This window comes from the organism of the source record quoted next, unplaced genomic scaffold (genome assembly GCF_019419815.1).
Source record: "Pyrus x bretschneideri cultivar Hongxiangsu unplaced genomic scaffold, Pyrus_bretschneideri_v1 Contig7, whole genome shotgun sequence".
In the NCBI taxonomy this organism is placed as follows: Eukaryota; Viridiplantae; Streptophyta; class Magnoliopsida; order Rosales; family Rosaceae; genus Pyrus; species Pyrus x bretschneideri.
This window is the reverse complement of record NW_025999809.1, coordinates 6,043,214-6,111,249: the sequence shown is the minus strand read 5'-3', so window position 1 is coordinate 6,111,249 and position 68,036 is coordinate 6,043,214. Positions and strand designations below refer to the sequence as shown.

Below are 68,036 nucleotides of genomic sequence, written 5' to 3'. Positions count from 1 at the left end.
GAACATTTCGGTACATTGGGTTGGTATAATATATTTAGGTATGGACATTTTGGTACACTAGTTTAGTATAATATATTTAGATACCAACATTTTTGTACACTTATGTTTTTGCATATTTTCTTATGTACCACCAATTCACTACGATATATTTAGGTACGGACATTTCGGTACACTAAATTAGTAAAATATATTATGATACGGACGTTTAGGTCTACTAATTAGAAGAAGTTAAATAAAATTAATGAATTAAAATGAGTATAAATTTAAAATTTAATGTAATGACATTAAATAAGATATCTATTAAATATTAAAACAAAAATGTAATATGAAGTTGAATTAAGTACACATTAAGCGACTAAAATCAATATTCAATCTAACACCAGGTTTTTATTAAATTTTAATCTTCTTGAAGGATTAAAGTTCAAAAACCCCTAAAATATACTAGTAAAACTTTTCAATTAAAACTTGAATGTAAATAATATAATTTAAAATACGGGGCTTCACGCAATAGATTTCAAAATGTAGAATCAAAGAACCATTGATGCAAACATAATACATAACGGATTCTAAGATCACTGATATCTAATTTGTAGAATCAACATTGTGATTCTAAGATTACAGAACAACTATAACTATTGGGTGATGCTACCCACACACCTCTTCTTATCTTTTACACACATTTTTAATTTTTGGCCATCGAATCGAATGAATACACATAATAGTTAGCAACATCTGATCGCACTCAGCTGCCTAGACTCACACAAGCACATAATTGAGTTCTATTCCTTTTCAATACATGTCAAACCTACAATCCGAACTAAGGACGGGTTTTTGGAGTTAGCTCACCCTCATGGGATCACGACCCTTTGTCCCAACCATTGTAGCACGTGTGTCGCCCAGGACATAAGAGGCATGATGACTTGACGTCATCCTTAACTTCCTCTAGCTTATCACTGAAAATCTACTCAGGGTTCCAAACTCAATGGTGGCAACTAAACACAAGGGTTTCACTCGTTGTCAGACTTAACCCAACACCTTACAGCATGAGCTAAAGACAGCCATGCACCACCTATGTATGCGCTCCCGAAGGCACCCCTCTCTTTGAAGAGGAATCGTAGCATGTCAAGCCCTGGTAAGGTTCTTTGCTTTGCATCGAATCAAACCACATGCTCCACCGTTTGTGCGGGCTCCTGTCAATTCCTTTGATGCTCATGCTTTGACTCAACTCATGGGCGTTATTACATATTGTGTCGCACTTCAGAAACAAAGCCAAAATCTTGAAGTGGCACAAACATGTGCATGCTTGTGTATAAAATCATTAAAGTTTATCCACCGTAAATCATTTTGGTCATTCTTTGAAAATATGCCAAATCCTTGTTAAATAGAGGGGTTGATTTGACAAAAATACCCTTAAAAGGTAACCACTTGGTCGTGACAATTTAACGAGAATATTGACAGATTTTCAATAAATAACCAAAATGATTTACAGTGAATAAATTTAAGGACCACTTCTATCGATTTTTATTGTCAAAGACTAAAGCGAAAAATTATGTTAATCTTAACCACTACAAAATTTGCAAATGCCAGTATACCCCCTGAACATCCTTTGTTTGCACATAGAAAAGTGGGCCTAACCCTAGTTTGTATCATTGTAGGTAAGGCTCAATCCAGTCACTAGTTTCCAATCACATCCCTTCCAAACGAGTTTCAGCTTTCAAGTGTGCATTGATGCACATGTGATGAATAATTAGATATATATTACTAATCAATACCATATCATTTCTTTGGCCTACAATGTAACATTTTAGGGTTATTATACCATCACTCATTGGTTAATTATAACAAAAATACTGTGAGAACATAATAGTCTTCGATCTCTTCCCTTCTTCGTCCATAATTTTCTCCTATAAAGTAAGGAAAAATACACACAGACATATATATATATATATATATATATAGGAACTGGATCCCCTTCGGATCCAAAGAAACTGAACTCACTAATCAATGAATCTGGGACGTTGACTTTGATCCAACAGCTACAATTATTATAACATTTAGAGGGGCCATCTATTTGTAGTTGTTGGATCAAATTTCAATGGCCCAAATTCATTGATTAGTGGGCTCAGTTTATTTGGATCTGAAGGGAATCTGGTATAGTTACTAATTGAAAGTCTAAAATGTTATTAGTTTTCAAATTTTTATTGAAGTTTTTTGACTTTATATACATCAGCATTTTTGCATTTAAAACATATATATTGGCCAACTAATATCGGTGGCTAAAGATTGAATCCTAATTTATTCATATATTATATGAGAAAAATTAATTTTAGTTCAATTTTGTGAACTATTATTAGGTATAGTTCAATTTTACTTGATTATTGAGTTATGTGAGATGACTCATGGTCCACATCAGTTTATTTTTATCCTCTTGCCAAATTTATCGTTAAATTGATAATATTATCCCTTATTGATAAGATTATCTTATGCTTAATGATAGGATTAATTATAAAAATTTAGATCTCTTTCATCTTCTTTCCTGCTCCAAAAAGTTTCTTATTTCTTCCTTCTCTATTTCTCCCTCAAGATATCTTCTTTTTTTTCTTTCTCCTCCCTGCTCCCAATCAAAGATGTCCAAGAGAATTTTATAGGCTGTAGGAGTGGAGCTGTGCATGCTTCCGTAGTTGCAGCAGAAAAGTCGCTGTCTAAATATGGCAAGATGGTCAAGTGATGCTCAATTTTAGGAAATTGATTCTTCGACAACTTTACCTTTAATAAAATTTTTGAAAATTTTGTTGTTAGATTCCAGAACCAACCACCTTTTCGAAAGATAAGTATCCTTCCTTTATCCCCCTTCACTTTTTACACTTTAGAAAAAATTGCAATCTACGATGAGACCTGATGGGGCTAGCAGTATATGACTAAAGTTTCCCACGTAAAATTTTTGCTTTTGGAAACATTGATTAATTTACAACTCAAGAAAGAGACCCCATCAATTGAATTTTAAAACAGTAATTCACAAACCAATTAACGGTTCCGGTTATTTCAGTTTGTTAAAGGATAAAGTACTGTTGTGTTTTTAACAAATCAAAGAAACATATGAACAATTTTTCCTATCCCAAATATAAAAATTATTAATACTGAATTCAGCCTTAGTGATTACATCCACTAAGAAATTTGCTTCCCTAAGCACATGCTTCCAGGAAATAGACTCATACGAAGACGCCAGCCATTTTCTGTCTTCAGTGACGGTTTTCAACCTCCATGGTATTGCACACATTTCTTAAATTGCATCAATGACCAGTCCTGAATCTCCCTTCCACATACACGTTCTTGAACCTCTTTCCTTTTGCAGTCCAGAGAGCATCCCTTAGAGCCAAAGCTTCAGCCACAAATGGTGTTCTCTCACAGGTTTCTTGCACCAGAAATAATGATTGGGTGCCCCTCTTCATTTCTAATCACAAACCCCGCAGCCGCTTTAAAATCCACCCCAAAAGCCATCAAAATTGATTTCAAAATATCTGCTTCTGGTGGTTCCCATCTTATCTTCAGTTGATTCTACCCAGTAGCTTTTTTTTTGAACTTTTGCATGCAGAATCATTTCCAATATCCGCCCAAAATTGGAATGTACGTGTGGAGCATTTTTCAGGTTAATTTACCGATAAAAATTTGTGGTTAATTTAGAATCTTTGAAGGTTGATTTCTGTAATTAATGTTGAAAGGGCAGTATTGTCCTCACGCCCATTATTGGAATTGAGGATGATACACTTACACAATTTCCAAAAGGCACACTCATTTTACTTTTCACACACCTTTCTAATTTTCGATTATCGGATCAGGTGAATTGAAGAAAATCAACGGATATAAATTAACAAGGGTTGTGTAAGAAGTAAAATGAGATGTGTGAATAGCACATCTCTTTCAGAAATATCAAAATTTAATCAAAAGTATTACCAATATTTTATTAGCTTGGAAAAATTTCTTTTATTTCTAACCCCAAAAGCTACGGCTATACCCGTTATTGTAAAAAGTGCTTTCTCAAGAGCTTTCGTATGGAATTGCATGTTAGTTTAGTTATCATTAAGTACCTGATTTAACACAAGCTTCGACAACAAGCTAAATTCTAATTTTGCTCCCTGTCAAAAAAGTTAGATAGGTAGCTATACATATTATATAGTCCTGTATATGAGTATGATCTGGAATAAAATGGCAGTCTCAAAGGTTTAATTATGTGATTAGTGTCAGATACACCCAATTAACACGGTATGTCTTTATCATAAAGAACTTTAAACAAATTAGAAAAATGGAACCATATCGAAAAGATTCTGATGCTTGAAAACGTGGATATTGTTTTCTACTAGTATAAGCAATTAAGTTTGACAAAAAAAAAATGCAATTAAGCATCGTTTCACACATAGCTTGATGTGATTCGGAGTTAATTATATATAAATTACATTCTGATCGATGGGACACAATTAATCTTTTCTTTTTTTTTCTTTTTTTGAATTTGAGAGGATATTTATACTTGTTTAAACCAAAAGTACAAGAAGAAAGTTCGAACTTATTTAGATACAAATATGAAGTATATTGTTCTAACTAACTTGATTAAATGTAGGTATATGGTCGAACAAAGTTCATCTAAAACCAATAAAGATGCGGAAATAATATTGAAGATCATGAATTACTTGTGAAGATATGGAATATTTAGTTATGGTTAAACATGACTTGTATAAATGACCTTCACTGTTATTGACAAGGTTATAAATTAGATTCTTCAGCTTCCTAATAAAAAGCAAATACTTTAGTGCATGTTCATGTTCATGTGTTGGAAATCAAAATAAGCATTTTAGCAATTTAGTTTATTTTTATGTTAGGGTATGTTATGTTATTAGGGTTTTAGATTGCTCTCCATTTTCTTTCATGATTACATCTTTATAAGTACATACACTATGTAACTTAATAGAAAAATTTAGTAAGATCTTGTTGTTTCGGGACAAAATCTTCTTGGTAATTTTGTGATATTTATCTTTAGTGTGTATAGAATAAGATTCAAAATTTTGAAATCAGTTTGTCTTCTATTTCGTAAACTAACTCACCATCTGATCCAGGTTTTGAGTTGGTTTTCATGAGCTTCAGCATCGTGACTTCGTGAATTCTGCAATAGTGTGCCAACTAGTCGGTGAGAAAGATGACAACAACAACACCAATATAAATTTGTTAACTTATTAATTAGCAATGTTATTGGGGGAAATACTGTGGAGCCACAAAATAATTGTGCTTCTTTGGATGTGACTCAGAACGCATCTTCTAGCAACAGGTGGCAGCCGATATTTCTGATTTGTATTACAGAAAAAGAGAGAGCAAGAAAGCGTGTGTGTGGAGGTTGAAATTTGAGGTGGAATAAGTTCGACCATTTGAGTTTAGGTTTATTTTATTGCAATTGATTAGCGCCGCCGAGTAGCGAGCCCACGTATATGTCGACAGAGAAGCTATTGGAAGAGAAAAAGAAAAACCCATGCATATATAACTATCACATGAGGCAAAACTTTTGAACAAAACTATTTATAGCAATCATTACTGAATACCAAGCTTACAATATTTCATCCATTCTCGATATTTGATTAACAAAGTATCTACCAAAGATCGACATATATTGAAAGTATATCCATAAAGTCTTACGCAATATGTATTAATAATATATCAGATACTACTATAAACATCAATTATTGAAGATGCACATTATCATATCAATGATATATAAATCAAGTATAAAAACCCAAGCCGCACAGCTTGTCATCTAAGGGCTAGTTTGGGGTTTTGGCACTTAAAAAAAAAAAACAACTTATTAAAAATTTCGAACATCAAATGTGTTTGTTAAAACAAAAAAAAAATACTTTTAAAAAAAAAATTGATGCCAATGCCAGTAGATAAGCATAGAAAAACAAAAGCATAAACTACCATGCTTCTAAAAAAAATTTTTTTTTTTCAAAGCATAATAATCAATGTCCATTTCATGAATTTTTCAAATGGCAAGTATACCCGCACATATTTTATAAAATTACAATCATTGCCCCTACATTATGTTCTTTAAAAATTATTATATCACATTAAATATCATATCATTTTTAGTCATTTAACAAATTCACAACAGTTTATATAAAAGTTTACCAAACATTTGGATACTCAACAATTTTATTTTATGTTACTCTCATATTACAGCAGAAGCAGTTTTTTTTTTTAAAGCACAACAATATCAAACTAACCCTAATTACGTAGAGGCTGATTGCTCCATGCATTATTTGCTTGGAAATCTAGATTTTCGTAGCTGTGGTCGGCCCCTCTCTTCAAACCCTAGCCTGTATGATCCCCGAGCTACGATGTGTGCTTGAATGTAAAAATATTTGAAAGCTCTAGTTCAACCAAACTTTCTTTGAAGTAGTGCAGATCGATTGTTCTTTTCCTGATAAGGTAATATTGATCTTTGAAAACCTGACAAGGTAACATCGAACTTGGCCTTACTGATTAATTACTCATTGTTTGTTTCTCATTTTCCCCTTTTTACTTACCTTCCAATAATTGAGAGAAAGCAAACCAGTGCTGTCACCGTGATACCGATCCCTAGCTAGAGTCCGTGATCTTTAAGCTAAAAGCAGGCAGTAGACGTCGTAGAGAGATCCCATATATACTGTTTTGGAGCAAATGATAAACCTTTTTTTTACCAGAGTAATTAAGCGTTATTCTACATTAAATTCATTTAAATTATTAAAAATGAGATTCAAACTTGGACATAAAAGCTTAGGTGTAGAGAAAGAACGCTCGACTCTGCGTTTATTATAATTAAGTTAGACAAACAATATGAAGAGAACCAGTTCTTTTATTTTCTTTTTTCGAACAAAAAAAGAGAAACAATTCTATGTTAATTTTTGTGAGACAAAAAGACCCGTGTCTGCCTTTGGCTGTCATCCATGAAAAATGTGATTCATAGATTAAAAATTAATGTAAGACGTATACGTATATATAATTGTCAATCATGTCCACGTATTTCTCCATCAATATTCTGAGATTCTACGTTTGATAGATCACACCCTCGTCCACATCCGGAGTACAATTAATACTTAATGAGTGCAGATACTTGGGTGAATTGTTCAAGAGTACTTGCATGCCAATCGGCTCATAATTTACCAGGATTCGGTTTGGGGTTCGCACGTTGGCTGGCTGGAGAGCCACGTATATCGATCACATATGCCTAAAAAAAAATTTCAGAAATTTTTAGTGTTCTACAAAGAGTTAGTAGTCTACTCATATTGTAACATATATTATTATTTGTTCATCTTTATATTAAATTTATAAAATATCAGCGTTCTTCATTACATTATGACACGTAGATTAATAACAAATCATGAATATACAAACCACACGCCAATTTGTTTCCATGCATGTCACCAGAATGTTGTCGACCGCGTTTGTGTGGTGGGCATGGGCATAGCTAAGCTACTGCTAAATCGAGAACTTGCATCGCTATCAAGACCAAACTATTACTGTAACAGTATACTGTACACATGAACTTCATTATATCTTTGTCCATGCGCATGGGATTCCACTTGATAATACACACACATATAATATATATATATATATATATATATATATATATATTCGAAGTTGTATGCTATATTCGAAGTCATAACAACTGATGATGGTTAATTAACTATATTCGTTATTGTTGTGTTAGATATTTCTTCAATTGCTATATGTTCAAAGATTAAAATGATAACTCCTTTTTTGAGTCAGTTGTTCTCAAAGATATTTTGTAACTGTGTACTGGTTTGACAATGACAAAATTAGGGGCGACAGAAATTCGAGAGCCTCATATAATCGGGGTTTGTGCGGTAATACGGTACCACCTTCATTCCAAGGGTTGGCCCCCATAAGGGTCAAGTTCATTGAAATGGTAGTACATGTTAGGTCTGTATTTGATAGTTTAGGATCATTTGTTTGTAAATGAAATGTGTGTGCGTGTGTGTGTATATCTGCTTGGTCTTATATATATCACGTACAATATAATGTAGACCCAACAACAAATTAAACAGTTCGAGGACAACCTCCCATGCATGCATCAATCTAGCTAGCTAGCTAACTTATCCACTAATCATCGACTGTGTGATCCACATTTTTTATAAAGGCAAACAAAACACTGAAAAGGAGAAAAAGGATGATCGAATTATAAAGAAAAATACGTATTAGTTAACATCAAGGTGTCTCTTTGCTAGCTAGCTACTCAATTATTGCCACCAAAGACGTTTCCATGTTAAGAAATAATGAGGTGGCTAACTAGATCAAGTAAATATACCATGTTTTATCATGTAAAATGCTACCATCTTGGTAGCTAGCTACTCAATTATTTCCTGCCCCACCCCGTCCCGCTAATTTTATGGACCTGCCCCATCTCGGTAATTTTGTGGTCCTGCCCCATACTCATCTCAAATCGCATGGACCGTCTCGACCTGCAGGTCCAAGACTCGTCCTGACCCGCAGGTCTAGGACTCGTTTTCCCAAACCTACCCAAAATGTGTAAACCAACAATATGTGTAAAATTGTAGTAAGAGAGCAGATCACATGCATATATATTGCACCTGTTACTTTGCTTGATATACCACCCTTAAAAGTCCTTTTGTAAACTGTGTGTTTGTTTTTTTGTTCCCTACTTCAGACAACTCCCTTCACATCAGTCCTGTCTGGAGGACTACAACGTCCATGCCTGCAGCTAGCTTCTCCACACCAAAATATTGTACCCCTCTTGGCCACTAACTAATTAATTAGTAGTAAACCCAATAATTCCTTGCCATGGCATCCTCTATTTATGACATTTACGTACCCTAAACCCTAATTAGCAAGGACTATTCAATTTAACTGGAATAATGTTTATCTTTTTAAATATTGGTGAGGCAATTAAGCTACATTAACTCGAGCAAACCATGAAAAGAGAAAGAAAAAGAAGAAGAAGAGAGGATCTAGATTCAAGTTGCGAAATCTAGTTATGTTAAGCTGTTATAATTGACCGGTTAATTGAATTGATTTACAAATGAAGAAGACAACGTCGAAAACGTGTTTGGCTTTCCATCACGATGACAAACACTAACAAGCAAGGACAATAATGATTAAATTAAGTCAAAAATAAATCAAACACTCCTTTATTTAGGCAGGGCCTATTGCCAAATGATTAAACTTAACACATTATCATTTTGCACCACGATTTCTTGAGAGTGAGAAGTTTTTAGACTAAATAAACGAATTATTATAATTGTTGTATTGCGAGGTAACTGAAATTTCAAACTCCCTCAATATAAATATTATCTTGTATGAATAAATAAATAAAATAAACCACTGAACCCTAATTTCAACGTTACGGTCCTATACGCGGCTGAACTCACATCAACCTATATAAAGGTTATAAAATACCTAATTAAAGTAAATGTTATCTGCCTAATAAATTAACCAAAGTTAAGAGTGATACTTAACTTTCAAATCCAAGTCCAAGTTCAAAAGTGCCTGCATAACAATTAATGCAATCGACGTCGTTTCAACTATGTGCGTAAATATTCTCTTCATTGGTTTCACTCGTGTTGACCCTACACTACCATTAAACTTGTTTGGACCAAAGTACATAATCGCTTCTGGACATATTATTAGAAGTAAATTGATTTTCATGGTCCAAAACCTTCTCCAGATAATTTACATATTTTTATAAAGTGGAAACTTCCTGGATGTTGTTCGCAATTCCTTTTGAACTGCTAGTGTTTTAATTTTTGTCTTTTCTTTAATAAAATTTGATTTACAAAAAAGAGCTCAATCAAACAAGGATATCCAAACCCAGCTACCATGATACACATACCTGCATGGACTATAACATCCAAAATAATCAACTATATATCTACACCCAAAAGTATATCATTTAGTTGAGATCATGTTGTTTGGGAGGAAGACTTAACATATGGGTGCCATGTCAATTGTATCCCAAGGCCACGTCACAATGACACATGTCTATAAATGAGAGGTCAGAGATTGAAGGAGAGAGATCATATCAGATGGACACTATTGTTACATTATAGCCTCGAGAAACAACTAACATAAAGTATTGTATATTCACAAGTATTGAAATTATTTGATAATTTGTTTAGTCTTTCTCCCATAGTGATTGTTTTATTTGCTTTTGTCATCCCTTTCCTTTTTTTATGGGATCAATTTGCCTTAATTTGCTATCATATTAGGCTTATCATGAACACTACCATAAAGTATTGTTATGTTTTTGATGTGGATATTTGATTACGGGATTGGTATCTATTAAATTATAATGCGTAAGTTGAACGAATAATATTTTTTTCATTAATGTAGATGGATATTACCATTAACCGATGAGGAATCTGTTACTCGGTGGGTATGGTTATGGATAATCCTCGATTATTAATTTGGGGTCATGGATGTGGTTAATTTTTATGATTATGGAGGTGGATATGTCATTTTCTTCCCAAACCGAACCGTTGCCTTCCCTATTTGGGAGGAAGACTTACCATGGGTGCCATGCCAATTGTATCCCAAGGCCACGTCACAACGACACATGTCCATAAATGAGAGGTCAAAGATTGGAGGAGAGAGAGAGAGATCACATTAAATGGACACTATCGTTACGTTATAGCCTCGAGATACAACTAACATAACACCCTTGTTTTATGTAAATTATTGTTCATATTTGAATATCATTTTAAACGCAATAACTTGTATGAAACAAGTTGAGCACACATTTGAAGGGAGAAGAGATAACAAGAGGGTTGCATGCGAAAGATCATATTATCTTCTTTGAGCTAGCTAGTTCTAGGGTTGGTTAATAGCAATTATGTACTCTGAAATCTTAATCTATAAGTAATGTATAATATTACCCAAAAAGTGTCACATCCATGCCAAAGATCCATCTAAAGTTAAAGTGTCCGATTAGATATATATTTCGTTGTTAGTTTACTTGTATGACTAATTTTGCAGTTGAATAAGTTAGAATGTTGAGATTAATTAACAGATTAAATTGTGATTGAATATGGCCCACTGAAAATCATTTCTAAGTCCCTATTTATGTAACTTTGAGATTTTTAAATGGAACATTCTGAATGATCTAGGACTTGTTTAATATTACTTTTAAAATAACTGAAAGCGTATTATGTTGAAATATTTTTTAAATCAATTTTTAATAAAAATACAAGTGAATCATGAAAAAACTTTTGAAGTACTTCCTACAATAAACACATAGCTGGTGTTTCTTGCAGGAAACATTTTAAGTGTTTTTGAAACTCAAAACCGTTTTTCTAAAAGCACTTTTTGTCGTTCTAAAAACATTTCCAAATAGTTCTTAATTAGTAATGTCAAGGCTTTTAGCTTTGTCCCTCGATTCTTTCAGTTGGCGTATTCCCCTTTAAGCTATATTTGGCCCATTTATTCTTGAATTTATTTCTTAGCATGTATGTCATTCTAATTTCAAAACATTAACTTCATAAGAGTATTTTTTATTTTTTATTTTTTAATATAGAAAAGTGATATTGAGAGAGGAGAAGTCAGGGAACACCGAATACACAGAACAATAAACTTAATCGACAGAATAACAATTTTTTTTATATAAGAAAAAATCAATACTAGTCAGAAATTATTTTCGCCTTAAAATTTCACTAAGTGATTTATTTAATGTCCCTAAGATCTCCAAATCGTGGTTAGGCAAATAAATAATAATAACAATAATAATCTCCAAATCAACAGCAAGAAGAAGTAATTAGGATGTCGATCTGTAGTCCCAAACAATTCAGCTTGAGTGTATCTTCTAAGTTATATCCAGAAGGGAACAAATAGGATGACAAAAGAAGACAATGATCGGTTGGAGTCCAAGATTACGATAAAATTTTAATTGTGACAGGAACATAAGTAGTACACCATGTGTTTTAATAAAAGTTTTGGGAAATTTTATTTTTAAGTTGTTAACTTTTTAACACATATATCCTATCATTTGTATAGTGACATATGGTATACCATCTGTGTACCGGTCACACTGAAAAATCTCTCCAAGATTACCACTAAATCTGGCTGATTAGGTCCAAATCCATGGGCTGAAATCCAAACATAAATTCTTAAAGCAAGGATTAACCAAATAATTGCCTAGCTAGCCACAAGAAACCCAAAGATTCTGCTCGTGACTTAATTAAGGATATTTAATTAATTAAACATTGCACGGACACAATAGTAGAACTGGAACTTTATGCATGTCGATCCTTAAACACGATTACGACCAAAATTATAGAATTGACCCTCTCAGATTGCGTCGAAAATATCTCCATCCTTGAAGTTGAAGCAGCAACCGATGATAACATGAGAAATATTGATTTAACGAACCAACAACAGCACCAGAATACTCCAAGCTAGCAAGAACCCACCAAGACGTTCATGTTTGAGCACCAAACATGTATTAATAAGTACAAAAGACACACCTAACACTTCCAAATTTCACAATGATTAGACAAAGCTTGTTTCCTTAAAAATCTAAAGGCTCGTTTAGTGTCTAGGATAAGAATGGAGCCATGTTGAAGGAAGAAATGAAGAAATTTTGTCAAAGCTAAAAGTAAAAGATGAATCGCTGATCATGAAGGAAATTGATCGCTTCTAATTCCGCACAAAATAGTAGGATATAAGTAGCTTATAGATTATCCCCTTTAATCCCTATAAAAATGAAAATTTTCACACATCTGCCTCCATTTCTTACTTCAACAGACATGAATCTAATGATTTATCCTTCATTCCAAACGACTTTATCACCAAATGTCTCTTCCAATGCAATTGACTCAACACCTTCACCGCAGAAGCATGCAAAGGTTTTGGGATGGTGGTGGGATTGCGGTACTGGTTAAGTAATGATGCTTGTGCATTCAAGCATTTCTTGTGTATATCGTTTGTCCCATCATGCATAACCAAATTGTAGTAAGCTAGGCCAAGTGGTTAGTACTTAAAAATACGAACTTTCAAATCATATTCTCTCAAAGACTGCAATAGTTTAGAATATCACATTGTAAGGGGAAAAAGGTAATATGAAAATATAGTATTTCTCACGTCAATAAGAGTTTAATCTTTTAGAACTGGGAATAATAGAAATTAAATAGCCACAATAGGGTGAATATGAATGTAATCGGAGAGTAATCTTCTAATATCGAATGTCAATCTACAGTATATAATACATATTGCTCGTATTACTAACAACGAAGTAGGCTTGTACCCGGTACCCAACAATCTTTTCCCAATTTGATTTTGAAATTTTTAGGTGTTTCTTTGGTCCTACAACTAATATTAGTCGTTGTCCATTTGTTATAATTCACATTCATGAGAAAAAGCCCAGATTCAATTCAATAAAAGCAGTATTATGGAAGGGCTATCAGTTAGTTGTATTTCATTTGTCTCAAAGTCTTGTTGCACAGGCTCTCCACCAGCCCTCCTAAGTCTAGCATGCCACCAACTGTTGTATTTTGTAGTCGGACCAGTTGCTTTCAGATCATCCGCGACAGCTCCCCGCTGCCTCGAACATCCCACATACTCTGAAGAACTATGAGGTTTTGGTGAAATTCCAAAAGCAGCTGTTGAGATTCAAAGACGCGTAGCACAGCCTTTTTCTGGAACAAATTGACTTGCACACCTGGTAGTTCTGTCCTCAACCTTCACCACTGAAATATGCAAGGTTGGGATGGTGGTGGCATTGCAGTGGTTTATGGTGGAATTCCATGGAGAGTGATGCAAAATTTCGATTGAGATTTGTTATAGCTCTCTGAAGCTTAATATAATGAACTACTGGGATAAAGCATCGTAGGTAGTAGTTCGGTGATAGCAGCGAGACGTCCAACAAAAGGAGCTCCGAGTGTACTCTACTGTAACTCATTTTCCTACCGTGCTTTCAAGTACAACGTCTTACAAAAAATGGATAATCAAATCAGAAGAAATGAATTAAGCATGAATTCACATGGATGCTGTAGAACTGAAAAAAAAAATATCAGTTATGAAATGAATAATACAAGACCTAGCAGATCTTCTATCCTTCATGCTCATGCGGGTTGGCTGGTTTGCTGATACGATGACTTTGTTTGTTCGTCCACATTGGACGGCCTGCAAAACTTCTGGTCATGTACCTAGTGGAACGTATATTCAGCAGCGCTGGTATACCTATAATAAGATAGACAGCCAAGAGAAGCACAACAATCTTATGAATCCATGGGGCTGCTAGTACTATTCCTGTTTTTCAATCTTTTGAGACTCGAACAACTAAGCCTGTCAGTCTCTTGGCAGTTTTGAGATGACCTGAGCCTATTAGATCAGAAAGGTGAAATCTCATAACTGGAGAAAATCAAAGACCCGTCTTCTCTAAAGGAGCCATCATCATTATTTGTATCTCCTGGGGTTTAGAAGAGAAAGAACTTCCTTTCTTCTGTGAACAAAGAGAATCTCGTGATTCAAAATTTAGACAATTTTCCTGTTCAAGCTTTAAAAAATTGCAGTTAAATGCCAGAGAAAACTCAATCTCCGTAAGTGCCAATGGGCATGGTGCTTCAAAATCTAACATTTTGAATTCCAAAAGCTATGTCTCTAATCTAGCAGCCTTCGAGTTTACAAAGTTAACCTTTTATTATATACCTGAGAGAGGCCTTTTAGTACTGAACCAATATTTGGAATTGCAGACCAGTGAACATTTCGATCAATAAGTTGCCGAGTCCAGAAGTAGATTCCATAGTTAGAAAGCTGGACACTGTCAAAAAATTCAAAAGGAACCCAATAAACAGAACTAAGGGGAAGCATTCCCCATAAAAGGAGCTGCATAAAATCTTTAAGAGGAAAGATATAAATCAAATCATGTTCAGTGTAAAATTATTTCACTAGTTTCCGACACCACAGACAAAATAACCATAGAATGTACCATATAATCAATGAGGGAATTCAAACAGCTGCAACATATTATACTAATGAATAAGTAAAAGTGCACTTACAAGAAAGCCAGAATTGATTAAGAGGGAGATGTCTTCATCCTTCACCTTTCCTCCACAATTTACACCGCCGCAAACCATTTTTCAGTTGGATTGTAATTGTATTGTATTGTATCTACATAGCGATTTGTTCAATCATTATCTTGTTACGCGCATTAAACTGCCTTAAAAGAAACCTTCTCCGAGAAGCACACAGATACTCCAATCACTCACAAGTTCTTGATGTCCAATACTGGTTTTGAGTTTCAAATAAATAATGTGTCATTTAAACCAATTAAAAACTTCAAGAATATCTTCGTCCTTTTCTTTGAATCTTTTCACAACCCCTTCCATCTACATATATATACAGACAGTAAGAAGTTCATCAATGTACTGCCATGTCCTAACAAGGTTTTGACAAGGCACAAAATTGGAGGAAGCACACACCCAGACCATGTTTAGTGGATATTCATTACTTCTTTTTACAACAAGATAGCAAGATAGAGAAGCATTCCTCACTTAGAAAATATATGATAAAATGCAATCCTGCTTCTGAATAAACATCTAAATATTCTTGTAAACAAACCTGGCAAAGATAGTTATCCAAAAAGATTATTGCATGATCGTCTTGTCCAGTATTTACCTTGAAAACCCGTAGTACTTTCTCACTTCTTAGAGTCTGCAAAATATTAGTAACCTAGGTCAGTCATAAGAGACTCCTGAAGGAAGAAGGTGCCAACTATCTTAAAGTGACATTGCACCTCATACCTAGAATCCAATTCCACCATTGATGGAAAGAAACAAAAGTGTCAAGTCAAATTTTGGGATAAGTTCTATATGTACTGATCAGTAACTAAGATCATTGATTCAATTCTCAAGCAAAAGAGCTTCACAACAACATTACTACTCTTGTAAAAAGCAGATTAAAAATGTATTCAAAGTTCAAACAAATTTCTGTTATCTTCTTTCAAGTTCTCACGGACCTCTAAAATCTCGGTCCACCTGTGTTCTGTCGTCTACAATGCCATACAACTGTGACCGCAAAATGAAAAGCTGAACTGTTACCTGAAAAAGGCATGACTAGTTGGCTAGAGCACCCAAGTTCGAATTGCTCCCCTATATAATTAGATTATAATATCGCTCAAATAAGACAAACAAAAATCAAATTGCCACGACGAATACAACTGACTAACCACCACTTTAAACAGTAGCAAACACTTAGGAAACAAGAAAAGCTACAAATTCACAACTATTTAATTAACTCGGCTGCTTGTGAACTCCGAAACGTTAAAAAAAACAATCACATCAAAATCAAAAGTATAGAATCCTAACCTTTTCGTTGTTCGGAAACTGAGCTCGCATCATCCGAAGCCCAACCAACGTGCTGCTGAATGTAAGATTTTCCTCTGCATTTGCCCAACAATTAATAATTGCTGATTAATATGAACTACCCAAATGCAATAAAACATTTCCCAGATTTTTAAATCCCTAAAAATGATCAACTAAAAGTGCAAAAAATACAAATTTTAATTCTTTTTTATGAAAACAGTGAGGATACACCTAGTCTTGGAATCTGATCGAAATCGCCGGTTGGGGCATCAATGTCTGCTTCTCGCGGGCGTTTTTTACCTTTCAAAGATTCTGAAATATTATTCGCCAACTTTTTGCTTGTGGGTAGGATCCGAAATTCGATTTGGGATTTTAGGTCAAATAAGGAAGAAAAAAAAACCCTAAATCGAATTGTCTGATTTGGGGTTTTGCGAAAAGTTTGAAGCTTTTTGCTTTGCTTGTTCATGTCGGTTGGAGGAAACCGCGTAAAGATTGTTTTTTTCACCGCGCGACGTACAACTAACGGTTAAATTGACCAAAAACGACATGTTGTCTGAGTGGGACAGTCGTGCTAAAAATACTTCACGATATTCTTTAATACAAGAGATATTGGTGGAACAGAAAAAAAACCATTGATGAAAGATTTTGGTATTCACTTTGAAGGGAAGAGATCTCATTCAGATCTCTCTCATCAAGTTTTAAAGATCTAAAGATTTAGACTCTTAAAATTTGAATTATTATAATTTAAGGGTTCTCTTTTTGTAGTCGTTAAATTAAATTTCAAAGGCCTGAATTTTCGAATCCTTAGGATTTGGTGGGAGAGATCCGGATGGGATCTCTTCCTCACTTTTAATATACAAATTCCTTAATGTTAAGGGTATAAGATAAAGTAATGGGGAATTCTAATTTAATAATACTTGACATCTCTGAAATAGATCCAAAAACGCCATCTCATGCAATCACGTCGAAGTAGTTGCATCATAAACGATCCAATTCAATAGCTTAGTGACCTCCGATTTGATCCACTAGTAGACAAAGAATTATGTTGAAAATATCAAGTGATAATTGCACATTAAATAAGAAATGTTTGGTGAGGACATGCTGACTTCAGTTTGACACGATATAAGTTTATATGACAAATTCAAAAATGTTTAATGAAAACTATATATATACAATATGAAAAAAGTTATCACGGTAGATTATATTGTTAAATTATAAATATATAAATTAATCACTTAGAGTATATTAGTTTATTTGAAATAAAAAAAGTAACATGAAAGATACATGGTATGAGATTAACTCTTTGTGTCACTCTAATTCCTATTTTGCATGTAGTACATTATAAAGGAAGTCAATAATTAGGCTAATTTGAACACTTACGTGTCGTAAAGATAAATAAGAACGTTGTGATTCTAATTCATTAGTTTGCAATTATTACATTACAAAGTATAATACTTGTGTAACTAAACACAATAGATTTGAGAATTAGACTAATTTAAATGCATATGTGCCATTAGACGTATATTGAAAAATCAAGAATAAGGACCTAACCGCAAAATAACTGTGATGTCTCGGATTAGAGGACTACTTTATATTGTTCCAAATATGAGTTTTTATGTGAGAACTCCTTGTTGATTGCATTCAATGAACTCACTTCCTATTAAGCACCTACATACTTGTCTTGGTGTGATTTTAACTAATGCCTCCAAACCAGTTACTCTGACACTATCCATGGAGAGAAAACATAATATGTGTTAATCTATATGAATTAACCAATTTTCAATCTATAATATTTAATGAGACGACTTTAAACAATAATACTTACCTTTATGCTAAACCAAATTAATTTAATATGTGAAATGTTCATAAAGACTTGGTGAATGTGTAGATTTACACAATCAGCCTCTCACAATTAAGACTTTGGCACTTGACTTCACTTGTAAGTAAGAGGTTTTAGATTCGATTCTGAGCAAAGGTAAATTTGAACCATATTATTGATAGGCTATTGTGAGATTGAGTCCATCTCCGTGTAGATAATATCATTTACCAAAAAAAAAAAAAAACACTGGACACTTCCCATCCCACTTGCCACCAATGCTTTGTAAAAAATAGTGAAAAAAGAAAAGGACTTTCACTTTCACGCGCCAAAATCTCCCATGGGACGTGTAAATGCCGCGTATTCACTCACTCCTCTCCAAACAACCACCTATATCTGTCGTGTTTTCTCACCGTCGCCGTCTCTCTCTCTCTCTCTCTCTCTCTCTCTCTCTCTCTCTCTCTCTCCTCTGTAGATCTCACTCCTTGTTTATTACTCGAATAGATCTCACCCTCTCTCTCTCTGAGTCAAATTCTCACATCACACATTCTTTTTCAAGATTCTCACTCCTCACTCATAAGAATTAAGGACCCCATCTCTCTCTCTCTCTCTCTCTCTCTCTCTCTCTCTCTCCTCCGAGAAAAATCCATCTCTACAAGGACCGTCCTCTGGTCAATACTCATCCAACAACGGACGCCATCTAACGGTTCAGATCCATCCCCACTCTCCAATCTCACTTACTCTGTTTATGGCCCATCTGCAATTTCGAGTCTCTATCCAATAAAGATCTGATTTTTTTACTGTTTTTCTAAAAATTTTCATCTGGGCAATTTCGAATCGGACGTTTTCAGCTTTGGGAATTAACACTGCCGACGATTTTTGCGATTTCACGAGCTGGGTCGTATCAATCTCTGTCAATTTTTGTTTATTGAAGTTGAAGGTCTCACGTTTATCATGTATATGGCAACTGTCAACTGTCGGTGCTTTTGCGTTTGCTAATGCCTTGCATCTTATTTTTTGGGTTTCTTGTTTCCAATTTTATCCTCCTCGCTCTTCACTCTTATGCTTTCTATTGGTATCATTCATTTTTATATGCCATTTATTTCAGCTAATTTAATCTGTGCAGACAAATCAGGTAGTGGTACTTTTTTTTTTTTTCCAGATTTGTTCCTCTTTGAAGGAACTGGGTCAGACTGGAATTCGTTTCTTGATTGCTGGGATTCAATTGTTGTTGTTTTTTGAACTTGTTTCACTTGCTTTGGTTTGGTTGGTTTCGGTTTGTGAGTATCTAACACTACCTTTTAGCTGTTAGTTTCTGGTTTTCCTTTTCTGTTTTAATTAATGAGGTTTTCCTTTTCTGTTTTAATCAATGACATTAGGTATTATCTCAAGTCACAAGTTAATATCTTCTTCTTTTTCGTATAATATGGATTGGATTAGGACGATTCATTGTGAATCTTTGCGATTTTACTAAATCGAGTTATGGAAATACAGTGGAGTCATAGAGAAACTTTCATCTGGATTACTTGAAGTGATGAGTTGAATGTCTTAATCTTATATGTTAATTTTCAATGTTTGAATTCGTAGTATCGCAGATCATTTTCTTTATGTACTGGCATTGTATCCGTAATCGATGGAACTAACCAGTTTAATGTTGTTTAGGTGATTGAAGCTGTTTCTGGAGTGAAACATCGACTGATCTTTCTTTTGGAGTGAAACTGGAGCTGGCATCTTGTAGCTTGATTTTGAACTCTGCATGTTGAAGTCGAAGTAGAAGGGTGATTTTCTTGTTGGTTTCCAACAATGTCTCGGGGGAGGGCTGACGGGAGCCAAAGGAAACGTTTGGTCACCTCAGTTCTTGTTTTGGTGATCATTTGTGGTCTCCTATATTTGTATTCTAAGAAAAGTGGTTCCTCCGCTCTCGAGTATGGCAGTAAGATTAGAAAATTTGGTTCTACTTACTTGGGTGTGGATGAAGATGTTGACGAATCACCTCCCAAACTTGGTGACGATGAAGAGGATGGCGTTGTATTGAAGAGCATACCGGTGAGATGCCTTCGCTAATATTTACCATGTCGTTTCACTTCATGGTGTACTTATGAGTTATTTATCTGAGTTATATATATTTTTAGACTAATATAAGTATGTTTTCAATGATGAAGGTTTGTGATGATAGACACTCAGAACTGATTCCTTGCTTAGACAGAAACCTTATCTACGAAACAAGATTGAAATTGGATCTGTCTGTGATGGAGCACTACGAGAGACACTGCCCAGTGCCTGAAAGGCGATATAACTGTTTGATTCCACCTCCTCCTGGATATAAGGTGAGATCCTGCTTAAGTCTTTACATCAAATGGAATTGAACGAGGAAAGTTTGTATTAGAAGTTTCGCTTGAATAATATAGTCTGAAGCTTTTCTGCTGTTTTTATGTAAATAGATCCCAATCAAGTGGCCTAAAAGCCGAGACGAGGTATGGAAAGCAAATATACCTCATACCCACCTTGCGACTGAGAAGTCTGACCAAAAGTGGATGGTTGTCAAAGGTGAAAAGATTGGATTTCCTGGAGGAGGTACTCACTTCCATTATGGAGCTGACAAGTACATCGCATCAATGGCTAATGTAAGACAGTGGCCCTTCACAGGGTAAAAATTGAATTAGTCAGTAGAAATTTAGTAAATCTGTAATATTTTCTTTTATGATAAGACAGTGACTATTTTTGGTTTGGATTGGCAGATGCTCAACTTTCCTAAGAACATTTTAAATAATGGAGGAAGGCTCCGAACAGTCCTTGATGTTGGTTGTGGTGTTGCTAGTTTTGGAGGATACCTGCTGTCTTCTGATATTATTGCAATGTCCTTGGCACCTAATGATGTTCATCAAAATCAGATCCAGTTTGCATTGGAGAGAGGAATTCCTGCATATCTTGGTGTTTTAGGGACCAAGAGACTCCCTTACCCTAGTAGATCTTTCGAACTGGCTCATTGTTCTCGCTGTAGGATTGATTGGCTTCAAAGGGATGGGATACTTCTCCTTGAGTTAGATAGGGTACTTAGACCAGGAGGTTATTTTGCCTACTCATCTCCTGAAGCCTACGCACAGGATGAAGAGGATCTTAGAATTTGGAAAGCTATGAGTGCCCTTGTGGAACGGATGTGCTGGAAAATTGCTGCTAAAAAGAACCAAAGTAACAAGTCGGAACCTTTTTTTGGTCTATTACATTGTTATTTGAGAAATACTAATGTAGAAAATGGACTCTCCCGGAACTATAGGTTGCTGATACTTTTGCAGTATCTAGTTGTTTAAATAGCAGAGTTGAGAAAGCATTTACATTTTGTTGGTGTGTTCTTTTCAGAAAACCATAGAGCAAGAGGAAGTGGTTTGGCTCCTTGGCCTGCTCGATTGACTACGCCTCCACCCCGTCTTGGTGATTTCGGATATTCCAGTGACATATTTGAAAAAGACATGGTAATTCTTAAAAAACCTGCATCTTTTTTACCTACTCTGCTATGGTAATATTCACATGTATAAATTACAAACATACAAATACTTGGTGTATGACAGTATTGATGTGTTGCAGGAAGTTTGGCAAAAAAGAGTTGAAAATTACCGGAATCTTTTGAGCCCAAAGATTAATTCCGACACAATAAGGAATGTGATGGACATGAAGGCAAACCTGGGTTCATTTGCAGGGGCTTTGAAGAACAAAGATGTTTGGGTTATGAATGTGGTGCCAGAAGACGGACCTAACACACTAAAAATAATATACGACAGAGGACTGATAGGCTCAGTACATAATTGGTACGTTGGACAATCTTTATGAGTTAATTTGCCTTTTGTTTTTGATATTCACTCCCTGTATGATTGCGACAAATGGAAAGATGACGATGAGGATGGTACTACTCACTGCTGGCAAGGCAAACTAGCCCATGAAAAGTTTCAATTGGAAACTTGTAGAACCTTGAACCATTGAGGTAGTTGGTGTTTAGAATGAGAAATTCCCACCTATATAGTTATGCTGCCATGTATAGATTTGTTACTCTTGAAATATTACTAGGCAAGATCTCAGGCTTACTTTCAATCTTAGAAACGAGAGAACCTTTCGTTCGATTGCATTAGGCATTAGTGCATGATGTATAAACATGATACTAATTTTTCTTTGCCATTGTAACATTGATCAAATATTGATATATTTGTGTGGTGCAACTTGTGACAGGTGTGAAGCCTACTCGACCTACCCACGAACTTATGATCTACTTCACGCTTGGACCCTCTTCTCCGATATTGAAAGGAAAGGATGTAGCGGAGTTGATTTGTTAATTGAGATGGATCGCATCCTGAGGCCCAAAGGTTTCATCATTGTGCGTGATAACCGAAAGGTGGTGGAGTTCATAAACAAATATATGAAGGCGTTACACTGGGAAGCAGTGGCTACCGCTGATGCAGAGGGAGGCACCGAGCAGGATGATGATGTGCTGTTTGTTATCCAGAAAAAGATTTGGCATACGAGCGAGAGCTTTAGAAATGTAGATTAGCGCAATATGATCCCGGCATTTCACAGGGTTGAAGGTGCTGCTGGTTTTATTTAAAATTTTCCTCAGCTTTTCCAATTTTCTTTGTTCCTCTAACTGATACAGAAAGGTCACAAAATATGTTTACGTTCTATTTATATTTCATTGGGAAAGTGTAAGATAATCACTTTCTGCCATTGATTGGAGAAAAATAGAGGCATACCCCATCTGCCTATGAGAGGATTGAATCTGTAATCTTTAGCAATATATATGATACTAACGGAAAAGTATACGAGTGTTTTTCTCTATGCACTCGAGTTCAAATTTCATCCTGCTCTTTAATTTAACTGAAGATGATGTTTTTTGGAGTTAGGCCATTCTTGGAACTTGCAGAGGACGTCCTGATCTTTAAAACAAGACCATTTGGGTTGGATTTGGTGTTGGTTTGGTCCAAAAACGTGAAAGATATCTGACTGGGCATCTTGTATTACGATTGTAATTAAAGGTTATCATTTTGTTATTTTGTTTCCTAGTTTTCTGGAAGGCCTTATTTAGGCAGGATTAGGAATGAGGTGCTGTTTATAAGCGCCAACCGGCCACTAGGATTCCACTACACGACTTGGCGAAACTCTGGTGAATTGCAAACTACAAACTACAAGGGTGATTTTCTTTTACTTAACTCTAATGGTGTGTGTGTGTATATTTATATATTATTATGATTATGCGTAACTAATTCTTTTTGTTAGGACGACACCACAAGTCTCGACATGAATATGTAGTCTCTTATCAATTTACTTATAAAATTATGCATGTTTGCTTTGAATTATTAATCACCGCGTTTAAATTAAGAGTGTGATATCCACACACCCCTTTTTACTTTTCCCACACCTTTTTGGTTTTCGGCTGTCAGATCGGATGAATTGAAGAAGATCAACGAACATAAATTAACAAGGGGTGTGTGAGAAGTAAAAAGGGGTGTATGGATAGTACACTCCTTAAATTATTATGTCTTAATGCTTAGCTACCATTAGGATATTTAAACAAGTACTTTAATGCAATTTTTGTTGAAACATTCCCCTAAAATTGAGGAGGGCTTCTTGTAATTGATAATTGTATTTCACTTAAGGCGAATATCACACTCTTAAGGGTTGCATGGTTTTTCAAAATGTTTTCGCAAAGCTTATTTGAGTCTTATATATCTATATTTGATATGAATATTACAAATGAATTGCATGTTAAATATAAGTTCTTGCTTGAACATCACGAGAAGAATATGCATTAGAAAAATCTAACTTTCAAAGTATGTATGTAGTAAATTCATAAGTAATTGATAGAACTTTCCATAACTGTTAATGGCGACGACTAAACTCTAATGCCTTTTACATTTGATTTTTCCAAAAATTATTTCCTTTTCCCTTTGCCGCCGAGTTCTTTACAAAAACCAACTCCAATTATTTTATTTTCAGTTTCTTATTATTTTAATTCACAATTTCAAATCTTTACTAAATCTTGTGTTGAATAGTTAGCTAAAAATTGGTTTTAAATACGAATTATTCATATGAATCTTTGTAGAGAACGATCTTGTTTGAGCTATTTATACTACAATTATCTTGTTCTCTTACAAGTATTTTTAAGTATTTTTCTTGTTCTCTTGCAAGTATTTTTAAGTATTTTTATTCTTACTTTTGCAGGTGATAAAACTCCTATTAGCGCACTTAATCAAGCATAGTATTCACTTTCACCTGATTAAAATTTCGAGTACAAATCACTTAAAATAATCCTGAGCATAAGTACTGATTTATGTTGAATGAAAAACTTAACAGAGTTATGATAAGAAGACAAATTAATGATTTTAGAAGGTTGATATGGCAAATCACTTAAAATTTTAGTTCTATAATATTTTAAAATTTTTCCTCATTGGTAAATAACCAACTCACTTATTATAATGAAAACTGTGACATCCAACATCGTCCAGGAGAGTGATCCTTATATGTATATTCTCATTCCTACCTAGCACGAGGCCTTTTGGCAGCTCACTGGCTTCGAGTTCCATGGGAACTCCGAAGTTAATTAAGTAGCGCGCTAGAGCACTCCCAGAATGGGTGACCCATCGGGAAGTTCTTGTGTGAGCTCCCAGAAACAAAACCGTGAGGGCGTGGTCGGGGTCCAAAGCGGACAATATTGTGCTACGGTGGTGGAGCGGACCCGGGAAGTGGTTCCCCTCAGACAGTGATGTGACAGAAACTATATATACAATATGAGAAAAGTTTTCACAACAAATATTTATAGACTTTTTAGCCAAAATAATGTTTGAGATTGACATAACTCCTCACTTTGGTCCTTTATATTTGAAATCAATAGAAGTGGTCATTGAGTTTGTTCACATCAATCATTTAGGTCATCTATTGAAAAATATATTAAATAAGGATAAAATGACAAAAATACTCTCAATTTTTGTCAAAACATTTTGGCCAATTGTTTATTCAATTGAGAGTATTTTTGTCATTTTGATCCTTATTTAACAAAAAATTTCACGAAAAGATTAGAATGATTGATGATAGACAAAGTCAAAAACCATTATATTAATTTCAAATCTTATGAAACAAAGTGATGAGTTATGTCAATCTTAAAGATCATTTTGGATAAAAAAACCGTATTTATGTTGTTAGATTATAAATATGAATTAATCACATATAGTATATTAGTTTATTTGAAATAAATAAAGATGGAAACATGGAAGGTAACTCTCTCGTATCACTCTAATTCTTATTTTGCACGTAGTACATGACAAGGAAAGTCAATAGTTAGGCTAATTTGAGTAATTACGTGTCGTAAACGTAAATAAGAACGTCATGACTCGTAATTCCAATTCATTCTTTTGCAGTTATAACATTACAAATTACTGCATGACTCACTTTCATTTTGTGTGTGTAACAAAACACACAAAAAATCGAGAATTAAACTAATTTAAATACATATGTGTCATTAAGGTACCGTTTGGTATGTGGGACGAGACGGAACATAGTGAAACAAGGCGTTCCGTCCCACGTTTGGTGCGTCTAAAACGGGTGGAACGAGCTATTCCACGGGACGAGTTTTGGGTAAATTTTCGTTCCGCCTCACCCCTTGGAACGACTCGTTCCACATCCGTGGAACACAAAATTATAACCTCTCCGTCTCCTTCTTCTTCCTCCTTGTTTCCATCAAGGGCATCTTTGCTCCCGCTCTGTTCTGTTCCGTCCTGTCCCGTCCCATCCTGTCCCATTCCGTTCCGTTCCGTCCCTTCTGCATACCAAACGATACCTAAATGCATATTAAAAGAATCAAGAATCATATTAATTTGGATACATATTATAGATAAGTAAGACTATCTCCAACCGAATGATCCAAATGGCCGAAAATAGTCCGAAAATCGTATCCAACTGAGGGCTAGGTCTGAGGGCTTGTGGGCCCCAAGAAATCTGAAAGGGCCAAAGGGTTGGCTGTAGCCAGCCAGCCCGGGGTTGGCCAGAAATTAAAAAAATCATGTTGGTTATAACCAACAAGAATGCTTAAACAAAAATTTGTAAAAAAAAAAAATTTGTTTTTTATTTTATTTTTTGGGCCATTTTTTTTAATTCTTAAAAATTCTAATTTTTTTTTTCTTATAAATACCTAAACCATTCATTAAATTTACGTTTTAACTTTTTTGGTTTTTTGGGCTAGTTACCGTTGTAGTTTTTAAGTATAAGTTGTAGTTTTTAAATTTAAGTTGTTGTTGAATTTGAATTTAAGTTGTTGTAGTTTTTAAATTTAAATAATAAATTATGTTTGGCCCTATGACCCTCGGTTGAAGACGATTTTTTGTGACATGACTAAAACGAGCCCTATGACTCTTGGTTGGAGACGGAGATAAATATGATCATGTATTGTTTATTAAAATATTAATATTTTAGAAAGCTAGATGGTTAAAACGAATCATCTGACCAACTCTCGATTGAAGATGACCTAAACATGCCATGACGTAAAAATCAACCCGGTGAATGTCTAGATTTACAGAGTCAGCCTCTCACAATTAAGACTACTGCCACTTGACACTCCACTTTCGGCCAAGAATTGGACATTTCCAATCCCACTTGTCACCAACGATCCGTAAAAAAAAGTGAAAAAAGTAAAGGGCTTTCACTTCCACGCGCCAAAATCTCCCATGTGACGTGTAATGCCGCGTATTCACGCGCTCGTCTTTCCAAACGACAACCTGTATCTACGTGTTTTTTCACCGTCACCGTCACCGTCTCTCTCTCTCTCTCCTCTGTAGATCTCACTCTTTGTTTGTTCTTGAATAGATCTCTCTCTCTCTCTCTCAGTCAGAGTCAAAATCCTCCCATACTGTTTTTCAATTATATTGTTTCCATACTTATGCTTTTCACTGGTCGGTCACAAGAACTAGGGACCCCGTCTCTCTCTCTCTCTCTCTAACTCTCTCGCTCCTCTGAGAAAAACCCATCGCAACCAGGTACGTCCTCTTCTCAATCCTCATTGAACAATAGACCCCATCTAACGGTTCAGATCCAACCCCACTCTCCAATCTCACTCACACTCTGTTTCTGCATTGCCCATCTGCAACTTCGAGTCGCTCTCCAAAAAAGATCTGATTTTTTTGCTGTTTTTCTTACAATTTTCATCTGGGCAAATTCAGATCGAACGTTTTCAGCTTTGGGAATTAACATTGCCGACGATTTTTGCGATTTCACGAGCTGGGTCGTATCAATCTCTGTCAATTCTTTTTTGTTGAAGTTGGTCTCACATTTATTATACATATGGCAACAGTCAATTGTCGGTGCTTTGCGTCTGTTAATGCTTGATCTTTTTTTAGGGGTCTTGTTTCTGGTTTTACCCTCCTTCATCTTCACTCTTATGCTTTCTACTGGTACCATTCGTTTTTGTATGCCATTTATTTCAGACATTTAATGTGTGTAGACAAATCAGGTAGTGGTATTTTTTTTCCAGGTTTGCTCCTCTTTGAAGGAACTGGATCAGATTGGAATTCGTTTTTTTATTGCTGGAATTTATTTTTTGTTTTTAACAAATCAGGTAGTTGTTTCACTTGCTTTGGTCTGGTTGGGCTCGGCTTGTGGGTTTCTAACACTACCTTTTAGCTGTTAGTTTCTGGTTTTCCTTTTCTGTTTTGATTAATGACATTAAGATATCTAAAACCACAACTTAATAACTTTTTCTTTTTCGTATAATATTGATTGGATTAGGATGATTCATTGTTGAATCTTGCGATTTAGTAAGTTGTCATCTGGATTACTTGAAGTGATGAGTTGAATGGTCTTAATCTTATATGTTAATTTTTAATGTTTGAATTTGTAGTATCGTGGATCATTTTCTTTATGTACTGGCATTGTTTCTGTGATCTATGGAACTAACCAGTTTAATCTTGTTTTGGTGATTGAAGCTGTTTCTGAAGTGAGACATCGACTGATCTTCCTTTAGGAGGAAACTGGAGCTGGTATCTTGTTGCTTGGTTTTGAACTCTGCATGTTGAAGTCGAAGTAGAAGGGCGATTATCTTGTTGGTTTGCAAGAATGTCGAAGGGAAGGGCTGACGGGAGCCCAAAGAAACGTTTCGTCACCTCAATTCTTGTTTTGGTGATCATTTGTGGTCTCCTGTACTTGTATTCTAAGAAAAATGATTCCTCCACTCTTGAGTATGGCAGTAAGATAAGAAAATTCCGTTCTACTTACTTGGGTGCGGACGAAGATGTTGATGAATCACATCCCAAACTCGGTGAAGATGAAGAGGATGGTGTTATATTGAAGAGCATACCAGTGAGTTGCCTTCGCTAACATTTACTATGTCGTTTCACTTCATACGGTATTTCTGAGTAATTTATCTGAGTTATCTATTTTTTAGGCTGATATAAGTATGTTCTCAATGATGAAGGTTTGTGATGATAGACATTCAGAACTGATTCCTTGCTTAGACAGAAACCTTATCTATGAAACAAGGTTGAAGTTGGATCTGTCTGTGATGGAGCATTACGAGAGACACTGCCCAGTGCCTGAAAGGCGATATAACTGTTTGATTCCACCTCCTCCTGGATATAAGGTGAGATCCTGCTTAAATCATTACATCAAATGGAGTGAGTGAGGAAAGTTTGTACTAGAGGTTTCACTTGAATTGAATAGTCTGAAGCTTTTCTGCTGTTTTTATGTAAATAGATCCCAATCAAGTGGCCTAAAAGCCGAGACGAGGTATGGAAAGCAAATATACCTCATACCCACCTTGCGACCGAGAAGTCTGACCAAAAGTGGATGGTTGTCAAAGGTGAAAAGATTGGATTTCCTGGAGGAGGTACTCACTTCCATTATGGAGCTGGCAAGTACATTGCATCAATGGCTAATGTAAGACAGTGGCCCTTCACAGGGTAAAAATTGAATTAGTCAGTGGAAATTTAGTAAATCTGTAATTTTTTTCTTTCATGATAAAACACTGACTATTTTTAGTTTGGATTGGCAGATGCTCAACTTTCCTAAAAACATTTTAAATAATGGAGGAAGGCTCCGAACAGTCCTTGATGTTGGTTGTGGTGTTGCTAGTTTTGGCGGATACCTGCTGTCCTCTGATATTATTGCAATGTCCTTGGCACCTAATGATGTTCATCAAAATCAGATCCAGTTTGCATTGGAGAGAGGAATTCCCGCATATCTTGGTGTTTTAGGGACCAAGAGACTCCCTTACCCAAGTAGATCTTTCGAACTGGCTCATTGTTCTCGCTGTAGGATTGATTGGCTTCAAAGGGATGGGATACTTCTCCTTGAGTTAGATAGGGTACTTAGACCAGGAGGTTATTTTGCCTACTCATCTCCTGAAGCCTATGCACAGGATGAAGAGGACCTTAGAATTTGGAAAGCAATGAGTGCCCTTGTGGAGCGGATGTGCTGGAAAATTGCTGCTAAAAGGAACCAGACTGTTATTTGGGTCAAGCCGCTGACTAATGATTGTTACATGGAAAGACCACCTGGTACTCAACCACCACTTTGCAGATCGGATGATGATCCAGATGCGGTCTATAATGTGAAAATGGAGGCTTGCATCACGCCGTACTCTGAGCGTGAGTACTATTTCCTCCATTTTCTAAATGATTTCTTAATTTTCGTGCTTTGTTAGTTGTCTTGAGAAGTCTCAAAGTAACATGCCAGAACCTTTTTTTGGTCAATTACATTGTTATTTGAGAATTACTAATGTAGAAAATGGACTCACCTGGAACTATAGATTGCTGATACTTTTGCAGTATCTAGTTGTTTAAATAGCAGATAGTTGAGAAAGCACTTACATTTTGTTGGTGTGTTCTTTTCAGAAAACCATAGGGCAAGAGGAAGTGGTTTGGCTCCTTGGCCTGCTCGATTGACTACACCTCCACCCCGTCTTGGTGATTTCGGCTATTCCAGTGACATATTTGAAAAGGACATGGTAATTCTCAAAAAACCTGCATTTTTTTTACCTACTCTGCCGTGGTTATATTCACGTATATAAATTACGAACATACAAATACTTGGTGTATGACAGTATTGATGTGGTGCAGGAAGCTTGGCAACGAAGAGTTGAAAATTACTGGAATCTTTTGAGCCCAAAGATTAGTTCCGACACAATAAGGAATGTGATGGACATGAAGGCAAACCTGGGTTCATTTGCAGGGGCTTTGAAGAACAAAGATGTTTGGGTTATGAATGTGGTGCCAGAAGACGGACCTAACACACTTAAAATAATATACGACAGAGGACTGATAGGCTCAGTACACAACTGGTACGTTGAACAATCTTTATGAGTTAATGCTTTTTATTTTTGACTTTCACTCCCCGTATGGTTGGGGCAAACGGAAAGATGACGGAGAGGATGGTACTCACTACTGGTTAGGCAAACTAGCCAACAAAAAATTCAATTAGAAACTTGTAGAACCTGGAACCGTTAATGGTGGTTGGTGTTTAGAATGAGAAATTCTCATGCCATATATAGATTTGTTACTCTTAAAATATTATTAGGCAAGATCTCAGGCTTACTTTCGATATGGGAACGAGAGAACCTTTTGTTGGATTGCATTAGGCATAAGTGCATAATGTATTAACAACATGTTATCAACTTTCGTTGCCACCGTAACATTGCATCAGATATTGATATATCTGTTTGGTGCAACTTGTGACAGGTGTGAAGCCTACTCAACCTACCCACGAACTTATGATCTACTTCATGCCTGGACCATCTTCTCCGACATTGAAAGGAAAGGATGTAGCGGCGTTGACTTGTTAATTGAGATGGATCGCATCTTGAGGCCCAAAGGTTTCATCATTGTGCGTGATAACCGAAAGGTGGTGGAGTTCATAAACAAACATATGAAGGCGTTACACTGGGAAGCAGTGGCTACCGCGGACGCGGAGGGAGGCACCGAGAAAGATGATGATGTGGTGTTTATTATCCAGAAAAAGATTTGGCGTACGAGCGAGAGCTTTAGAAATGTAGAATAGTGCAACATGATCCCGGTATTTCACAGCGCTTAAGGTGGTGCTGATTTTATCCATAATTTTGTTGCATTTGGTCAAGTTACATTTTTGTTTTCCACAGCTTTCCCAATTTTCTTTGTTCCTCTAATTGATACAGAAAGGTCACAATTTTTACGTTCTTATTTATAATTCATTGGGGAATTGTAAAATAATCACTTTCTGCTATTGATTGGAGAAAAGTGGAGGCATACGCCATCTGCCTATGGGAGGATTGAATCTGTAATCTTTAGCAATATATATGAGTACTAAAACGGATAAGTATATGCGCATTTTTCCTATGCACTCGAGTTCAAAATCCCCTCTTACGCCCCTGGCCCCTTGAATTCGACTACGAGTCTTTAACATGTCAAAGTTTTCGACTACCAAGTCACGAAAGAGTCGGGAAAGGAAAAACTGATGAGAATAATGATGTAATCGACGCAGTTCCTTGCAAAGTTATGTACTTTTGATATGTCGAAGTTACACTAATGATGTGAAGAGATGAAACCCGTCCCGTGGGTACAACTTTCTTTTTCGATAAATATGATTTATGGGTAAATAAAATTCTGAAGTTAAAGAGGTACATGTATAACATAACAAAGAGCCCTACAAAATTTGTTCTATAGACTCCCACGCTCTGTTCGTCTCTAAACGAAAGTTTCCTCACCCTTTCGATATCTCTTTCAAGGCCGAAAATTCTTTTAACCTCTCTAAATGGGAGATTGCTTGATTGCCATTTCAAGCAGATTTCAACTTGGAAGACGTAGAGGCCAGGTGGGAAAGAATCCGGTGTCCGACAAACAGCAAGAAGGCTCCCAACAATCCAAGCGTTTTGAGAGTCGTAAATAGATCCAACTGTACATGGAACAAACAAGTAGACAAAGCTTAATCCATGTGCAGGGAAACTAAAATGACGTTTACTAGTATGCCTAATCTTAAACAACATCTTTGTATGGTTGCCTCAGAAACTGCATTCAAAAGCCAAAATCATCTTCAATAAGCGTGCCCTGTGTTGCGAACAAAATATGGAATCTTACTTTGAAACCAAACCGTGAATACTCATATATATTAGTGTTATTTTTTGGGTTCTAGAACAGGTTACCCTATAAATATTAAAATGGGATCGTCCAGATCATTGGGGATATGAAGCAGATGGGAACCTTCCTGACTTAAAGTGCAAGTAAACAGAATTAATGGCATACCTTCAACCAGAAGAGCACATAGAGCAAAAGAACTGCAGCGATGCCAACATGGAATAGTATACCGAAGGTAGCGGGTACTGCTGAAGTGGGGAAATTCTTCAGATTCACCCCCAAGCGTAATAGCTGTTTAATACATAAAATACAGTTAATTAGAATACAAAATGGGTAAAAACTTCAGAATGTTGACAGCCACCAAATCTCTTTCGGCCCCTTCGTACTCTAGAGAATGTCAGTTTATAAACAGGTCACCTCAAACCAACTTGGACTTTCCAAGGGTATTCGAGCATGAACTGTTAATAAATTTCAGAGCCAAATGACAACAGATCAAGGATTCACTTAAGAAAGACTCACTCCAATAAAAAATCCAATCATTGGCAAAAGCACGAGGCCCAAGAAAACGAGAGAGAGCTCCTGAGAAGGACGCTTTTCTGGAACCCTAAAGATATGGGTTATCTCAGCTTTGGGCCCGTACTTTGAGTAAGGATCAACAGCTGGAGAAGGAGGGCGGGAGGCCTTCTCAGGTGCTTCTGGTAGATCCAAATCAATCTGGCCAATAGCCCGTAAGAAAGAGTTTTCCTGTAAAGGAAAGAAGTTCGCTTAGACAACAGCTCCTAAAAACTAAAAACAATTTTAAAAACTTGAGGAAAGCTCACGCTTACCATTACAGCATCGCCAACAGTTAGTTGAATATCATAACTACCAGACAGATAGTAAAACTTCTCAACTAATCCGAGAAAATCCTGTAAGAAGATACCAAAACCAATCAAAACAAAGAAATTAAAGAGCTCTCCTTGGGGGTATATCCATGACCTAAGATGGTGAAAACTGCACTTTTATATTATTCAGGTATCCAGACATTAATCATGGGTTTATTTATCACAGTATCACCTAATAGATAAATTAAAAAAAGAAAAATCTAAAGATCTACATTTCTAAAAGAGCGCTGCATGGCTCCACATAGTGTTCGCAAAAATCAGGCCCATTTGACTGCACATTCATGCATAGTGCATCTATGCAGGGAAAAAAAAAATCACATGTGAGTTGTGAAGTACGCTTTCAACTGACATTCTTGAAAAAAAAAAAAAAAAAAAAAAAAAGCCAAAAGTTAGGGGATGAAATCAAAGAAACTTTACCAGTATTTTCGCAAACTTTTGGCCAGAGATTCCCACCACAAAGATATGTTCAACCTTGGTCTCATGTGTTAACTTAAGAAATACCTGTGGCCCAACAAACGCCTAAGAGAACTGAACGGAGAGCATTTACTTAAGAATACAAATAGACACAGAATACAAACCTGATGAGGCTTAAAAGCATGCCCAGAAGGAGTGGTCAATTGAAAGGATAGACGCAGCTTTTGGAGGTGGTTAGCTGATAGCGACACAGTACTTCCTCTGGCTAAATCTAGTCTGGTAAATCGACGACATATAAGTAACAAAAAGTTTATATATTTCAGAAGTGAATAAGCACGGCCTTTGTCATATAACAATTATAAAAAAAAAAAATCCACGTTCACCATGTGATTACAAGCATCAACTTGCAGACAAAAATTCAGAAGAAGAAATGATAGAGCAGGAAATATAAACCAAATAAACTTTGAGTACGTACTTTTTCTGGGTTTCTATGCTCCCAATGTCACTATCTAGTACTGCAATCTCTGCATTTTCAATTTTGATAACTCCAGTGATAAATATCTGTACTTGAGTAGACCCTCCAGTTGCATAAACATTTTCTTCTTCAGAATCATGCAGAACCACCTACAAAAATTTGGTAAACTCAGTACAAATTGAGGCCACATGGAAGTTAGTCCAAAAGAATTCACCAAATGAAAGAGAAGGGTACCTCAAAGACAAATGTGTAACTTCCAACATCGATACTTTCTGGCAAAACATCCAAGAAATGGGACCCACTTTCTTTGTCAAACTTGAGTTCCTACATCACACACATGATAAAGCAGTGAACCAAACGCCATTCATGCAATAATCTTGTACAAAAGGGATATCCAAAACTAATTTTGTGATAGGAAGAAAACAAGGGAAAAAAAGTCATTACCCACCTGGCTTGCAATTTTAGACGCAGCTTTTGAACCAGGACTGAATGCTTTCACCAACTTCACTGTCAGAGGTGGTGCACTTGAACCAAGCACGGTATTCACTTTCACCTGATTCAAATTTCCAGTACAAATAACACACTCGAATTAACCAGAGTATGTTATTAGGCATAAGCAACATTAATTTGTAACTATATCTTTTCCTCAGCAAAAAAATTAATCCACAGCCGGGTGATATAACATTGATTCTGTGCAGGTCAATTAAAAGCAGTACACTTTAGAAAATAATATGAGCATAACTTAGTACAGGAGTTTGACTTTTGAAAAAGAGAACAAAAACAAAAAAAACAAAAATGTCAGATTGAGGAAAAAGGTAAACAGTGCAGATTTCAAAAAACAATACATACTATATATGTATAGATATATATCAAAGAAAAGGCATATCCTTCTATTGTAACCTAGGAGATATATATATATGTGTGTGTGTGTGTGTGTGTGTGTGTGTGTGCGTGTGTGTGTAACTGTGTACATATATATATATATATATATAAAATACGGTAATACCTCACAACAATCAGTTTCAAAGAAGAAATGCTGTGTTGATAAATTGACAAACCTGGAGCTGGTCTTTCTTGGTCAATGAAAGCACTGTAGCTGGAAGTGATAATACCAAAGGAATAGAGACCCTGCACCAGAAAAGAGAGAAAAAAAACACACAAATTAGGGCACAAAAAAGAAAATTCAACTTTAATGTTGCACTGCACGGTTAGAAATGCAAAATAATTGGAGATGCTATTCAATAAAAGAAAAGGGTTTAGCACTTGCTTATTGCTTTCCAAAGACGCTAATGAATCTATTTGGTTGAAAAAGTCTTTAGAATTGCCAGGAATGCCAATTCCAAGGAAAAATTTTGCTAGACCCAATATCTTGTCCCCTGGAATCTGCAAACTCTAAGCCAAAGCATTAGTATGCATACAATACCAACCCCATCATTCCCCAAAAAGAAACTGCATTGCACGGAAGAGCAGGAAAGAAAGTGGCACTGAGTATCACCTTTATGTTTCCAGATGTCACAGTTGCAAATGCTGTTAATCCTCGAATAACTGATGCAGTACTTGAAAGAGGACTCTGATGCTCACGCAGATCAACAACTTTTTCATCAAAGTAAATGGTCCCATCATCTAGAAAACATAGTTATATTATTTCACATGAATAACAAATATACCAGATAATTAAATGACAAAACCAAACTGAAAGCAGGATTGAATAATTCATGAAAATAAAACAAACACCCTTATAAGGAGACATCTGTTGGAAAATGATACATAGATACACATACCATATTTCTCAATACTGTCAAAAAGCTTCAAAATATCACTTTTCAATGTACCAATCTGCCCAGAGACAACATCATCGAGTATTAATAAAAATGAAATATATAATAAAAAGGACAAAAAATTTACAATAACAGAGTAGAAGCACATTATACAAATAAGATTTATACAACTGATTACACATCTATATAAAAAAAGACTAAATGGCACTGACAAATAAGTCCACTGATATTGGTAATTATTTGGTCAGTGTGTAAAGATATAACAATTCTGAGATATTGTATTAATTTACACTTCGTCTGTTTAAACATCCAATATACTATTAAATTAATGACATGCAATATATGAGACATGTTTCTATGCTGATCGTATAAACCACACTTGCATGCACAGTTAAACATAATGTGGCCAGAGGCCACATGTGCACCTTAAGCTTTCCAATGAATATAGTACACAACTCTTCTAGAGAAAATGAGTTCTTAGCATCAGTTCACTTTAGTTAAACATAACAAGAATATGTTTGATTGGTGCCTGTATAAGCAAGAGAAAGAATGTATACTGCCTTAGACTGATCAACTTCTGAAGATGCTAATGCGATAACTCCAGAAAGTGCTTCAAGAGCTAATCCTGCAAGAGGGGTAGCAAGCTCAAATAGTGAGTATAAGCCACTTACAGTTACTAAATATCTATACCATGTTCCGCAAAGATATAAAATAAATAGTAAAATAAATATTGGTCACCATAACAAAGAGCTGCTAAATCCCCTCTATTTGAATAAAGATCTAAGGGGAGCAAAGGAATTTAGGTGTCTAGAGCAAAAGTTAACACTTTACATCACCAATTGATCAGAAAAAGTTCTCCATGAAAAAATATGCAGCATAACAAAGTCATTACCAGCAGCATAGGTACTAGCCTCAGGATTATCCGAACTGAAGCGCCACCTTCCATCACTCTGGCTGAGAGACTGCAACAATATTTCACTATCATTCATAAATTCAAAACAGAAATATATTCTTATGCGAGACTTCAAAAAAAGTGAATGCAAAAGAGGGAAAATGATTGAGAGTTCAGAATCCAAACAACCCATTCGCATTACAAGGAAAATAAAGTTGTGACCAGATGCTAAGAATTATCTGACATAGCAAGTTCTGTCAGGACCTGGAGATAGCAAAAAACTGAAAATATTTCATCCAAGAAATACCACTAGTTGTTGTGGGAACTACCTTGATAGAATGGAAAACTCCACCAGCATCAGCAAGAAGTACATCGACTTCAGGACTTTGATCCTGCAGCAAGAAAGACAAAAGACAAGAATTAGGAAAAGAATTCATAATCTAAAGACGTGGCTGGTTTGGTATTGCTGTGCTTTGAAAAAAAACCACTTCTGCTGTGCTGTGAGAATAAGCTCATTATTGTTGCTTCACGTTTTCAGCTTTTTTTCACCCAAAACTGTGAAAATAAGCTGTTTTTAAGTGTTTACCAAACACCTTTTTGAGCTTAGCTTTTTTTTATACCCACTTTTTATAAAAGCACCTTAGTACCAAACCAATACGTACGGTCTCAAAGAAACACAGAAAAGAGGCCCTTGCACAATAGTTCAAACAATTAAAATAGTAACATTATTCAAAATATTTGCTTTTTCCCTGCATAGAGTTGATCTTATTTTCATAAATCACCATTCCTACATTTTGAATCTGCAGCCAAACTAAGACCTCAAACCAAAAAGAAGATGTAAACCTGAGTTGGAAAGTGCTGCCAAAAGGTAGATCAACAATTTACCTTAATAAGTACCAAGCTTCCAATTGAGTAGTAGAACTCGAGCAATGAACTTGCACCATTGACATTAGTTTTAAGTTCTGAAGCAATGCCCTAGACAAGGAATTAAGAATTAGTCACCAACTTCATTATTCTTCCGCATAACTCATAAATAATTACTTTCATGTCGAGAACAAAGAAAAGGGTGCTAAAGACTTAACAGTACCTCAAATACTTCATTAATAACCGTGCATTCCAAAATGCCGTTAACCTTTAAGGCATAGAACAAATACTTTGGGGCAGACGACGATGACCTGAGTTTTTCAACAACAGACTGACAAGTAGTGGTCCGTATATCGGACTTCTTATTAATCCCAAGAACCTCGAACGATCTTAAGGCTTCATATGCCTCTTCTAAACTGTCAACAATTTATCGAAATCGAATAATTAAAATCAAATTTGAAAGCAATATCCAAAATAAACTACTCTAATCACGCAAATGAAAACAAATTCCACCAGAATTAAACGCTAACGGCGCATTATAGTAAAATGCAGGGAAAAAATCGAAACTTTAACCTCAAATCGCAGAATTCTCAGCGGTGACGTCATATAAAAGTGAAATAAATACCTTTTTAATTGATCAATCGGATCATCCAAAGCATTTCATTTTCTCAGAAACCAAACGGAAAATACAAAATTAAACAAAAAGACTAATCATTTCGAGGTTTGAATTACCTCCCGAACGATCCATCGACGGGCGCAAATAGCTCCGCAGCCGCGGACCGGTGAGAGTCGGAAATCGGGTGGAAGACAGAAGCAGCAGCATGGCAGATCGAAACCGCCAAAACCAGCACCAGAAATCCGCCGAGGCTTCCGGAAGCCATTCCTGCAACAGTAACGAAACCAACAGCTTCAGATACGTAAATTCACTCGCGCATTTGTGTACGAATGCGATTCGGAAGACGCTAGGGTTTCAGATCGAGAGGAGGAACGTACTGAGAGCGTTGGAGAGAGAGAGAGGGAGAGATGGTCAGCGGGGGTGAAGTTCCAGGGCGCGACGACTACCGGGCGAGTGAGTACTGAGGAGAGAGAGTGAAGACTCTGGGGCAGCTACGAACGAGGCCTTCTGATTGATCGCGGCCCGCGCGTGTAATTATCTTATTTTTACTTCTTTTTTTCTTTCTTTTTCTGTACTTTGTTGCCTATAAATTAACAATCCGGTCTTCTGATTGATCGAGGCCTGTCTCTGCTGTCCCTGTATTTCGAGTAAATATGTAAAAATCAATTTGCCTTTACGTGCCACATTATGATGGACACTAATGCCATTTCCAACCGAAGTATCCACAGGATCAGAGGATTGAAAATAGTCTGAAAATTATCTTCAACCGAAGGCTAGGTCAGATGGTTCTGAAAGGGCTAAAAGGCCAACCAGCGGGGCCAAAAGAGTCAGCCAGCCAGCCCTGGGCTAGGCCAGGAATTTAAGAATTGATGTCGGATATAACCTACATCATTGTTATTAATCTTGTCAGTTATATCCGACAGGAATTTTTAAAAAAATATTTGAATCTAACGGCTAGCTGACATCAACTAGCCGTTGCTAGCTAAAGCCAGTTACCGTTGTATTCTTTTTTCTTTTTCTTTTTTTGGTTTTTTGGGCCTTTTTTTAAAAAAAAAAATTTCTTAAAAATTCTATTTTTTTTTCTTATAAATACTTAAACCATTCATTCACCATTCCTCACAATTTTTTCACTATTCCTACACCATTTCAATTCTCATATTTTCTTACCTCTTTCAAAAATATTTCCTTCAATTATTTCAATAATTTTCAAATGGCCTCATTTGCAACAAAAGGTAGGGCTTTGACCCGAAAAGAAGATGAAGCCCTTTGCAGGGCTCATAGATGGGTGTCGAAAGATAGTGTGAGGAGAAATTATCAAACAAGTGAAGGTGTTTGGACTCGTGTGTCCAAAAAATACTTAGAGTTCTACGAAGGCACTACTCCATTGAATGTTCGAAATCACGAGAGTTGTTCTTCAGGATGGAAGAAACATCTTCACCCAAATTTGAACAAATGACATCAAGCACTGTTAGCAGCCGCAAATAGACATGAAAGCAGCGCTAACTACTAAGATGAAGTAAGTGTTTTCACAATTTATTTTAAATATTTAATTATATTACATTTAATTTCATGAATTACTTTCCTTTAATGTTTGTAAATACATTTAATTATAGGGAAAATTACACTTTACCACCTTAGGTTTGGGGTCGATTTCAATTCCTTACAACATCTTTAAAACATTTCATTTTCATACCTCAAGTACTATTTTATTTCAATATAATACATCCATTACATTTTTCATCCATTGATCTGTTAAGAGCTGATGTGGTTGCTACATTTGTGCCATGTGGTAAAAAAATAATTTTTTAATTTTTTTTAAAACTTGAATCTTCTCAAAAAAAAAAAACTGAAATTGAAATTGAAACCCACCTCCCTGGAACCCCTACCCCCGCAAAACAAACCCAGAAACCTTATTCCCCCCTCCCCCCACACGACCCACCTCACCCAAAAATGTTATCCCCCTGACCCATGCACAGGCAAGCTCCACGAATCCATGGCTACCTAGTTGTCTTCCACTTGCGAATCTTGGGACCAAGTTCATCACTGTCGACGTCAACGATTAAATCGAGATCATTGCAAATCATGGTTCAACATAGCAAAGCCGTGGGGAATCAGAAACAAGAGAGACCCAATTGGTGGCGGTGAAATCAACGGATTAATGAAGGTAGTTCGGGTACGAGTACTCCGCTGGCGGTTGACCAGATGAGTTCGTGCGGATGAAGATGGAGTCTCTACGGATGGCCTGCGAGAGTGAGATTCTGATCCACCAACAGGATTTAAATGCCTTCACACCAAAAACCCTCAAGTCCCCAAGTCCAGCTTCTCATTTAAGTCTTTGACTTACTTGATTTTTCAAAAATTACTTCAATTTAGGGTTTGTATCTGGGCTGTGTTTTTCCTCACAAACAACTTCCTCTCTTTCTCCCTCTCCTCGCTTCTCTTCTCTCTTCTCGCTTGGGTCTGGGGGGATAAGGTTTTTGAGTTTGTTTGCGGGGAGGGGTTTTAATTTTATTTATTTATTTTGATTTAAAATAAAAATTAAAAAAAAAATTGCCATGTGGCACACATTTGGCAACCACGTGACATAAATGTGGCAGCCACATTAACTCTTAATGGATCAATGGATGGAAAATGTAACGGATGTATTATATTGAAATAAAATAGTACTTGAGGTATGAAAGTGAAATGTTTTAAAGATGTTGTAAGGAATTGAAATCAACCCCAAATCTGAGGTGGTAAAGTGTAATTTACCCTTAATTATCTTACATTTAATTTCATAAATTAATTTCCTTTAATTTTTGTAATTATATTTTCTACGTACGCCGAGCGGAAGAATTGTATATGGAGGGTAGCTCAAAACCCTTTTAGTTTCATAGTTGTTAGGAAATTTGTAAAGGGTGGGTGTTATTTGAGGATCCACCTCAACATAGAGTAGGTCCTACGCCGGTGTTTGGAACTACATCCTTATCTGCAAATATGGATGAAGATGGATGTCCTACCATTCAACAAACAAGGGTAGAAAATCTGTCTTTAGGTGAAGGTTCTATACCTAGGGTTATGGGACGAAACAAGGCACAAATGTTGAAGGAAAAAGGTAAGGCAAATGATGATTACGCCGCTCAATAGGAAGTGGCAGCCTCATTGCAATTAATGGCGGAGCAAACTGCCCTTGAGGCGGAAGAAAGGAACCGTAGGCATGAAGAATGGGTCAAACAAATACAAGAAGAGATGGATGATAAGAATATGGAAAGGAACGCTTCGAATTACACTCCAATGAGTAAGGCCTATTTTGATAGGAAAAAAAAAGAAAAGAAATTATGACCCGACGACAACTGTTTGCCTCTAACTATACTCCTACAATGGCGGATGATGAAGATGATGTTAATTATGGATACTAAATTTAAGTTGTTGTAATTTTTAAATTTAAGTTAATGTTGTTTTTAAATTTAATTTGTCGTTTTTAAATTTAAATAATAAATTATGTTTGGCCCTAGGGCCCTTTGGCCTTTGATTGGAGATGGTTTTTTGTGACAGGGCTAAAACGAGCCTTATGGCCCTTTGACTCTCGATTGGAGATGGAAACAAATATGACCATGTACTGTTCATTAAAATATTAATTTCTTGGAGGGCCAGAGGGCTAAAACGAGCCCTCTCGCCAGCCTTCGATTAACGATGACCTAAGACCATCTCCAACCGAATGAGGGCCAGAGGGATCCTCTAAGAAATTAATATTTTAATAAATAGTGCAGGGTTATATTTCTTACCATCTCTAACCGAGGGCCAAGAGGGCCATATGGCTCGTTTTAGTCCTATCACAAAAAACCGCATCCAATTGAATGCCAAAGGGCTATAGTATGGAATGTGAAGAATTGAAATAAAATGAGGTAAGATAATATGAAATGGTGAAAAATATGTGAGAAATAGTGTAGGAAAAAAATTAGGGGAAAAAAAAATGGGATGGGAATAAAAAAAAACAAAAAGTGGGATGTGACAAAAAAAAAACCTGAGCCCTAAACTCTAAAATGGGTTGGGCAAATGGAAAGAAATAAAATAAAATAATAATAATAATGGGCTAGCCAGCGGACTGGTTGAACATGGCCACCCGATTGGCCCTTTGGCCCTTTTTTGTCCCGTAGGACTCATGAGCCCTTTGGCCTAACTCTCGGTTGGAAACAGTTTTTGAGCTATTTTCGGCCCTCTAGACCCTTCGGTTGGAGATGGTCTAAGACAATGTAGTTTGTGTCACTAATATTACAAACGGGTCACGTGGGTCGTGTTCATATATATTTACAAATGTGAGAACTAAAATTTGACACAAATAAATAGCAAATTTGATAGTAAATTTATTGTGTAACTTAACCAGAATAGCCATAAGGAAAAAAAAGGCCTGTAGATGATAATGATGAAGGGCATCGTGTCTAGACGGAATTGATGCGCAAAAGGTACCATGTAGTGCGGAACATTCCGAGTCTCACGTCAAATAACTAAATGCACCTCGAGGTGCTGCTGAAGAACTGGAGTTGTATTCGTTATGTGGAATCAATGCTCTGGCCGAAAGAGCTTTAGACCATCTCTAATCGAAGAAGAGCTAGATAACTCATTTTAGCCCTCTGGCCCTCCAAGAAATTAATATTTTAATGAACAGTGCAGAGTCATACTTCTTACCATCTCCAACCAAGAGGCCAAAGGGCCATAAGCCAAACATAACCCTATACCAAAAAACCATCTCCAATCGAAGGCCAAAGGGCTATAGTATGGAATGTGAAGAATTGAAATAAAATGAGATAAGATAATATGGAATGGTGAAAAATATATGAGAAATGATGTAGAAACAAAATTAGAAATTAAAAAAAAAAAAAAAAAAAAGTAGGCTAGCTAGCTAAAGATGGCTAGCCGGTTGGTTTTTTGGTCTTTTTATATCCCATGAAATCCATGAGCTCTTTGGCCTAATCCTTAATTGGAGACGGTTTTCAAACCATTTTCGACCCTCTAACCCTCTGAACCTTTCGGTTGAAGATGATCTTACCTTTAGCACCTGGCTTTCTGCGGCACCCTTGTGTTGCGGAAAAAGCCACAATATTTTTTTAAGCAATCTTTTGTATAACTTTGGTGTTAAACGAGGTTGTCAAACATTGGCTAGTACAGACGAACCCTCGGCACCCGAGTTCGAATGCCCCTCCCCGCACTTTAGATTGGTTAAAATGAACTCCGAAATTGGATTAAGGTGCGATTCAAATCCATGGTTGTATATGTACCTTAACTTCGGTAGACAAAACCTTAACAGATAATCAGTCCACAATCATTTGTGGTGCCGCTACATACCGGTGGTAGACATTCAGTTACAGTCCCGAAAAGGTTCAACTAGATAACACACCTATTAAAACTTCAAGCTCCGAGACACTTCAAACGACGACATGAAAGCAGCTGAAACATGTGAAGTAGTCAGTACTTTAGAGGTGACTGCTGGGTTGGCAACAATCCAAAGCGCTTCTTCAGAAGATACCTTTGCCTTGAATATTTGTCATCAGGGGAGAAGCGGGCTGCAGTTAATCATGGGAACGAAACGGTTTAGTAACAAAAAAGAACTGGAACGCTTTTCGCACGGAACATTAAGAAGAGTAACAGACAACAGATCATCACAGAACTCACAACTTGTACACACATAACACAACCATTCAGAGTACAACATCGAGAATTCAGAAACAATCAGGCAACAGAGAAGACGTAAGTTACAGCAATCTATCTTATACTTTTGCATTTACAATAGCAATGATCGGAAAAATCTCGTGAAAGATTACAACCCCAAGCATCTAGAAATATCCAAAGGATTCGTAGTAAACAACCAGCCAGGAACTTAGGACTACTTTTGATTTCATCCGTCTCCTACCATCGCGCTAGCAGTAAACAGTGAAGATCCCATACTATATCAACAACAGGGTACAATACCCTCACTAGTCACAACATAACAATCAATGCAATCACCGATTCAGACAACTATCAAAGCAGAAAAGCTTATAGCAAGCTCGAAAAAAGACACAAACATCTCACCGGGATGGGCAGATTGCGTAGCATGCCCAAGTGGTGATTCCCTCTGCATTCACAAAAGCAAATGAAAAGCTCAATAAGTACCTTAAAAACCGGCAAGTTACTACGTGTTCTAACAACCCAAAACACTCATCATCATCACATACCTTGGTGGTGTACACTTTGTTGCCATTCTCGTTTATGTAGTACTGAAGATACATGCTGCCTGCTTTTTTCTTCAAACTGCTGAAAATTAAAGCAATTCTGCATGAAACCCTCACAGAAATCCTTATTAAAAAAAAACCCCACTGAAAATTTTCCGATTGAAATCAACCCATTAACTCCAACTAGTAAAATCCCTAGAAAATTTCTCGATATTTATTTTGGCGCTAAAAAATCTCGAATTTTATCAAAAAATGGTTAAGTAATCTTGAACTTGGAGGTTTTAAAACATGAAAATTATGAACTATTAAGGAGAAAAGATAAGAAATTGTTCAGAAAAAACATATTAAATTCGTACCTGAGCGCTCCAAAATGTAGGCGGATGAGAAAGTGCTTGGCGTCCGCGCTAGGGTTTAAGGTCAGTGAAGGCTCGCGGAGATATAGGCTGGATTAGTTTCCGAAATTACCCCTCTACTGTTGCTTATTGCCAAAACGAAACCCAAACTCTTGGCCCAGATAACAAAGCCCGAACTTCGACCACTTTGCTTAAATTTCCTAAAATCTGAAGCCCAATAGGCCCAATTCAATAGTAAGTAAGAGATTTAGAACCATATTTTTATGAAATTGTTATTGATACTCTGAAATGTAATCAGATCTCTCGTAACTTGTTAGTTTTATGTTACAATCATCAGGTACTTGATTCGATTGACACCAAGGTAGATGAGCGTCTCATAATTTCTTATAACTTGTTGGCCTTGTGGATCAGCTAAAGGTCAGCACGTCTTGAGTTTGATTTACGTCACGATTGAGATTGAGCTAAAAGGGTAAAAGGGTAATATCACATTATCTACTTTAGATAAAATCCAGTTGACCATTCAAGCAAACTCTGTCATTCACCTTCGAACCCACGACTCGCTGCAAACTCTTCTCATTTGAAACCTGCCGCCCACCATTTCCCCATTACTTCGAGTTCACGTCAAAATTCATCTCAAATTCTCCCCAAATCCAAATCACCAACTCCCTCACCAAAAATTTGATCCCCAAAAAAAAAATATTTTTTGTAATTTACTCGAATTATCAGCCGCATTGCTCGATCAGAATCCGGAAAAGCTCGAAGCTTTCTGCCCCCAGTTCGATCCCGAAACGATGTCGTTCGACGAGGAGGAGGAGGCGTTCGAGCACACGCTGCTCGTGGTCCGGGAGGTCGCAGTCTTCAAAATCCCGCCGCGAAGCACTTCCGGCGGATACAAGTGCGGCGAGTGGCTCCAGTCTGATAAGATCTGGTCCGGTCGGCTCCGGGTCGTGTCGTGCAAGGACCGGTGCGAGATCCGGCTGGAGGATCCGAACTCCAGCGAGCTCTTTGCCGCCTGCTTTGTCCACCCGGGCCAGCGCGAGACCTCCGTCGAGACCGTCCTCGACTCGTCGCGCTACTTCGTACTCAAGATCGAGGACGGCACCGGGAAGCACGCCTTCATCGGGCTAGGGTTCGCGGAGCGGAACGAAGCGTTCGATTTCAACGTGGCGCTTTCGGACCACGAGAAGTACGTGAAGAGGGAGCACGAGAAGGAGAGCAACGGCGGCGAAACCAGCGACGAGGGCCACATCGATATTCATCCCGCCCTCAATCATAGATTGAAAGTATGAAAATTTTTACTTTAATTTCACATTTTTAGTGAGCAATTTCGTTTATTTATGTCAGTTTTGGGGATCTGAAGGAAGGTGAAACGATAAGGATAAATGTGAAGCCAAAGCCGACGAGTGGGGCCGGGATGCTGTCCGCCGCCGGGCTATCCGGGACGACGAAGGCAAAACCTATTAGTTTGGGGTTGGCTCCGCCACCTGGGTCCGGGAAAGTTAGGTCGGCTCTGCCACCACCTCCCAATGACCCTGTTGCTGCTAGAATCAGCTCTGGTGTTGTCAAGTCGCCGGATAACACAAGACGTGGATCGGACCCGTTATCGGATCTTTCCCAGATTGAGGTATGCAAATGTTAGTCATTGTTGTTTTGGCACTACATTTCTTGTTCAGCTGTAATTGTTCTTCATCTTGAATTTGAAATTCGAAGTTCAAAATCAAATGGAATGTGTCTTTGAGTTTCAGTAAATATTAGCTATAGCATTTGTCATCGAACTTAGCTGACTAAAATGCTAGAATTCCACCTTCAGCATTTGCGTTTTGATTTGTTTAATGCTCTAATCTAGTCTAAACTATGGAACTTGAGTGCATAGGAAGGCACAAATTGTTTGATCGTATCTGTGTTGATTTTATGGAGACCTTGAGTATCAATTGTTTGTTGATAGACTGATCTCTGTTGTCTGTGCGTATTATTGAATTTTGATTGTATCCGTGTTGTTTGAATGGTAATGTCGAAGTATGTCTTGAGTGACTTGCTGCTTCTGACCATATATGGCGCATGTTTGTCATCAATGTCCCTAACTTATTTGATACTGGCCTTACCTGCCCTTCAATTCCTGATTGACCTGAAAAGTTGGTTCTGAGTCCCATTCTGAGAACGGCAAGCTCAGAATGAGTAGCTAGCCAACATTAGTTTATGTCCATACCTTATTGTCATGTGCGTTCAAAGTTTGAACATGTAGGAAGTGATTGCAATCAGAAAGCTTAGTTCTAGCAAATTTGGTATTGTTTTTCCTTTTGTTTCACCTGCTTTCTTCTGCGTCCTTTGTTTTTATGTCGATCGATGCATTTCTTCTCCCACAAAGGAAAAAGATGCAAACTCTGTCAGTGCTATGGACATTTTACTTATCGTTGCCTCTTGAAGAACCCTTTTTCCATAATTCTGATTACTGATGCATTTTCTTATGATTCATTTCCAGAGGAATCTTCCCCCCGCGACCGGATCAGGCTCGACAAAGACAAGTGCAGCTGGATGGGCGGCTTTCTGATTGTGTGAGCATCTGTTAATTATCATCGAGGTCTTCATTTGATTTTTTTTCTACCTTTTTTGAGGAAAAAGGAGTGAGAGGAAGGAATATGTGAGAAAGGAAAGAAAGCACGAGGTACCAAATACTTCCATATGTGTGTTTCCCCGCAATATATTTTCGAGCTTCTTTTGTTCATTGTGCCGGCTCTTTGTCAACTTACAGTTTCATGTTTTTGCTTCTATATAATAGAGAAATGTGCCTTATCTCTTTCATTTGCTATTTTCTCTGTTGTTTGTTCCTGGATGGATGTTAGTACTTGTATTATGCAATTTGACACTCTGGTCGACTCAAATAAGTTAGTTGGTCATTTTTGGTTCATTAATTTTGTAATAACAGCGCCGTCTGCCCATTAACGAAGGGGATGAGCGCAAAAGAGAGAACGGACGTGTGAAAATCACTCCCCTGTCATTTTCGTAGAAAACTTGAAACATATCTTGCCAAAACTCAAAGTAATTGTCTTTTTCATTACCGTATCAAGTGGTTTTTGTTGTGGCCTCCTTTCCACTAGAGTTGAGGGATAATTATCTCAAGAGTGCCTTGCAGGTTACTACTAGAATAAAAGTCCATAATTTTTCCATGGCTCTTTCGGGGGAACAGTCTTTTTCACAGCGCAATATTCTAAACTAGAGTAAATTGTAGTAACGGTGTTCTAACTTTAACTTAATTGGAGTAGTGGTCCTTTAATTGAAAATCTATTATCATTTGTCATTGGTCCCTTTATTTATCAAAACATGTAGTTATGATCTCTCAACTAAAAATCTATTACCACTGGTTCCTTAACTTTAATTCAACTAGAGAAATGGTTTCTCAACTATAACCAAATTTTAGCAATGATTCCTCAATTTAAACCCAATTGTAGCAATGATCCTTCCAACATAACTCATTTTGACAAATGTCTGACGAAGTTGACGAAAAAGATCATAGCTACACGTTTTGATGAGTTGAGGAATCTCAATTGTAACAATTGTCCTTCCAACATAACTCATTTTAACAAAATGCTAACGAAGTTGACGAAAAGGATCATAGCTACACATTTTGATGAGTTGAGAGACTAATAATAATGGATTTTTAGTTGAGAGACCATTGTCTAATTTGATTAAAGTTGAGGGACCATTGCTACAATTTACACTCTAAACTATTTCAATTTACAGAAGGAAGATTCAAACTCGAAACTTGGCTAGTTGACCTAACATTGTTAAATGGAACGAGTAAATGATCAACAACAACAACAAAAAACTCTTATCCCACTAAGTAGGGTCGATTATATGAATTCTAGAATGTCATTGTGCTCGGTGGAACGAATAAATTAACAGAACTCTACAAATTATTGTACAGATAAAATATATCCTATAAAAGATATTAACAATGGTAAAGGTTGAAATTAATCAGCACTTTCGAGCGATGAACTGACGGTTGAGATTACTGATGATCAAACCCTGGCTTAAGAACCCAAACTGCTCCGTTTTGGTTTTTCTCCAGTTTGGCTATATCCTTAAGAAGATTCTTAAACAAGGGAAGATCCCTTGATGGTATTCTGTCCTTGAAATGCCGCACAATGGTTGAAGAATCGGTACTTCCGCCTCTTTGTTGGATGAACGTACAAATCTGACGAATCACTACTTCAGGCTGCACTCCGCCTAAGTTCTGAGCCGTCCTAGAAGTTCCAACACCGAAGGATTTTGCTATGTTAAACTGATGCTCAATTCCGGCTTCCACGGCTCCTTCTTGGTTTCCTCGAATTTTTGCCAGTAATTCAGCAGAAGATATGCCTTTCCAGCAGGTGCCCCAGCCACAAAGCCATTTGTGCTGCTGCTGGGGCCTTCGTCTGACCGTTTGGTGTTCTTGATCAACTGGGAATTCACAGCAGACCCAAATTTCCCACGGAAAGCTGATGGTGCACCTGCCATTCCTGATTTCCCAGTCCTTGTGGGGACAGACACACCGTCACGGCTTCGAAGCATCCGTGACTGGCGCAACGCTTCCGCTGCTCTTTGTGCAACTCGGGAAGCTTGCTCATCAAGCTTCATCTTCTCTTCATAATGGGCATTCATGATTACATCATGGTTCGTAGCACTCTGAAGTCAAAATTTGAACAGCATGTAAAATAATAAATAAAGGGAACATGAAGAAACCGAACAATTTCTTGATTGTTTCCGACAAAAATAATAAGTTTATTTCAATTTAAGTTCCACAGCTGTAGATAAATCCTAACATGCCCACAGTTACAGTACTATAAAAAAAATGTATATACGGTAAACAAAGTGAAGAAACTTACATGTATCCCTTGGGCGTCAAAAAGGCACCTCAAAATATTTGTCTATTCATCTACTTCACCGTTACTCTGGTCAGCCTTTTCTTTCCCATTCCTCCTCGATGGTCCAGCCTCTGAGTTATTCGACTTGTCAGCCACAGCACCATTGGTAGACAGTACAGAACCTCTCTGAGATTCCTGCTTATCCGGCTTATCATTCTGCGCACCAACGACGTTGGAATCTTCAGATAATTGACCGAACAGATAGGCTGTTTCGGTAGACCCATTCTCTCTGTCATCACTCAGAGTGAAAAGATCCTTCATGTCTCTAGCTTTAAAGAACCTTTTCTTCAATATCTTATTGGTCAGGAAATGCTTGTAAATTTGTCTATAATATACCTTCTCCTCTATGGTTCCACAGGTGATCAATCTATATATAGTTACATCCCTCTTCTGACCAATACGCCAAGCACACTCCCTTGCCTGTTAAAAACACCCAGATTACAAGGTTTAACAAAGCACAAATCAACTATTCTAAACAAGGTTTAATGAAAATCCTGTAGGTATTACTTCAATAAGAAATATAATAGAAGGATCCATCCTCCTAAAATGTTCATAATTTTGCAAGGGGAACATATCTATGATTCTATCATAAAATTTTACAGAGGAGAAGACAAGTTTCCAAGTTCAAACATTTGCATCCAACTGAAAACTAGAAGAATAGTAAGTCCAAAATCATATACCTGCATGTCAGTTGAAGGGTTCCAGTCGGGATCAAAGATGATCACCCTATTTGCACCTGTCAGATCTGTTCCTAAACCACCCACCTTAGTTGTTAAAAGGAAAACAACCACATCACTTGAGTTGTTAAATTCATCTATTAAGGCCATCCTCTGTTTGATGGGAGTAAGACCATCCATCCTCCGGTAACTATAACCATCAGCAACCAGAAAACTTTCAATAATGTCAACCATTTGCTGAGTTTGTGAAAAAAGAAGAACACGATGCCCTTGATCCTTCCAAACTTTAAGCACTTGTGAAACAACTTTTAATTTCCCACTGCGTTCAAGATTCCCATAATCTGGATTCTGGCCACAATGTCCCTCTCAAGCAGATCAGGGTGGTTGCAGATCTTATGCATGACATCAATTCCATAAAGAGAATTCCTATTACCATCCATAATATGTTCTACATCAGAACTAGCAAGAAATGCTCTATAAGCAGATCTTTGTTCATCAGTGAGGCTGCAAAAGATGACATGTTCAATCTTCTTAGGAAGCTGGGCATTCACATCAGCCTTCATGCGCAGAAGAAGATACGGCATGATCAAGTCTCGCAAAACCACAGCACACCTGCACAATGAAAATAGTTTAGACTGAAAATACGAGAAGTTTCAGGAATAATCTATTTTATAATTTTTTTTTCCTTAAGGATGAACCTATAAGATAGTTAAGGAATTTCTAAAATTTGAAGTTACACATTCAAAGTTATACAAAATAATACATAAGTACTCTGTATGAATCTTGACATATATATATATATATGAGTTGGGCCATTTGGATATTTGAAAATATCAATGCAAACCTGTATGCAGTAGATACTTGTAAAGGTGAAGCATTCGCACAACCACCAACAGATATGGGAACTGCAAACTCAGCCTCAAATATGGGCAAGACCCCCAACTTTCCAGGGAAAACAAAATCAAACTAGGACCACAGTTCAGTCAGCTTGTTCTGAATTGGTGGACCCATCATTATAATACGGTGTACTGTTTGTAACTGCTTACAAACTAGAGTAATTTCTGCATTTGGGTTCCTGATTCGGTGTCCTTCATCCAAAACTGCATAACCCGAATCAACGTTGAGTAAACTTTTCCCTACAATACGGAGTTGCTTTAAGTTGTAATAGCAACCCGGATTCTGACCTCAAAACACGGTTGACCAAGGAATCCCATTTTTGGTGCTTTTAGACGATTCTGGTCTCACATAATCACTGTCTGATGAACCTTCACGATCAGAATCACTTTCATCAGACTTTGATCCTTTTTTTTTTAATAGCAGGCTCTCGAGCTGATTGTGAAGTAACTCCACATGAAAGCGTGGGTACCATTTTTTAGCTTCCCTTTTCCATTGGCGCAAAAGTGTAACTGGGCAGATAATAATGCTCAGTTTATACATTCGACTGAAATGCAATGCACCGAGGAAAGACAGAACTTGCATGGTTTTACCAAGACCCATCTCATCTCCAATAATTCCGCCTGCTCTTTGGCAATGCAGCTCCCATAGCCACTGGACCCCTACCTTCTGATAGTCAAAGAGTTGGTCAAAAATGTACTACGGAATTTTCAGCCCTCCTTCTAGGGTAACATGTGGATACTCATCATCATCATCATCTTGGTTTTCTTCTTCACAGCTGGGAGTGTCGTCTGCAAGAAAAATAACATGTCTCATTACTTTGCAGATTTCTATTGTCAAGCAAGGAAAATAGATATTAAACAACATACTTGATAATATCTTGTAAAGAATACATATACACTATTAAAACAACTTCTGTTTTACAAAACACTAAACTGTACCATACATCTGCCTAACACCACCATAAGCAATGACAACACTGAACATACCACTTTCATGCAAATTATTTTCCTCAAAATAAATGCGCTTTCTCCATCTTTTGTCAGGCAAAGGACGCTTCCTTTTCTTTCCTGAACTTTTATTCCTCTGTGTACCATTTTCTAAGAATTGAGGAATTTTAAGCGGTTTCCTTAGCCTCTAAAAGGATAAGTGGGTGGATCAAAATTTGGTAGAGCTTCTGGATCAAGCAGCTCTGTAGCTGGGCGAGCTTGAGCAGCCTCTGAAAGCGACTGCACTGCTCTAGCAACACTGGCTGAAACAAAATCATCACTCCTGCCTTCTTCTGCAAGAACACTACGCCTCTGAGATGGCCCTTGTTCTTGAAGGCTACGCTCAAAGCCCTTTAGCTTATGGAAAGGAGTCAAAATTCCTTTCCGAACTAATTCATCCCTTTCCTGGCATATCAAAAGCATCAACTTTGTTATCCTTGTTATTAGCTAATCCATCTTACACATCAAAATTTACAAAGCAGAACAAGGTGAGAGATTAAAGAACCATGTTCAGTCCAAGGGTGTCAACTCACTGTTTCAACAAAGCCTGCAGATGCTGCATCCAACATGGCATCAAGGTCGTCATCCTATCAAATGAGACCGTTTTAATCCTTTTTTCTTGATTTTCTCCGGATTTCTGAACTTGTTTCAACTTCCTCTTGGGTGCAGGCTTGTCCTTGACAATATCTAATAAGACTCTGCTGCGCACAATACCCTTGGATGGTCTTCCCTTGCCTAAATCCGAAAGCTCCTTCTCAAGTTGCACCTTTGTTTTCTTTAGACTTCTTAGCCGGTCAGTAGCCAGGGCATGCTGGAGGTTATCCTCTTTATTTCCCGGCTCTGCGCCATCACCACCATCACGATCACCATCTTCACTCCCTGCTTGTTCTGGTTCAACAGTGGACTCAACAGCATCCATTTCAAACTCACCAGCCCTCAATTTGTTATACAATTTGACCTCACTGGCCACCAATGGATAAACACCTTCCGCTTTCTCAAGTCGTTCCCCCTCCTCATTACTCTCTCCAACTTCACTTACATTACTACCATTGCCATTGTTGTGCACCTGCAGTTCAACTCGTAACATCCAATTAACTATTCCATCACTCTCCCCATCTTTTCGGAGCTTAAAAAACACGATTTTGAAAATTTCGATCATCTACTTGCAATGCAATATATAATCCAGATTAAAACAACGAATTCAAGCAATTCCACATACCCCTGATAAAATGTCCCTCTCGATATCCTCTGGAATCGCCGCTGTTGCTCCTTTCAAACTGTTGAGCAAAATTGCACCTTCGTCTTCCACCATGCTATTGCAAACGTGAAATTTGAGGCAATTTTTTCTGATAATTTCAATTAGCAACAGCATTTAAGCATGCATTCGAATTCAATTAAGCAGAAAATCCCCAAAAATCCAACACAAAACATCAAACAGAAATGGAATTCGATAAATTACGTACCGAATTCTGATATTATTGGTTCACAGAAGTGAAATCCTCTCTCTTCTCTCCTTCTCTTTCTCTTTCCTACTGTGAGAGGGTTTTGAAGCTACTGTTCGGTTGCTGTTTCTATGGCCCGCGAGGGGCACACGATCATTAACCTGCGCACCCTCTCCGTCGCATCCGAGAAGTAAACTTCCACTCCCTTGTTTCTATGCGCCCTCCTGCAGTTCTTGAACCGCTTGATATAGATCTGCAACGAAGAATGTGATCAGGTAATGAATGACTTTATTTACTTTCATAAATGGGGATAAACTGTGTACGTCGTTTCAATTGGAAAAATTATATTATGTTTTTTGCTTCAAGTACTATCTAGGATCGACATTGTGATCATGCAATTTTTGATTGTCTGGTGAAATCGTTTGAATATCATTGGACTTGCTTTCTCGCTTGTAATTATCGCTCGTATTTCATGCGCAAATTATAGAGAGGAGCTATCTAGAAAAAGAATATGTGGCTGATCAAAGTATATTTCATTGATACGGGAATAAGTATATATACAATTATATTCCTTGCATAGCAATGACTCTACTTACAAGTTAGGAACACAATCATAATTTAATTCTAACTATTTTCCTATTTGTCTAACACTTCCCCTCAAGTTGGAGAGTGGAGGTCAAGAACTCTCAACTTGCGCAACATAGTCGAAAACTTTTCCTTTTCAAGAGGCTTCGTGAATAGGTCCGCCAACCAACATACTTGCTCATTATAATGCCATCTACAATCTTATCTCGTATAAAGTGACAATTCATCTCAATGTGACGAGTCCGCTCATGGAAAACAGGATTAGCGGCTATATGCAACGTCGCTTGATTATCACCAGTGTTCTAAAAATCGGCCTAGACGACGGAGCTTCGACCTGATTTAGACCAAAACGTTCAATTAGGCGGCTACCTAGGCGCTCGCTAGGTGCTCGCTAGGCGCCTTAGGCGGGCTAGGCGGCTGTCTAGGCGGTTTGAATCTCGCTGCAATTTTTGCAACCGAATCTACAACTTCCGATCTTGTACATAGCAGCAGAGCTCCAGCGAATTTTTGTGTCTTTGTGAAGATGAGGGAAGAGAGAGAGAGAGAGAGAGAGAGAGTATTAAACATTTCAATCTGTGGTGACGCAAGTTGGATTTGAGATCCAATTTTGAGGTTCTGAAAGTGAAAGGCCGAAGAAGAAGAACGAAGATGAGGCATAAGGGAAGAGAGTGCCAGATGGTATGGGTTCTCGGGTGATGTGAAAGAGTGGTTTTAATTATGAAACCACCCACTCATCAGATGATTTTAAATATGAAAGCACCCACTTGCGTGGGTTTTTTTTTTATAGTTTTAAAAGTTTGGGATGTATAGTATATGTATATAAATGTTATATAAATTATAAATTATAAATCATTTAGATGCTAGCCCACCGCCCAACTAGCGTCTAACATTTTTTAGAACCTTGATTATCACAAAATAAAACCAAAATGGTCAATTAAAGGAATGTTCAAATCCTTCAACAAAAACCGGAGCCAAATTACCTCACAACAAGCACCTGCCATAGCCCTATATTCCGCTTTAGCTGAAGAGAGTGAAACAGTTTTTTGTCGTTTTGTCCACCATGAAATCAAAGAATTTCCCAATAATACACAATACCTAGCAGTCGATTGGCTAGTAATAGGACAACTCGCCCAATCAAAGTCGCAAAATGCAGTTAACTTAATTTGGTTGTCTGAACGGAATAGTAAGCCTTGACATGGAGTGGACTTCAAATAACGAACAACTCAAAGTGCAGCATCCATATAAGGTATTTGTGGCTTGTGCATAAAACAACTTATAACATGTACATGATAGGTAATATCCGGCTGGGTTATAGTGAGGTAGATCAACTGACCTACTAAACGCCATTTTTCATCCATTTTTCATCCTTTATCAAATAATTTTGGATAAGAAACCTCAATACCCAGAAAATATTTTAAATCACCAAGGTCCATAATCCGAAAATGATCACGGAGAAAAAATTTCAGAGAATCAATGGCACCCATGTCGTTGCCTGTAATCACAATATCATCCACATAAATGAGCAAGGTTGTGAAACAAGTACTTAACTTTTTTGTAAACAATGAATAGTCAGCTTTGGATTGTTAGAATTTTTTTTTATATACCTAATTATTAGAATTTCTTTTTGGGTGCCCCTTTCAAATTTGGGCCATGGACAATCGCACTGGTGGCATTAGGCCTGGGCTGGGCCTGCTCATGGCAACAACTTGCCCTTTTCGTATGTTGGGGTTTGTCGTTCTTTTCATAAATGGTCCTACTTTTTATGATAATACATTGAATTACTACTCGACATTGACAATAAAACAAAAATAATGAATGCTAAATATTAGTCGTCCACACGCGTGACTGGCCATTTGTGCAACCAAGAACCACTAGTGCATATTAGTTTCACAATACATCAACTACTTGTGATTATAACTCGCTCGAGCCTTGCATGAGAAAATAAAAGAGAGAATATTTTCCCAAGATTTTATAACTTACGACAAATATTCAATTTCAAACTAAAGGGTTATACGTGCATTACACATGATTCTTCAAAACAAGTGTGTGATATTTCAAACGTCAAAATATACTTTTGAAAAGACTTACATATGAATTATTTAAAACTTTTCAAATAAAAAAATAAAAAATAAAATCAAGCTAAAAGTGACTAATTGCAACAAAATTTTAATTGAAAGTGGCACATTGACACAATTCTTTTGGCATATAAACGATGATTAAACAAACACAAGACGTCAAATGTAAAAAGCAAATATTTTCGACCAACTGGGCTACAAAACTTTTCCTATTCATATCATTGGCCTTCTTTATTTTAAATTAAGAGAATAATTGGGAAAGAAAGGATACGCAACCCGCGGGAAAACTTTGAACATAAACACATGGAAGTGGAAGAACCCGGCCACCCACGCGAATCTTCGCCGATCAGTTTCTGGCCAGATCCAACGCACCAAAAAATAAAATTAAATAAATAAAAGTTTGTTAAATCATTAATTATTTTTCAAAATCCAAGAGGAAAATTCGAAGGAAGATGGGGAGCTATATATACCAATATACAAATGGAGGGAAGATGTGTCTCCCTCTGCTGCCCACAACACACAGAAGAGAGAGAAAGTGAGGAGAGAGAGAGAGAGTTTATTTAGGGTTCTCGCGGATCGCATTGTCTTTTCTTTTCTGCCCGTCGCTAATTTTACGCGGTAATCCGAATTCTCAGCCCCAAATTTTCAATTTCCTTTTTCTCCAAAAATTTTCATTCCTACAATGCTCGATTTGCATGCAATCGATTGCGTTCGATGCGTTTCGTGATCGGAATTACAATGCAGATGGCTCGCGATTGAGAAATTCACGTTGCGATTTTGGCATGGTGGTGGGCTACATTGCTAGGAGGAGGAGGCAATGGATTCGGCACGGAGTTGGCTGCAGAAGCTTCAGCCGCGCGACAAGATGAGGAACTCGACGAGGAGAAAGGAGCCGTGCGCCGGCGGCGATGGTGGCGGAGACGAGTCGAATGCGGACGAGGAGGCGCTTTCCAATGTTACGAAGCAGAAGGCTGCGGCGGCGAAGCAGTATATTGAGAACCATTACAAGGAGCAGATGAAGAACCTCCTGGAGCGAAAGGAACGGTATATATACATTGAATTGATGAATTTGCATTTTTGTTTTCGGAAATTGGGAAAATTGTAGAATTTAGCAATTGTAATGCTAAATAATGCAGCTTTGTGATAATTTCTTGTTGGATTTACTCATATCAGCACAGAAATTTAAACCAGCTTTTTTGAGTTTCTTTCGATTTCAATTTAGTAAATTATGATCCTTTACGGCAGACGAAATACGTTAGAGAAAAAGTTGGCTGATGCCGACGTCTCTGAGGAAGATCAAAGCAACCTTCTGAAGTTCTTGGAGAAGAAAGAAACCGAATACATGCGCCTTCAGAGGCATAAAATGGGTGTTGATGATTTTGAGTTGTTGACTATGATCGGCAAGGGAGCATTTGGTGAGGTATATGTTTTCCATCAAGATCTTGTACTTGTATCGTCTTCTTCAGTTTGAATAGCTTTAGAAGTGTTTTTGGCCTCTGTATATGGGGAACGTGGAGTTGGTGACTACATGTTTGGCTACTAAAAGAAAAATGTTACATGAAGTAGAGACCGTTAATGAAACAAAAAGTTCAGTTTCAGCGTCCCAGCCCAACGTGGAGTCTTTGTCTTATGGGGCTGATATAAGTGTTTGACCAGTAAAATGTTACTTCATGGTGCAGGTTCGTGTATGCAGGGAAAAGACGACTGGTTCTGTATATGCCATGAAAAAGCTAAAGAAATCAGAGATGCTTCGTAGAGGCCAGGTAATTGGTTTATTGTTCTTCCATTCAAATTACTGAGGTAATTACAACTGTATTTAATGCCATTTGCTTTATATTATGTTTAGGTAGAACATGTCAAGGCTGAAAGGAACTTACTTGCTGAGGTGGACAGCAATTGCATTGTCAAGCTGTACTGTTCGTTTCAAGATGATGACTATCTTTATCTTATAATGGAATACTTACCGGGAGGAGATATGATGACTTTGCTTATGAGAAAGGATATTTTGACTGAAGATGAAGCTAGATTCTATGTTGCCGAAACAGTTTTGGCTATTGAGTCTATCCATAAACACAATTACATTCATAGGTTTGTTGTACAAATTCACAATTCACACTGATTTTTCTGACAAATTTGGCAACAGAAATTTATTGGACTGTGAAATGGAGGTTAACCTAGTCTCTTTTGCATATAACAGGGATATTAAGCCTGACAATTTGCTACTCGATAGATATGGACACTTGAGACTGTCAGATTTTGGGTTGTGTAAACCTTTAGACTGCAGTACTATCCGAGAAGATTTTTCAGTAGCACCCAATGCTAATGATGCTGCACAGAATGATGAACGTCCTGCAGCTCCAAAACGAACACAACAAGAGCAACTGCAACATTGGCAGAAGAATAGGAGAATGCTTGTAAGTTATATACCACTATGCAATCTAATATCTGCTTGAGAGTAGATAAAAGATGAACTGATTCTTTGTGGATGCACAGCGTTGTCATTTATGACCTTTTTTGTAGAATGTTGAAAATCTGTCATTCCTTAAATTGTTGATATATGCCTATTGCAGGCTTATTCGACTGTTGGTACCCCTGACTATATTGCTCCAGAAGTTCTGTTGAAAAAAGGTTATGGGATGGAATGCGATTGGTGAGTATTATGCATTTTAGCAATAGGATGTTTGAATGTTTAACACCAATGAATTAATTCCAATATGTTTTAAATATCAATTGAGATCTCTTTACATAGACTCCATTTTTGTTAATCAACAATCAGTTGGAGAATCATGTGACATACGATCGCTATTTTTACCATATACTTCATTTTTGTTAAATCAACAATCAATTGGAGAATCATGTGGCATAACAATCACTACTTTTAGCCTTTTATATTTTAATGGGACCATTTTTGAAATTGGTGTACCATATCACTTTTATGGACCATAAACTGAAGAGCCACCTTGTTTTTCGATGCCTGGATTGACCGAGTTGTGATTTTTGTTGATACACAGGTGGTCACTTGGTGCTATTATGTATGAAATGCTTGTGGGTTACCCACCCTTCTATTCTGATGATCCAATGTCAACATGCAGGAAGGTAAAGTTTAGAAATATTGAAAGTCAGATTGTTCTCTTTTAAAAAGTCTCAACCATAATTCCCTTGGGCTTTTTGTGTGTGGCTTGTGACGTCTTATTTCACCATTTATCCTATCCTATTTTCCTGATGTTTTCGGTCTTGCTCATCTCTTGTAGATTGTAAACTGGAAAACTCATTTGAAATTTCCTGAAGAAGCAATGCTATCTCCAGGGGCAAAAGATCTTATTAGTAAACTTTTGTGTAATGTCAACCTAAGGTTGGGAACAAATGGCTCAGATGAAATAAAGGTGTTGTATGGTGTGTCCTGTTCTAAGTTTCTTTGATTTGCTCATGAACTTGTTGCATATAATGGGAATTACCTTGCTGCTGATTCCTATTTCAGGTTCATCATTGGTTCGATGGGACCGAGTGGGATAAGCTTTATCAAATGGATGCTGCATTTATTCCTGAGGTCAATGATGATTTGGATACTCAAAATTTCGAAAAGTTCGATGAGGTATAGATGTCCCTCAGTTTTTGTGCATTTTGTCACGCTATTTGTGGTGAGTATATCATGTTGCTCATAGTTTGATGAATACCTATTTCCGTATGCAGGCTGACCATCAAACTCAGAGTTCATCCAAAACTGGTCCCTGGAGAAAGGTAAAATTATGATTTTTATTCTTTTCACTCAGCTATTGTCACCAATTTATGTATAGAATTTGTCACCATTGTTTGTTATATAACTCGCCCTACAAGCTACCCCTACCGCACCCCTAAATCTTTCCAAATTTTCCCCTAATATTTTTCTCTCCCCATTTTGCAGATGCTCTCTTCTAAGGACATTAATTTTGTAGGCTATACCTATAAAAACTTCGAAATTGTTAACGATTATCAAGTGCCTGGGATGGGTATACCTCTTTCTATCTTCCATGAACTTGCTGGAGAACCTTATCGTTCGTTATATATTGGTATCAGTTTCGAAGTTTTCTACATACGTGGCATATACATGGATTTTTTTTATGGTTCATGTCACGCAATGTATGAGTAAACCCGAAAACATGTGATCTTTGGTATGGCAATTTTCTGTTTTATGTAAACTTGGGTGTCTTCTTTCTATGTAGCCTCGTTGAAGAAGAAAAACGCCAAATCGAAACGACCATCTGTAAAAACACTCTTTGGTAAGTACATATATTGCTGCCCAGCATTTAAAGTTTTAATCCAGGATTGGGCAAATGTCTTTTACATTTCTCACCTTTTTGTGTTCACTTGATGCAGATGAAGAGTCAGAGAAGTCTGAGACATCAGAAACATCCGATAGCGGCAGCAGTCATCATGTGCAAGGGAGCTTTTTGAACCTCTTGCCCCCCCAATTAGAAGTATCTCAAAACCGGGAGGAGTCTTCCTGACCTGACCAATCCATCACACGGACTAGGAGCTTGTTCCCAATTGCATTTCGGCTTTCAAGTGGCAAAGTATACAATTCTCAGACGCTGCCTTCTACGCCTGTATTTTTCCGTGGCTATACCGGCTGGAGCTTCGAGGTTTCGAACAAAAACTCAAGAGGCTCTTGAGGCCTGAAGAAAGGTAGTGCAGTTTGAAGCCACTAATTCTAATTGAGCCTTTTTCTTGGACAAAGCATCCTGTAAGTTTTCTCTGTCTTGAAAGATGAAAGTAAAACTGAAGAGTAAATATTACCCAAATTCAATTTACCACAACTAACGTGTAATTCTTGATGTAATTCTACCAAAATATTGTACAAACACACTCGAATTTGTTCGCGGTATACATGTGCTATTCACTTTATTAACTAATGACACCAATGTACGCGTGTTTTTTACTTATCAGCAATTAATGTCAATGAAATTTGAACTCGGAACCTCATTTAACGTGGTGGAAATTGAGTTGTCTGACCAAACGGTCATTAAGTTAATCTTTCTCTTCTTTGAATTTTGTCCTTCTAATCTTTTACTTTATAAATGATTCTATCAAATTGGAAAAAGCACCAACTGAATTGGTTACGAATTTCAGTTGGTTGTGAACTTTTAATCATAAGTAGTATTGGAAGAATTTGTAATTGGTTTTATTTGAATGTATCTTTCCGATCAAATTTATTTGAACGAATGACGCCACCTTATGTCATGCTTACTGTGACTATGTCGTGTACTGTATATTATATTTTTCATTTATTTAATTTATTGTTATCTTTCAGTCGAAAACATAGAGAGTATAACGATTTCGTAGAATGCACGTCAACTGGGAATCTCATTGGAGGCCAAATGAATTTAGGGCATAATTTGAAAATTTTCTCCAATTACGGATAATATTATTATTCTTCCTGGTGGGGCTGTGTTTGCTCCAAGTTTGCCGTATGGCGACTACATAGACTATAGGGCCGTTTGGTACGCAGACGGGATGAGATGGGACCGAACAAGACAGGACGGAATAGTGGTTTCATGTGATGTTTGGTATGCGCATGACAGAACGAGAGAGTTGTTCCGTTTTGCGTTTGGTAAGCGCAGGACGGAACGGAACCAAAACATTAAAATGACTAACTTACCCCTCTTCCGTCTGTTGTTTGGTACAATGTTTGGGACGGGATGGAACACTTTTTTTTTTTCTTCTTCTTCTTGCTGCTGCTTATCTATGATATATTTTGTACACTATACTTGGATGTGTTCGTATTTCATACTATGTATAACAGAAAACAAAAGACATATATTCGTACTTTGTTGCTCATATAATTAATTTAGTGGGATAATACGTCAATTAATTTTATGTGATTTAAAAAAAAATAATAGGGTGAGAGCATGCCATTGACTTGGCACTTGGCACATGGCAGTGTAGCCACAATATGTATATGGTTATGTATTACATATGAAGAGGTTGGCATGGTAGAACAACCGTTGATGCAATGGCTATGTTGGAATCTTTGACACAATCTGCTTTCATCTCTTCGTCATCACATTGAAATGCAAATTGTATCAAACAATATGTATATTATAAGTTGAGCTGTGAGACAATTGGATGTATATGGCATTGGTTGTCATGCAAGGATGAAAAATATATAAGTTTAATGATATTGTCTTGCTAAAGCAATAAACATGAAATATTCAGAACTTAAACATGAAATCCCAAATTAAACATTCGTCCTGACTTCAGAAAAAAAAAAAGAAAGATAATGTCTTACTAAACCCCAGAAGTTGATGTAGTTCATATCATACTAAACCCCTTAATGCTCAATGCCATCCATATACATTTTAATGAAATCTGCCTTGTGAGAGTCATTCAAGGTACACCAAATACTCATCATATCAGTATATTTCACTAATTTCATTAAATTCTCAGCACCTGATCATATAGGAGACCCATGGTTTGAAGCTGGGAAGGTAACCTAGCTAACAGCTACAATATTTGCATCAGCATCATTCTTATTCCTCTTCCTCTTCCTAGTAGGTTGAGATGCACTTGATGTACCAATAGAAGGAGATGGGGTAGGTGAAGTCGGAGGCATCTCGAATGTCTCATCGCCATCCTCATTTTCCAATCCCATATTTTCGATTGCATATGATGCTGATTCAGCCGTACTACCCGTGGCTTGGTCTCTCCCAAACATTGTACACAAGTGTGGATACAACGGAAATAGCTTATTTGGTTTGTAAGATGCATTAGGATGTTTCTACAATAAGAACCCAAAGAAATCAAAGTTATGACTTTTAAAGCAACTAATTGAAAAAGAATAAGAAACAAAATGTACCTTCACCCACAACTGAAGTACATCGTCACTATCCACAACAACACATTTTTTTTCGTCATCCCAACCAAATCCAGAGGTATTCATCATGTCATATGCAAATGAATACTTTTCTTTTAGACGCTTTAGCTTGTTTTGTATATGCTTTGGCTCTATATTAATGCCTAGAATCATCTCCCTCATCTTCATGGCAACCATTACAAATGTACCAGCCTTAAAACTGCTGGTCTCACACCTAACACCATCAACTACCATCTCCTCGAGGATGGTAAGCAGTACATCCTCATCATGATCATTCCAATTACGTGAGGTGACCATATAATTTATCAAAGAAGCCATAATATTACATATGTAAAACAAAAAAGCATATTGTTAGTGGAGAAAACATGATGCAATTAAGTGAATATCTGCCTACAACTTTTTACAAAGCTAAATTACTTCTTAGTGGAAAAGGTAATCCAGTAACAATATATATGATCAATTAAAAAGCAAATCTAGTAAACAATAAATATGTTTTTTTTTTCACTGTTGTTTTGGGCAGTATTGCAACTCTTTGGTTTTCATATGCAGCATCACTGATGCAGCATCAGTAGGTGCAGCATCACTGATGCAGCATCAGTAGGCTGAAGGCATCAGTGATGCAACATCAGTAGGTGAAGCATCAGTATTAGCTAGTAAGACAACTTACGACAAGTAAGGGGACTAAAACGAAGAAATGAAAAGGCCATTGTAACCAACGTTTTTTTGTCTTTTATATTCATATGCTTGACTCTACAATACGAAGAAATGAAAAGGCCATTGCAATCAATTTGCTGCAAGTTATTTTGCTAAATGTTTATTCTCTGTCTTTTACTTTATTGTTAGTATTTTCTTCTTGCTGATAATTTGAGCAATAAAAAACAAACATCTCAATAGTCTTCAAATAATAAAAAACAATTACAGCAATCATCTCAGTAAAATGTCATCAAACAATAAAAGACAATTACAACAACTACCATGTCAACCAATTTTCAAGCCCTCCTTCCTCTCCACTCATCATATATTTCTCTTGCAAGATCATCCCTCCATTAAGTCCATGTCTGGCTTGACTCAACGGTTTCAATGTAAGCTAATACTTCTGGTAAATCTTCCCCTATAGGCAATTCATCAAATGCAACCGCCATATACATTCTGATAAAATTATGAAGTAAATTACATGCGGTGATCATTCGTCCCTGAATCTTGATTAGATAGTAAGAAGGACTTCGCAAGATAGCCCAACGTCTTTTGAGGAGGCCAAAACATCTCTCAATGACATTCCTAGCACATGAGTGTTTCATATTAAAATATTCTTCATGACTCCTAGGTGCACGTGAATTGTCTTCCCACTCTTGCAAATGGTATCTAGTGCCTCTATACGGTGCCAGAAAACCCTCACCATTCGTATATCCAGAATCAACCAAATAGTATGTACCTATATTAGTTGATAATAAATTTTAGTTCTTGGCCAACAAAAGTAAGGAAGAATACTAGATACTTGTCTATCTTACCGGTTGGGACCTTGAGGCCATTAGTTCTAGTAACAGCGTCACCAAGAACTTTTGAATCAGTAGCTAATCCTTCCCAACCGGATAACACATATACGAATTTGAGGTCATGTGTGCATACACCTAACACATTAGTTGCTATATGACCTTTCCTTGTTCTATATCTTGGTCTATCAACCTCAGGCACAGTGACCTCTATGTATGTTCCATCTAGCGCTTCTAAGCAACCCTAGACAAAAGAAAAACTTATATTAATTACCAACTACAAATAATTTTGTTATTAATGATTTTACTATGATGCTTACCTTAAAGCATTTCCATCTCAATTCCGTGCAATCCTCTGGGATAGGAGTTGGTTTTGCAAAAAACACGTCTTGCAAATTGAGCAACGCACACAATACTCTGCTAATATACCGACTAATAGTTTCACTAGACCTAATGAATCTAACTTGCATTGACCTGTTTTTATTGTGGTGGGCTAATATGTTAACAAAAGTAGCTACTTACTCCTCTATTGTAACATGACCATCATCTACCAACCCATCACGAATTTGTAGTAAATCACATAAAGCTGCAAATGCATTCTTATCCACTTGCAGCTCCCACAAACAGTTAGTATCACTCAATAGTATCACTCAATTGTGTGATACGATTTATTTCCTCTCTCCTAACATAAAGGCTAACAAATGTCCTCTGCTCTAAACTAGCTATTTCCCGTTGTCTCCATTGTTGTTGTCTATACCTCAACAATTGTGCATTCATAGTAAAGACTTGTGCCATTATAATCCAAACGTTCAAAAGAACAAAGAATTGAGTCTCATATTCATCTATACCTTCACCTGCAAAAAAACAACACATGAATGAATGGAGCATCAACATAAGCTGGATTCAATTACAAGCGTATGATTAAATGGTAAAATAAAGTGGAGCTTCATATCCTAATTGCAATTCTTAAAGTGTAGCATCAACTTTGTCATGCACTGAAAATCTGAGTGCAGCATCAGTAGGTGCAGCATCATTGATGCAACATTAGTAGGCTGAAAGCATCAATAGGTGCAACATCAGTATTAGCTTGTAATGTAATTAGTGAAGTTTCTAATTTGTGATTACCTAAAAACTAAGTTAATTAACATCTATAGTTTAATCACTGTCAGAACAAGCAAACAAATTAGACGTCACAAAGATGCTTGGATTTCACATATGGATGGGGTTGCAAATTGTAAAATTTTGCTAAATTATCTTTGAGCAATTTCTTTGCCATTCAAGATCATGTTATGTTTGTGTTGGTCTCTCTAAAATTTCTTCATTAAACATGTTATAAAGAAAATGGATGAAGATGAAACAAAGTCTCGTCTTTCTTTGCATTCTACAATTGCTCATGATAAATTAAGAATTGGATATATCCATGAAATTTCCAAGTTGGAACTAACCTTGCCCTTTATTCCTAACAAACAGTACCTGCATTTTTACCCCTTTAATATGTTCTTGCATTTATGATGCAGTTCGGAGTTCACTATGGTGGAAAGTTTTATGAATTAGTAAGCAATTATTTGTTTACAAATTCGAAAACGATTGATTCGCTTAAGTTCCTAATCAGAATAACATAAACATTCACATTAATAAAGAACTTAAAATGGTATGAACCTCCAACTGTTTACATCTTCCCATCTTGTGTAAAAATAAACACCACGTATGGGTTATTCCACTGGATGATATCCATTTTTAGACCTACCACTTCACCCAACAGATGGGTTCCTCCACTAACAGTATAAAAAAGTTTTAAATTACAATTAAACTTACTATTTTGTATCTTCATCTCCCACTTCGTGTTCTCTCTTTCTCATGACAAACCAAAAACACAAACTTCCTAAAATTGGAGTCATTTCACTCCTCCTTGAAACAATTTTTAATTTTTCTGTTGCTGCAGTAGAGCAACCTCCCTTATCACAAAACCTCAAATAAATAAATAAATAAATAATTAGTACAAAAGACCCTAGCCATTTTTCTCTTCCACCCTTGCTCTCCTGTTTCTCTCTCCCCCTATGAAACTCTAGCTTTTCCCCTTCCTAGAAATCAAAAACTTTTAACCCAAGCAACTATCCTCAACAATCATATACATTGGTGAGGGGAATCAAAATCGAGCACTACGATTCTTTGTTCAATTAAAATAGTCACTGTGTTTTTTGTTTAACATTTAGAAGGTCAATGTATAGAAAACTAGATATAAAATGACTGTATTTTGAGCAGCAATGAACCAACAGAGGAAAATCCAACAGAGAACCCAATCCAACAGAGGAAAATCCAAAACATGTAACCCAATCCAATCCAACAGAACCCAAAGACATCATATTTATAGATTTCAGCACATAAAAATTGAAACTTGAACATTGAAAAAAGGAATCCAGATAGAGAGATACCTTTGAATGTAGTACTACTCAATAGGGGGAGTGGAAGCAGATAAACAGGGCAGATCTTTGGTTGTAGATGCAGTATTAGGAAGATCGAAGCACTACAAAATACAAAGAAATCAAAACAAGCAAATCAGAAAAGAATACAAAGAAATTGAAGCACTACAAAATACAAAAAAATTCAACAAAATTAGGAACTAGGTGTTAATGAAATCGAAACAAACAAATCAGAAAAGAATAATAATGCCACTTCAAATTTACATCAAAATTAATTAAAGTTAAGATTGGAGGATTTGTAAGAGTATGGGGTTTAGTTTCAACAGTTGTTGCATGGATGGTATGGGGTTTAGTTTCAATCAGTCCAAGTGGGTAGGGTTTCCGACTGCGATACTCCAAAAAGTGGTACGAGGATTGAAAGCTACATAGATACTCAAAGCAATAGCAAACACCAAACCAAGAGAGAAACAAAAGGTACTACAAAATACAAGGAAAGAAAGACCGAGAGGCTACACAATCACAATCAGATCGAACCTGGAACGGAGATGCAGAGCTGAAGTTCATGGATAAGAGGATGATGAGGAAGGTTGCGAAGGGGAGATGCAGGGATGAAAAAGTTCATAGCGGCAGAGAAGAGAAGATAATAGTTAGGGTTTGTTGTATTATTTAGATGGTGTAAATATTGAAAAAGCTAAGGGGTATTTTTGTCTTAAAATTTTATGATTTTTGTGTTCCACGAGACGGAACGACCAGTTCCAGGGGGGAGGTGGAATGAAAATTTAACCTATTTTTGTTCCGTGGGACAACACGTTCCACATAATTTAGCGCACCAAACATGGGACGGAATGCGTCCGTCCCATCCCACGTACCAAATGCGCCCATAGAGTCACCATCAGTCAGCAACCATTCCTGTATTAAATAATACAATAATTTTCACTTTACTATACTAAAGTATCGTGGTTTTTAAACTTTTACACATTAAGTTTTTTTCATCCCAATCTCATACCTAACA

At 36.9% G+C, this 68,036-nt stretch overlaps 8 protein-coding genes, 1 long non-coding RNA gene and 1 pseudogene across 25 annotated transcripts; 4 read left to right on the top strand and 6 right to left on the bottom strand.

Annotated features, from left to right (window-relative positions):
• Positions 1-13,991: 13,991 nt before the first annotated feature.
• Positions 13,992-16,923, bottom strand: LOC103958872. 11 transcript variants are annotated; one of them, XR_007254443.1, is made up of 5 exons: positions 16,584-16,885; positions 16,007-16,429; positions 15,610-15,702; positions 14,698-15,377; positions 13,992-14,491 (listed from the first exon to the last, which is right to left on the bottom strand). XR_007254443.1 is itself a non-coding variant. In XM_048573986.1 (5 exons), the coding sequence occupies exons 1-4, from the start codon at positions 16,816-16,818 to the stop codon at positions 15,689-15,691; spliced, it is 405 nt and encodes a 134-aa protein (XP_048429943.1). In that variant the 5' UTR covers positions 16,819-16,918; the 3' UTR covers positions 13,992-14,491; positions 14,698-15,688. The 11 variants fall into 11 exon arrangements, 4 of the variants coding, with proteins under 4 accessions (XP_048429943.1, XP_048429942.1, XP_048429941.1 ...); XR_007254446.1 differs by having other exon boundaries at positions 16,089-16,429; positions 16,584-16,882; XR_007254444.1 differs by having other exon boundaries at positions 14,698-15,702; positions 16,089-16,139; positions 16,356-16,429; positions 16,584-16,874.
• Positions 16,924-18,887: 1,964 nt separating this feature from the next.
• Positions 18,888-23,010, top strand: LOC103958869 (probable methyltransferase PMT3). Its single transcript, XM_048573798.1, has 7 exons — positions 18,888-20,214; positions 20,331-20,495; positions 20,610-20,792; positions 20,907-21,357; positions 21,526-21,638; positions 21,751-21,971; positions 22,387-23,010. Exons 1-7 carry the CDS (start codon positions 19,972-19,974, stop codon positions 22,703-22,705), a joined length of 1,695 nt encoding a protein of 564 aa, XP_048429755.1. The 5' UTR covers positions 18,888-19,971; the 3' UTR covers positions 22,706-23,010.
• A 4,102-nt stretch (positions 23,011-27,112) lies between these two features.
• Positions 27,113-31,485, top strand: LOC103958870 (probable methyltransferase PMT3). 2 transcript variants are annotated; one of them, XM_009371190.3, is made up of 8 exons: positions 27,113-27,176; positions 28,122-28,494; positions 28,610-28,774; positions 28,888-29,070; positions 29,186-29,780; positions 30,027-30,139; positions 30,252-30,472; positions 30,870-31,485. In XM_009371190.3, exons 2-8 carry the CDS (start codon positions 28,252-28,254, stop codon positions 31,186-31,188), a joined length of 1,839 nt encoding a protein of 612 aa, XP_009369465.2. In that variant the 5' UTR covers positions 27,113-27,176; positions 28,122-28,251; the 3' UTR covers positions 31,189-31,485. The 2 variants fall into 2 exon arrangements, with proteins under 2 accessions (XP_009369465.2, XP_048429753.1); XM_048573796.1 differs by having other exon boundaries at positions 28,888-29,093; positions 29,173-29,780.
• A 166-nt stretch (positions 31,486-31,651) lies between these two features.
• On the bottom strand, positions 31,652-38,700 carry LOC103958868 (dolichyl-diphosphooligosaccharide--protein glycosyltransferase subunit 2). Of its 2 annotated transcripts, none has more exons than XM_009371186.3 (20): positions 38,538-38,700; positions 38,277-38,427; positions 37,768-37,960; positions 37,566-37,655; positions 37,010-37,072; positions 36,681-36,750; positions 36,349-36,413; positions 35,792-35,846; positions 35,506-35,633; positions 35,278-35,402; positions 35,069-35,138; positions 34,459-34,563; positions 34,245-34,334; positions 34,011-34,159; positions 33,700-33,811; positions 33,539-33,622; positions 33,065-33,145; positions 32,757-32,981; positions 32,406-32,528; positions 31,652-32,058 (listed from the first exon to the last, which is right to left on the bottom strand). In XM_009371186.3, the coding sequence occupies exons 2-20, from the start codon at positions 38,423-38,425 to the stop codon at positions 31,942-31,944; spliced, it is 2,094 nt and encodes a 697-aa protein (XP_009369461.2). In that variant the 5' UTR covers positions 38,426-38,427; positions 38,538-38,700; the 3' UTR covers positions 31,652-31,941. The 2 variants fall into 2 exon arrangements, with proteins under 2 accessions (XP_009369461.2, XP_009369463.2); XM_009371188.3 differs by having other exon boundaries at positions 35,278-35,393.
• A 4,730-nt stretch (positions 38,701-43,430) lies between these two features.
• Positions 43,431-44,857, bottom strand: LOC103958867 (H/ACA ribonucleoprotein complex subunit 3-like protein). 3 transcript variants are annotated; one of them, XM_009371184.2, is made up of 4 exons: positions 44,705-44,857; positions 44,352-44,430; positions 44,209-44,251; positions 43,431-43,700 (listed from the first exon to the last, which is right to left on the bottom strand). In XM_009371184.2, the coding sequence occupies exons 2-4, from the start codon at positions 44,403-44,405 to the stop codon at positions 43,603-43,605; spliced, it is 195 nt and encodes a 64-aa protein (XP_009369459.1). In that variant the 5' UTR covers positions 44,406-44,430; positions 44,705-44,857; the 3' UTR covers positions 43,431-43,602. The 3 variants fall into 3 exon arrangements, with proteins under 3 accessions (XP_009369459.1, XP_009369460.1, XP_048429970.1); XM_009371185.3 differs by having other exon boundaries at positions 44,352-44,427; positions 44,705-44,853; XM_048574013.1 differs by having other exon boundaries at positions 44,352-44,448; positions 44,705-44,722.
• Positions 44,858-45,224: 367 nt separating this feature from the next.
• LOC103958866 (uncharacterized protein At1g03900) lies at positions 45,225-47,500 on the top strand. 2 transcript variants are annotated; one of them, XR_007254351.1, is made up of 4 exons: positions 45,225-45,984; positions 46,062-46,325; positions 46,797-46,983; positions 47,181-47,500. XR_007254351.1 is itself a non-coding variant. In XM_009371183.3 (3 exons), exons 1-3 carry the CDS (start codon positions 45,493-45,495, stop codon positions 47,247-47,249), a joined length of 825 nt encoding a protein of 274 aa, XP_009369458.2. In that variant the 5' UTR covers positions 45,227-45,492; the 3' UTR covers positions 47,250-47,500. The 2 variants fall into 2 exon arrangements, 1 of the variants encoding a protein (XP_009369458.2); XM_009371183.3 differs by lacking the exon at positions 46,797-46,983 and having other exon boundaries at positions 45,227-45,984.
• Positions 47,501-48,549: 1,049 nt separating this feature from the next.
• On the bottom strand, positions 48,550-54,140 carry LOC103958914 (annotated as a pseudogene).
• A 2,404-nt stretch (positions 54,141-56,544) lies between these two features.
• Positions 56,545-61,203, top strand: LOC103958865 (serine/threonine-protein kinase tricornered-like). Of its 2 annotated transcripts, XM_009371181.3 has the most exons (14): positions 56,545-56,882; positions 57,009-57,308; positions 57,510-57,684; positions 57,944-58,027; positions 58,111-58,352; positions 58,462-58,678; positions 58,835-58,914; positions 59,276-59,360; positions 59,516-59,647; positions 59,743-59,856; positions 59,955-60,002; positions 60,166-60,250; positions 60,464-60,520; positions 60,618-61,202. In XM_009371181.3, the coding sequence occupies exons 2-14, from the start codon at positions 57,082-57,084 to the stop codon at positions 60,746-60,748; spliced, it is 1,677 nt and encodes a 558-aa protein (XP_009369456.2). In that variant the 5' UTR covers positions 56,545-56,882; positions 57,009-57,081; the 3' UTR covers positions 60,749-61,202. The 2 variants fall into 2 exon arrangements, with proteins under 2 accessions (XP_009369456.2, XP_048429719.1); XM_048573762.1 differs by lacking the exon at positions 56,545-56,882 and having other exon boundaries at positions 56,889-57,308; positions 60,618-61,203.
• Positions 61,204-62,681: 1,478 nt separating this feature from the next.
• On the bottom strand, positions 62,682-63,409 carry LOC103933791. The gene is made up of 2 exons (XM_048573681.1): positions 63,097-63,409; positions 62,682-63,018 (listed from the first exon to the last, which is right to left on the bottom strand). The coding sequence occupies exons 1-2, from the start codon at positions 63,346-63,348 to the stop codon at positions 62,734-62,736; spliced, it is 537 nt and encodes a 178-aa protein (XP_048429638.1). The 5' UTR covers positions 63,349-63,409; the 3' UTR covers positions 62,682-62,733.
• A 621-nt stretch (positions 63,410-64,030) lies between these two features.
• On the bottom strand, positions 64,031-67,641 carry LOC103958864. Its single transcript, XR_007254236.1, has 3 exons — positions 67,559-67,641; positions 67,037-67,128; positions 64,031-65,458 (listed from the first exon to the last, which is right to left on the bottom strand). It is a non-coding gene; the product is annotated as an uncharacterized LOC103958864 (long non-coding RNA).
• Positions 67,642-68,036: the final 395 nt, after the last annotated feature.

Excerpts from the sequence above, each read along its gene's own strand:
- LOC103958865 (XM_048573762.1), top strand. The coding sequence starts at position 57,082 with ATGGATTCGGCACGGAGTTGGCTGCAGAAGCTTCAGCCGCGCGACAAG. Across the intron at positions 58,679-58,834 it reads AGAAGAATAGGAGAATGCTT|GCTTATTCGACTGTTGGTAC; the intron begins GTAAGTTATATA and ends TGCCTATTGCAG. Across the intron at positions 59,857-59,954 it reads ATTTCGAAAAGTTCGATGAG|GCTGACCATCAAACTCAGAG; the intron begins GTATAGATGTCC and ends TTCCGTATGCAG.
- LOC103958872 (XM_048573983.1), bottom strand. The coding sequence starts at position 16,818 with ATGAACAAGCAAAGCAAAAAGCTTCAAACTTTTCGCAAAACCCCAAAT. Across the intron at positions 16,430-16,583 it reads CGATCAGATTCCAAGACTAG|AGGAAAATCTTACATTCAGC; the intron begins GTGTATCCTCAC and ends GGGCAAATGCAG. Across the intron at positions 15,378-15,609 it reads TGGATAACTATCTTTGCCAG|ATGGAAGGGGTTGTGAAAAG; the intron begins GTTTGTTTACAA and ends ATATATATGTAG.
- LOC103958867 (XM_009371184.2), bottom strand. The coding sequence starts at position 44,405 with ATGTATCTTCAGTACTACATAAACGAGAATGGCAACAAAGTGTACACC. Across the intron at positions 44,252-44,351 it reads ACAAAGTGTACACCACCAAG|AGGGAATCACCACTTGGGCA; the intron begins GTATGTGATGAT and ends TTGTGAATGCAG. Across the intron at positions 43,701-44,208 it reads TACGCAATCTGCCCATCCCG|CCCGCTTCTCCCCTGATGAC; the intron begins GTGAGATGTTTG and ends GATTAACTGCAG.
- LOC103958869 (XM_048573798.1), top strand. The coding sequence starts at position 19,972 with ATGTCTCGGGGGAGGGCTGACGGGAGCCAAAGGAAACGTTTGGTCACC. Across the intron at positions 20,496-20,609 it reads CACCTCCTCCTGGATATAAG|ATCCCAATCAAGTGGCCTAA; the intron begins GTGAGATCCTGC and ends TTATGTAAATAG. Across the intron at positions 21,639-21,750 it reads ACATATTTGAAAAAGACATG|GAAGTTTGGCAAAAAAGAGT; the intron begins GTAATTCTTAAA and ends GATGTGTTGCAG.
- LOC103958868 (XM_009371186.3), bottom strand. The coding sequence starts at position 38,425 with ATGGCTTCCGGAAGCCTCGGCGGATTTCTGGTGCTGGTTTTGGCGGTT. Across the intron at positions 35,403-35,505 it reads TGACATCTGGAAACATAAAG|AGTTTGCAGATTCCAGGGGA; the intron begins GTGATACTCAGT and ends GCTTTGGCTTAG. Across the intron at positions 32,982-33,064 it reads CTGTTGGCGATGCTGTAATG|GAAAACTCTTTCTTACGGGC; the intron begins GTAAGCGTGAGC and ends TTTCCTTTACAG.
- LOC103933791 (XM_048573681.1), bottom strand. The coding sequence starts at position 63,348 with ATGGTAGTTGATGGTGTTAGGTGTGAGACCAGCAGTTTTAAGGCTGGT. Across the intron at positions 63,019-63,096 it reads TACTTCAGTTGTGGGTGAAG|AAACATCCTAATGCATCTTA; the intron begins GTACATTTTGTT and ends TTCTTATTGTAG.
- LOC103958870 (XM_048573796.1), top strand. The coding sequence starts at position 28,252 with ATGTCGAAGGGAAGGGCTGACGGGAGCCCAAAGAAACGTTTCGTCACC. Across the intron at positions 28,775-28,887 it reads CACCTCCTCCTGGATATAAG|ATCCCAATCAAGTGGCCTAA; the intron begins GTGAGATCCTGC and ends TTATGTAAATAG. Across the intron at positions 29,094-29,172 it reads AGACAGTGGCCCTTCACAGG|TTTGGATTGGCAGATGCTCA; the intron begins GTAAAAATTGAA and ends GACTATTTTTAG.
- LOC103958866 (XM_009371183.3), top strand. The coding sequence starts at position 45,493 with ATGTCGTTCGACGAGGAGGAGGAGGCGTTCGAGCACACGCTGCTCGTG. Across the intron at positions 45,985-46,061 it reads CCCTCAATCATAGATTGAAA|GAAGGTGAAACGATAAGGAT; the intron begins GTATGAAAATTT and ends GGGGATCTGAAG. Across the intron at positions 46,326-47,180 it reads CGGATCTTTCCCAGATTGAG|AGGAATCTTCCCCCCGCGAC; the intron begins GTATGCAAATGT and ends ATTCATTTCCAG.